Here is a 52,855-nt window from a genome sequence, read left to right as displayed (position 1 = left end):
TGAACTTTGTGACTAATTTTCCACACCCAGCCTTTTTTTTAAGAACCCACTGAGTGAAGGCCATGCGTCCTCCTTCTAAAAGACTCGTGCACTTCTTTGATATGCAGCTGATTATGAGCAGTTAATAAACAACAGGCAGGCGAATTCAGTTGACAACTTCTGTTTTCTCTTATCCTGATAAGAGCCACAGATAAAAGAACCACTGCAGGCAGATTATAGCAAGGCTTTTATATGATTTCTTAGCATGGCTTTTTATATGATCAGTGCAATAAGGTGTCATTAATAATAAATGTATAGCCTTTGAGGGTAGCTCTTTTTGAAAAGTGTAACTTTCAGCTGTTGAACTCTGCAGGCACTGAGGTTAAAAACACCACACTACTCATTTCCTGTAGGTCGAGGACCCTGATACTCCTGAAGCTGCAGAGAAAGCGAAACAACAGCTTAATCAGCATTGAGGACAAGCACGGTAAGACTAGTGTTTCCTAGCTCTGTGTTTCAGCTTACCTCGTGTTATTTTAGGCAGCAGAGTGACACCAAAACAACAAGGTGTTTTAGTGGCGTCTGCTCCCACCACTGTAAGCTACAGTCGTAATCCTGCAGCGCAGGTGAAACAGCGCTTGAGGCTTTTGTGTGTTTATTACTGAAGGATCAGCGTGTGCATCCCTGTTGAGCTTAAGCTTGTTTATGTCTGTAGCGCTAATGGGTTTCCTGATTGCAGTGTGATCAGTGAACACATCATTTGAGACACTTGTATTTTGTTAAAAAGTAGTTTAGCTGTTTATAATCTCTGTGTCTGTAAAAATGCGGATATCTCACCATAGATTAAACATGAGATAATGAAGATATTTTAGCGCTATGTGACGTCTGCACAGGAAACACTTGTATGTGCACATTAAGTGACAATGTCTCTGCTCAGAGCAGACTGTACATATCTGAGTAAGATGAGAAATTATTTAGAATTTAAATAATTTAGTAATAACTACAGAAAACCTTCAGATCACACCACAATGAGGTCATTGCTGAAGAGAATGAGAGGGTTCAGTGTTTGTAGGAGTCGATGCAGCACCATACATTTCTATTTTTAAGAAAGTAAAGTCTTTTTAGAACATACAGAAAAAGCACTGTACAACAAAATAGAGTAAAATAATATATTATAGAAAAACAAGTTGAGCCGCAGAATAGAGTGAACATCAGAAAAACCTGACTAAACAAAAATGTTTCAGTCTTGGAGCCACAGACTGAAAGGCTGCGTTCTCCTCCAGCTTTCATCTGGTACGACGAGTCTGTGAGCAGCAGAGTGTTCAATAAGGCTGAAGCCTGGCCGTGGAGTGCTTGGTATCTCTTCTGGGAGTCAATGTAAAGAGTATAAAACAGGATTAATGAGCTTGCTTACTGAACCTGTTAATAAATTTACTTAGATTTGATTATAATTTCAACTTCCTATCACAACATTCTGATGTTTTCAGTGAACTGTGGATAAATAAAATAGGCAATTAGGAAAATACTTAGTTCCACAGTGCTGATGAAAAAAGTTCACTGGAGGTTAACTCCTATTTGTATAAAATGGTCAAAAGAATTGGAACATTTTAGAATAACTGTCATAGAGAACGGGAACACTAAAGGTTTGAGAGACACAAATAGAAATATTTAAATGGTTATAAATTGTGGCTGTTTTTCAGATGGTTTTGAGTGACGTGCTGTAATCAGATACCTTTCACAGACACAACATTTCTCAGTTTCAGCGTTTAATATGTTGAACTTTTAGCATTTTGAGTGGCTCCATACTGTAATGTTTTGGTAACGATCAGAGAAACATAGCTTTATTTTTACTCTTTTATATTAAATATTGGGTTATAAGGATTTGCAAATGGCTCCATTCTTTTAGATTTGCATCTTAGACAGCGTCCTATCTTTTCCTGGACGCAGGAAAAGTTTATCATTTTTGCAGCATTTGGATAAATCTGCAAATTAACCATTAAGAAATTCATGCAGTGAACTGAAAACAGCTGTGCTTGCTTTATTGTCTCCACAGAAGATGTTTGCAGCTGAGGCCAAAAAAATTATTGAAAAGGTGGGAGATAAAGAGCTCATCTATAATGAGAGCCTAATCAAGAAAGTAGATCTGCTGACTCTGGTCAAAGTCAGCAGAGGAAAATTCTGGCCAGTGCAAAAGTACAAGATAATGCAACTCAGTCTGCCCGAGCTCATGGAGTTGGAAGACTTCAGCCCAGGTGTGTATTCAGATGCATAAACACACACATATTTTGTGTCACACAATATAAATACACCTTTTTTTCTGACTGAGTCCCATTAGCCTGGTGATGATGATATAATACTGTAGTTCACATGCTGACCTTAATTCACAGAATCTATCTTATTCAGATGGGCCAGCTATTGGTGCTAGGGCCTACATCTCTGCCCCTCATCATCAATACTTTTGCTAGAGAGAGAGGAAGGGTGATAAAGTAAGACAGAGGATGATGGGTTGTGACCTGCAAGGCAAACAGGCTCACCAGTGTCACGGTGAACTAATACATTCCTTAATCCACAGAAAGGAGAATCAGCTGGGAGTGTGTGTCTTTACTTATATGCTCCAGTTATACCAGAGGTGGCGGTGGGTGTGCCTCTGTCTCCTAAATAACTCCCCCTCATTAAGCTGACCTGTGTGTTGTGGTACATTGACCTCATAATATATAGAACGACTGTATCATGTGTAAGTGATGCTCCTTTCTCCCTCCAGAGTGCACAGATGAGCCCTTTGTGAGTAATTTCATGACTTCAACAAAGACGAGCGGGAGAGGAGGGTTAGGTGGAAAAGACGTTGGTGTGTATGAAGCTGAAGTGAATGCAGGCGCTGACAGCATGGATGGACTAGTTCAGCCCGTCAACATGATGTCGAAGAAAGTCGACCTTAAAGCCCTGAGGAGCGTGCTCAGTGACGGGTAGGGCTCTGTCTCTGCTCAGCGATCGCTGTTTTCCAAACATGCGCTAATCCTTTTACTCTCTGCTGCTGCTTCCTGTTTCCAGGACCATAAAAACAGACAAAGTGAACCTGCTGGCACTGAAAACAAAGGATAAACTGGCTTTTGTTCACCAGACAATTTACAACTCCTGTCCTGTCACACTTATTAGAAAGTGCACGAGGGATGGGTCCTTGTTAGCATCCTGCATAAAGATACTGAGTCTGTTTGCAAAGGTGAGTGAATCTCCAAAGGATGAAGACATTCTGGGCTCAGCTTTGTTTTCAGTAACTCATGTTTGAGCTGTATTGGTAATGAATTGATTACTTGTTTGTGAAGAACAAACTGTCCAGAGTGCAGGTGCAGCATGATTCGTCTGTAGTGATTAAAGTGATTGAGTTAATGAATTCGAATCAGGAATTCTTTACGTATTCAGTTCCTCTGTTTGTAAGTTACGTGAATGGTTGGTTCTTCAGCATTTTGGAGAATTTGCCACAGTTCTTCGGCAGATTTAGACTGTTGGTAACTTCTGCCTCATTGTTTAATCAAAACTGATTCTGCGGACATCAGGACTCTGGGAATCCAATCCACTTCTGCAGGACTCCACTCACTTTGTTCCACTTCAGGAACTCAAAGGCTATTTGTGGACATAAACGTCCCTGGCAGGCCTATTTCAAGGCCACATTTGAGGAAGAAACAAGTTCCTGTATAACCCCCCCAAAATAAACTCCTGAGTAGCAGACTGGTTAAAGTCATAAAAATAAGTATTGTGTAAAAATTCATCAACTATTAAGAGCATAATTCTCAAATTACTATCTAGAAAACAGCATTTGCCACAGAGCATGGTTTCCATGGTTTCCTGTTTCCTACACTGCAATGCTAACAAGCAGGCAGAATACCCAGCACTGTAAACCCTGGCACCGGGCCTGACCCATGGTGTAGCCAGGTCATTTTATTAGAGTCGCGTGATTATTTACCAGAGAGTGGCACATAAACAGATGCTCTGCAGCCAGAACCATTGTAGACATCATCTGATGGAGCTGTGTGTAACATTTAAGGTCAAGGTCAAGTTTATTTATATTGCACATTTCCAAACAGTCCATGCTGCACAAAGTGCTTAACAATGTAAAATACCACTAAAATAAATAAAATGCAGTGATGCAGTAAAATATAGAAAAGCAATTAAAAAACTAAAACAACAGCAACAACTAAGGCTGTTAAAACCAAAAATGTTTAGGTCAGAGTGTGTCAAAAGCCAGACTTAAGTGTGTGTCTTTGAGTGTTTGTGCAGATCTAATATTAAGAGGAAGGCAATTCCAGAGTTTGGGACCTGCCACACAGAAGCCTCTGTGTCCACGATAGTTAAGTTTAGTCTGTGAAATAGTTAAGGTTAGTTTGGACCTCGTGGTTCTTTTTGGAACATAAATATAAAGGTGGTCAAATAGGTAAGAAGGCGCTTGGCCGTTAAATGATTTAAAAACAAAAAGTAACATTTTAAATTGGATCCTGTAAGGAAAAGGGAGCCAATGTAGAGAGGCCAAACCCAGGATAATATGCTTCTTCTGTTTAGTGCCATTTAGCAGACGAGCAGCTGCATTTCAGACCAACTGGAGACGATAAAGAGAGGCCTGGTCCAAACCAAAGTACAAAGAATTGCAGTAGTCCAGTCTGTAAGTAACGAAGAGATGAATAACACGTTCAAAGACATTAGCTGGAAGGTACGGCTTAACCTTGGCTAGCTGTCTTAAATTAAAAAAGCTGGATTGGACTACTGCACTCACCTGCCTACAGTTTAAAGCAACCATCAAGGTACACACCGAGGTTTTTAACCATTGTCTTACAATAGGAAGATAAGGGGCCTAGACTGCTGTCAATGTGCTTAATGAAGTTACCAAAAATGACAGCTTCTGTTTTGTTTTCATTTAATAAAAAAAAATAATTAAAAATTAAAGACATCCACTGTTTAACACCATCAAGCCAACATAATAATAACTGAAGTGGGTCTGTCCCTGCTTTTAAAGGCAGATAGATCTCAAAGTCATCTCCAAAGTAGTGAAAAAAGAAAGTGAAGAAAGGTTGTACTGTGAGAAAACAGATCCCAGTGGCAACATATGCAGTGCAAACAAGGCAGGACCCAAAATCGAGCTTTGAGGTGCACCATAATTAAGAGGAGCCGTGATGGCCCATGTTGACATAAAAAGTCCTTCCAGATAAGGACCAAAACTACTGAAGACCAAACCCTATTAGGCCATCATATGATTCCAGCTGTGATAGCAGGATATCATGGTCGACCACGTCAAAGGCTGCTGTCAGTTCCAACAACAAGAGGGCAGCAGCTTTAGAATTTGGGTGTTCACGGTGCAGCAGCTCTTTAAAATGTTTGGAAGAATTCAAACTGTCTGTTGTAAACCCGATCCCTTCACCTCAGCAACTTCAGACCAAAGGTCTCCAAAACTCTTGGAAATAGACTGAAGATCATCTAAATTGTGTGGCAAATGGAGAACAATGATAGTGTTTCTTCTATGCTTGTGTATTGATTGTGCAGTTATGTGTAATTTAACAAAAAATAAATGTTTTAGGGCCACAGAAAAGAGAAGACAAGCTTCACTGTTCCAGAAAAATCCACCTTTGCTTACGGCCTGGTGGAGATAAAGATAGAGGATGAGAAGCTGAGTAAGAGCACAACACTGTGTTGATTGCATGTGTGTGTGTTTGTGTGTGTGTGTGTGTTACTGAGTATAATTTCTGTCCTTTGCTCTCATTTAGAGATCTCGTGTGAACCCTGGACTCGAGGTGGCCTCGGTATGTTGCTGCGTGTGGCTGAAGTTGATGCCATGTTTGTCTTAATGTTCACATCAACATGAAGTCTTTCTCACTTTTAATAATCTTGAGGTCTGTTTTCAGATGGACTCTTTGGCGATGACATAGAGAGTGTGACGCTACAACAGATTAAAGAAGGTGTGTCTGACAGTTTGAGCTTTTCCCTGTTCTGAATTAATCAGAGTGAAGTTTTTGGAGTTTGGGACCTACAGCACAAACTCTGCTTTAATTTATTGAGTGTGATCGTATAAGTTCTGCTATTTCTGTGTTTGCCGCAGAACTAAAGATGAAGGATGCTTTTCTGCAGCCGCTGGCAGATCTTCCTGAGTCGACCTGTCGTGATCTACTGAAGAAGCTCAGCGAGCTTGCTGAGGATGGGGATGATCTCTCTCTGCTGGAGCAAACAGTAAGAAGAATATTTACAACATCTGAAGCTTCTTTGTGCTCATCATGAAGTTTCATCTCCCACTGATCTTAATTCTTCAACTGATGCTTCATCAGTTACTGCAAGGAACAAAAAGTGAAGAGATGGTTAAACAGTGAGAATGAAGGTTCCACAAGAATAAACAAGCACCAGTCTAGCGGATTATCAGCAAAGGAGAGTGCCTGTATAAAAGCAAAGGTTTTGGCAATTTGCTGATCTGGTGCATTCAGGTGTGTTAACACAGTGCCACAGTTACCCCACCAGTGGACATCCCAGGTCAGACCATGTAACCTCAGATAAACTGCAACAAACCCAAGAGCTACATCTCAGACTCTACAGGCCTTATGTTAAATGATTAAGTTCATGACAGCAAAATTAGAAAAAGAATGAACATGTGGGGTTTGTGCAGAAGGGTTGCCTGAAGAAAGCCTCTTCTTTCTAAAAAGAACAGAAACGCTCAGCTTAGGTTTGCAAAGTTGTTTCTGAACAAACTCCAAGACTCCAAGAACACAGCTGAGATGTCTAAGCAGCCGAACAGAGTAAACTATAAACTCCTCCATAAACCAGAGTATTCAAGATTCAAATGTGAGGCCATCTGTCCCACAGCTAAAGCTTAGATCAAAACTAGGTCAATGATCAGAGCACATCAGCACATTTCTGAAAACTGTAAGAGTGGCAGGATCTTAAGAATCCTGTGCATAAATAAATCCTCACAAACCTCAGTGCACTAAGAAGAGTGAAGCAAAATTGCTCCACTTCAATGTGAGAAACTGATTAAAAGGATCGCTTAAAGTTATTGCTGCTTAATTATATTTCTAAAAGCTCTTTACTGATATTTCTCTGCTAGTAAGCTTATCGGAACCATGGATGCTGCTGGTATATCTTTATCAACCTAAATTATGTATGCACAGGCCCAACAACCAATACTGACAACAGGCTTGGGGCTGTTACAGACCGCAGGTACAGTTAGGTCCATATATTTGGACACTGGCACAAGTTTTTTTTTTTTTTTTTTTTTTTACCCATTAACTGAAACATGTTACAATTATAGTTATATAACAGACATAAATGTAGACTCTCAGCTTTCATTTGAGGGTATACACATTACAAAAGTAATTGGACAGTTGACTCAAAGGCTACTTGATGGGCAGATGTGGGCAATTCCTTTGTTATGTCATTGTCAGTTAAGCAGAGAAAAGGCCTCGAGATCATTTGAGGTGTGGTGCTTGCATTTTGACGATTTTGCTGCGAACAAACAACACTTTATGGAGGTGCAACAAGCCATCCTTAAGCTGAAAAAACAGAAGAAAAAAACAATTGCTACAATATCAGGAGTGGCAAAAACTACAGTTTGGTACATCCTGAGAAAGATAGAAAGCACTCGTGAACTCAGCACAACCTGGACCTGGAGGTCCACAGAAGACAACGGTGGTGGATGATCACAGAATCATTTCCATGGGGAAGAGAAACCCCTTCATTTCATGTCTTGATGCATGCTCAATCATCCAGGTAAGGCAATCCCAAAAAGGGGATTCTGTTCACCTGGACATAGTGTTTTCAGTGGAAGAAACATTTTGTCACTTATCCAAGTGACTTCTTCACTCTCAGCTGGCTGCAGGTTCCCCCAATCTTATGAACAGTACATTTGCACAATGACTGAAACTGGGCAGTGGGCTGTGAGGTCATGACCTCACAACATCCAACCAACTGAACAACACCGTCTACCATAAAGAGAAGACTGAATGAAAGTAAATGCAAATGGTTCACTGCAAGGTCCAAGCCACTCATAAGACTCAAGAATAGAAAGGCTCAAAAAAACCAAACAAACACAGTCCTGGAAAAATATTCTTTGGACAAATGAAACCAAGTTTAACCAGAATGATGGCAAGAAAAACGCATGCAGAAGGCGTGGAACAGCTCATGATCCAAAGCATGCCACAACATCTGTAATACACGATGGAGGCAGTGTGATGGTTTGGGTATGCATAGCTGCCGTAGGCACTGGGACACTAGTGTTTAATGATGATGTGACACAGGACAGAAGAAGCTGAATTAATTCTGAGGTCAGAGACATACTGTCTGTTCAAATCCAGCTAAATACAGTCAAATTAAATGGGCGGTTTTTAATAATACAGATTGACAATTAACCAAAACCTACACCCAAAGCAACCCAGGAGTTTATTCAAGCAAACAAGTGGAATATTCTTGAATGGCCCGGTCAGCCACCATATCTTAAGCCAGCTGAGCATTTTACTTGTTGAAGACTAAACTTCAGACAGAAAGGCCCACAGACAAACAGAAATTGGATGCCGCAGCAGTAGAGGCCTGGCAGAGCATCAAAAAGGAGGAAACCCAGCATGTCCATGAGTTCAAGACCTCAGGCTGTCATTGCCAGCAAAGATTTGTCAGCATTAGAGTGTTAGAAATGAACATTTTATTTCCAGTTATTTAATTTGGCCAATTACTTTTGAGTCTCTGAAATGAAGGGATTGAGTTAAAAAGGGTTTAGTTCCTCACATTTTTATGCATCTTTTTGTTCAACCCACTGACTTAAAGCTGAAAGTCTGAACTTCAACTGCATCTAAGTTCTTTCATTTAAAATTCATTGCGGTAATGTACAGAACCAAAATTGGAAGAAAGTTGTCTCTGTCCAAACATTTATGGACATAACTGTAGTTTTATGTTCTCCATGACTAAACACCACCCTGCTCTGATACTACTACTAATAATCCTCTGCTTCTCTCAGTTGGATCACTGCAGTAATGGAGCATTTGAAGGCACTTTGTCTCAGGCTGTCTCCTCCTTCATGGACCTTCTCGATATCTCAAACATCTCCACTGCTGTGAAGGATGCCGTTCACCTGTTGGTCAGCTCGTTGGACAGTAAGTCAGCTGACCCGCTCTGAGACATTTATCCCATCCAGTTACATGTAGATCCTCCACAGGAGCTGTGGTATGTGAGCTGGAGGTGGTGGGGCTGAGATAAAGGTGCTCAGGTGTGATTTGGGAGTGTGTGAGAGCTCAGCTCACAGTTTTATTGACACATCTGAAGCACAGTGTTTCAGCGTTTCAGTTCGTCACATCGTCATCAAACTTTGTCTTTCTTCTTCATGTTTGAGCAGCTCTGCCAGATGAAGTGCCGCCACTTCTGACCCGCTGCAGTCCAGACACTCTGAGAGTCCTCAACCAGCTGGTGGGTCCATTCACTCATTTGTCTACATTCATCTACATGCTCCTCTCAACAGCTGCCAGGCTCATCACACCTTATCCTACAGACTCAGCACACTGAACATGTGTAATCTGACACCTTAAACCATCGTCTATCATGTTTTTATAATGAAGAAGAAGAAACTAAAACTAAACAGAAAATCCCACACATGTAAAAGCACACAGCAGCAGCTCCGCCCACTATCAGCAGCCTGTGGGCGGAGTCTTCCTCATGTTTGAATCTGATCTGAGAACAGCTCCCTCTCTGCTTCTCCAGGTGGATGGACTGAAGGACGGTCGGGCCAAACTCCCAGAGTCCCTGCCCGTCCCCCTGCAGGAGGGAGGGGAGCTCCGCTGGGCGGCTGAGTTCATCTGTTTGAACGATCAGAAGCTGAAAGAGTTGAGTGACGGCTGGGACCGGCCCGAGCTGCCCCCAGAGGTTCTGCTGGAGGTTCTGTGCCTCGCTGTGCAGGGACTCAGCCTGATGCAGCCCACAACAAACCCTTAATGTCAGCTGCTGTGATCTTTGTTAACCTGTTTTCACAGCAGCGTTCTGCATCTTTGAACGTTTCTGCCATTGTTTCCTCTTTCATCTGTCAAAGATCAAAAATAAAAAGAATAATCTAATAAAATATATATATTTTTTAAATAAATAAAACTTTATACTTTTATGATCGGCTCATGGTTTTAATATTTTATTAGTTTTTGCTGCACTCCTTTATGTTCTGTCCTGTTTCTTCCTCTGTGCCCCTGACCCTGTTTCCATGCTTGTTTACTGTTAGTTAATTTTACAATATTGATATTGAACTAATCTCTTGAAATATATTATATAAGATTTGGTACTTGAGAGACAAGAAAAAGAAGTGACAGCATGCAGAGAAGGAGGCTAAACATTGTGCCCTCTGCTCCAGAGACAGTCCTCACTAACAGGCGATAGAAACTGTCTGAGTCTGGACTGAACCTTTTGCCCTTTTTAAGAGGACTTTCTGTGTTTATGGTTTCATCCTGCAGATCTCCATCTGGAAAACGTTACAGTTATTTATTTTTCAACCATCAAAAAAACATTTCAGTCCAAGCAACCTTTAATGAAAGATTTAATTTATCAGACGGAGTTTCAGTTCTGCTTTAGGGTTTCTCATTATTACTCACATTTTAAAACATTTACTTCTTGTGGCTTGTTGGAGTTTCCAGAGACTTACCGGCGCCATCATGAGGAAAAATGCTGCACCTGCAATTCTGAAGAAAGTTTAAATCAATTTGAAACAGGATTTAATCTACACATGCTAATATTTCTTATAATCAGGGTTGACCATGAAGACATGTAACATGTAACAGGAGGCTCAGCGCTGCTGTAAGGTCGACACAACAGGTTCAGATCACTCTCTTTGGAGCTCATGTTAACCAAAATTAAAACGCTGCTGTTAAAATTGATGAGTGGGAGTCTCATTTTCACCGTACACCTCAGGATTTTCCTGAAGTGATTTTGAAGTAAAACTTCAGTATATAAGGAAGTGAGAGCACAGCATGTAGATTTGCCCAACTTAAATACATTTTTTGTTTCATTTTTCCCAAGAAACAAAACAAAAACATTGTGTTGCTGTGTCACAGTTCAGCAGAACTTACAGGCTGCTGCATGCACAGTCATGTCCTTCAATGTTTGGACAGAGATTACCAGATGAGTAATCAGCAGTCAGTGACAGTTTTACTGAAGAATCTATTGTTTATAAAGTGTGTGTATAAAAAAAGCGGTCTCACAGGTTCCTACAGGTTTTCTGTGAAGTTTTTCTCGCTGTAAAATGAGCCAACAGATTTTTCTGTTGCAGCGTGTTTACCGTCTTCAGCACACGCCCTGCTGCTCTTCACAGACACTGCAGCATATTTTCAGCTGAGAGACTCAAACACAGGCTTTGTTTTGTTTTCCTCTCTGGTTTTAAATCTGTTAAACGCAGAGTTTAAACTAAATTTTCTTTTTAGAAGAAGCTTCCTGCGGCTTTGTCGGACCTCCAGCTGTTGCACTCTGCATTAACCTGACTCCGACACATGTGACTGTGCAGTGATTCATTGTCTGAACTGAGACAGTTCTGGTGTGAAAATCTGCCGGAGGTAAGAAACTCTTTAAGATTCATGTTTCACGTTAACTTTGCTGTCAGGACACATGCCTGAAAAAGTTTTACATGCTTACAGCCTGATGAACAGTTCAAAATTATATCAGATACATCTGCATGTATGCACGCATTTAAACAGTAATCAAACAGTCAAGCATATTTGAGTGTATTGAACATCATATTTGGTTTTACATGCATCAGCTCTGCATAACATTGATTCTGCAGGTGATGAAGTTGGAGCAGATTTTATTATTTATAAAATCTCAGTATCTCAATTCTTGTCATCATATTCACTCGTATTACTAACAAAGTTAATGACATAACCTTTATAACATGTTACTGGATAATTCCACAAAGAGAGCATCAAATGTGAAAAATATCTTATTTCTGCTCAGATGAGAAGTGATGAAGATTCTGTTTAGAGCAGTTTGTGCACCCCTGTATTAACATACACATGCAGGAACACTAAGGAAAAGCAAGCAGATGTCATTTAGCTTCCAGCAATGCCATCAATGAGATCATTATTGATTTTTTTACTGCAGGAGTCAATACATGTAAAGCCATATTAAAAAACAAACACAAATACATTTATTCCCAGACTCATTGCCTCTGACAGTGATACCACTGTGGGCTAAAACAAGGCGGTGGAAAATCTGCACGCTGATGACTTTAACTTGTGAGATGATCGGGGTAAAAGGAGCATCTTGAAGAAGCTGAGTGGTTCAGAAGTAAAGACGTGTAGGTGATCAGCTCTGTGTGAGCAAATTCGCTCTGAATGACAAAACTATGGGTTGTTATGACATCATCTTTTTGTTATAACCTCAGAAAGATTCAGAGACTTTTGAGTGTTGGTTGTGTTCAGGCAGCGCTGCATTAAACTCTCACCTGACTTTGAGGAGGACTTTTGAGGAGGTATTAACCTGGCAAACTTACTTTCAAAAAGTCGCAAAATCTTCAAGACTGATGTGTAGCACAGATGCTTTTATACTGAGTTTTTATTTATTTTATTGTATTTATTCATGCAAATATTTCATTATGAAGTCTAATCAGAATAAGATTAATATAAAATATAAATCAGCTAATAAATTGTTGTGTGGTTTAGCTTCAGTGAATTAGCTCCAGCTGTGTTGTACACTTCAACTACTCAACAATGATATATAATTGAATTATTTTCATGAATAATATTTGTACTTTTACTTGAGTAAAATGTACTTTTACAGAATGTACATAAATATAGTATTAGTACTTTTATATAAGTAAAGGATTTAGGTAACTGCAGATATAACCACAAAGCATTACAACTTAGCACACCTATCACACAGCAGCTACAATCACTGTGTGTAATGTAGTAATAGGAGCCTTTAGATTTCCAAAGCATGATGCAACAGCTGTTTATCAGACACTAGTTCAGACCAATGAGCTACTTACCAAATGACAGCCTGTCACATCCTGCTCTCCAGTCCACTCCACAGTCTGTCTGTTCAGAGGACCCAAAACATTATCTGGATAAAATATTACAGTGGAGCCTGAACCCACAGTGAGCTGAGTAATCTGGTGTCCATCAAAGTGACCCCGTCCTCCCTTAGGTTCTGCCTCCAAACTGTCAAAAGTAAATTTAGTCGTGCAAGCAGGATTTCTCTCCAAATGCAGAGAGCGTGAAACTGTAGCAAAATTTAATTGCGCCAGCGAAATGTAATTATTTCTCGTATTATCTTTTTGCTTGTGCATTTGTTATGACATATAATTCGTAGCAATGCATCAGGGAGGGCACCTGGTATGAAAATCTGCACCAACCATACAGACACCCGCTGAGTGTTTTAATCTCAGTTTCCCTGTTAATTCGTATTTGTTGATTATATTTTAACTGAGTCATCTGCTTTGACTGATGCATCTAAACCTGCAAAATAACTAGAAACTACTTTCCTCAAGATCTTCCTGTGCCATAAAAGTAGGAAAAAAAAGTGGAAATCTTTTGTGCTGACGTACAGAAATGTTATTCTTGCTTCCACAGAATATGTTTGCTGCTGAAGCCAAAGCATTTGTCCAGACGCTGGGAGGAACAGACCTCATCTCTAATGATAACTTAAACTGTAAAATGGATCTGCTGACTCTGGTCAAAGTCACTGAGGGAATTTTTTGGCCAGTACAGAAGTACAAAGTGATACACTGCAGCCTGCCCGAGCTCACAGAGGAAGAAAACTTCTCTCCAGGCATGTTATCAAGAAACAAGGCGTTACTGAGTAACCATGGTTCTATGAAGGAAGGTCAACAGGTTCACCTGGTGAGCTGTTTAGGAGACAGTTTAAAATTGACCCTCCTGAGACCCATTGCCCCTGGTACTGGGAGCAAGAGGGGAAAGTTCCCGTTTAATCGTCTGTAACATGGACTTGGTAATAAAAGTCCCGGTGTTCCGGCATACCATCCCATCATACATAATTTATGCACATTTTGGCTATCACACAATAATTCCAGCATAAATTTAAGTAGGATTGTTTACCACTTAACTTTACCCATCAAAGTATACTTGTAGTTCATATTCACAAAGATAGGACGGTTTGCAAGTTTCATCACAATGTGACAAAAATTCACCAAACCAGCCACAAAAGAAGATCATAATATTTTTGATTTTGTTTATGGTTTCATCCTGCAGATCTCCATCTGGAAAACGTTACAGTTATTTATTTTTCAACCATCAAAAAAACATTTCAGTCCAAGCAACCTTTAATGAAAGATTTAATTTATCAGACGGAGTTTCAGTTCTGCTTTAGGGTTTCTCATTATTACTCACATTTTAAAACATTTACTTCTTGTGGCTTGTTGGAGTTTCCAGAGACTTACCGGCGCCATCATGAGGAAAAATGCTGCATCTGCAATTCTGAAGAAAGTTTAAATCAATTTGAAACAGGATTTAATCTACACATCTGAAAAAAATATACTATGCTAATATTTCTTATAATCAGGGTTGACCATGAAGACAACCAGCCACAAAAGAAGATCATAATATTTTTGATAATCGACAATCAATAACATGAAAAATGGGCTTACCATGCTCGTTGTTTCCAATGTGTAAACATCCATTTGGCATTACAGAATGTTTCCTTCCTTACTCCATCTTCCACAATGCCTCAGAGCCGTTTCCGTTAAAAATCACCATTTTCTGCCCAGTTACAGACATTTGATTGTTACAGGGCAAGTGTCGTAATTTAGGGTGATGTGTATTTTTCACCTTGTAATATCTAATTGGTGGAACTGACATGAACAATGCCACATTACTGTGATTCATTTGGCTGAAACAATTCAAAAGAGATGTCAATCATGCAAATTGGCCAAAAGAAGCCGAAGCCACAGCCCCTCAGAATGTAAAGTGAAAACACACATTTCCAGATCTTGATTATGCACAGTAAAAAAAGACCCAGCGCTGTAAAGCCTTGAATAAAAGGTTTCTAAGCCCACTAACCCTGCCACTCATGAACCTGTGTCTCCTAAACAGTTCACCCTCACTGAGCTGACCTGCATGACAGCATGCTGACCTCGTATGAAACAGAAAAAAATGAAACCGAGTATAAAAAAATGATGCTCCATTCTCCTGCCAGATTACATCGAGGAAGTCTTGGTAGATGACTTTAAGAACACTACAGAGAAGAGTGGGAGTGGAGGTATAGGTGGAGAATGCAGGAATGTGGGTGAAGCTTATATTAATGCCAGCACTAGTTCTGTGGATGGACTGGTTCAGCCCGTCAACATGATGACAAAGAAGGCCAATGTTAAAACTGTGGTGAGCAGATTCAAGGGCAGGTACGTTTGTCTCTTTGCTTATTTATTTATTTGTGTATTTTCAAAATAAAAGCCAATTTTTCCTCTGTGTTGGATCCTTTTAAATCCAGGAAAATACACAAGGATACCTTGGACCTGCTGGGACTGAAAGAGAAGGATAAACTGATGTTTGTCTCTCAAATAGTTTACAACTCCAGCCCTGTCAAAATTATTAGAAAGTCTACGACTGATGGCTCCATTTTCACTTCTTATGTAAAGATGCTGAGTGTCTTTGCAAAGGTGAGTGAGTGAATTCAGCGGTCTGCAGGGACAAGAGTATCTGTTTCTGATCTTCACATACAGGAACCCATAGACTGTTTTAGGGCAAACCAAGACCTTGTAGGAGTCATTTCAGGGCCACTGTAAGGAGACAAACCTGCTAGGTGGGGCACTAAGGTAGTTTATTTGAAATCCAACAACCACGAACAGCAGACTTCTCTGACTGTTATAATCAGTGCATAATATGCCAATGTTTTTGGTTTATTTACAGACATAGTGTTTGAAGCCTTTATCCATGTCTCGTGTGTAAAGAGGGTTGGACACTTATTCTGTCACCCCATGCTTCCTTCAGGCTCAGTGAAGAAATGCAGACTAAACGAGGCTTAAAGCCTGGCACTGAACTTAAACCGTGGCTGGAGGTGTTATTTATCCTGGGTGGCACTGCAGGTCTGAACTCCAGATAATTTCTGGTGGAGCTGATTGTAAGAAGACACAGCTCACTGTGACTGGACATTAAACAAGCTTTAACCTGCAGGTTTGGTGGCATGTAAGAACAGTGCAGGTAGTAAACAGTGCAGTAAAAGAGTGACATAGGCATGAGTGACAAAGAGCGATAAATACAACTTTCTACTGTTAAAGTGACCATGTGGGAACACTGAACATATAGAAACGATTTTAAAATGAGACCACTGATTCAAAACCTAAACAGAATTAAACTGAAACTAGAGTTGATTGATTTACTGAGAAATATTTCTAGAAGTAACAGTTATCAGGCAATGTTTAGTTGTCTTTGCTAAATGAATTTGTATGATCGGATCTAATCTTTAAGTGACATTTTGGTGCAGACTCGATACAACTTGATGGGGGTAATGCACCAATACGTTGTTTGTCAACCGCCAATAAACACTGAGCAGAAGGAGAAATCATTTGCAAATAGTCAAAATAGTTGTTACTTACTACAACTCCAGTTCTCTGAGTATATCTGTGGTTTGTGTGGGGTTGCCTGCTGTGGATCTGTTGCCGTCAGCAGCTCCAGAACTCTCAAGGTAAAGCGGAGACAAGCTTCACTGTGCCAGCAAAATCAATCTTTGCTTATAGCCTGGTGGAGATAAAGATAGAGAATGAGGAACTGAGTAAGAGCACAACACTGTGTTTAATGTGTCTGTGTGTGTCGGTGTCACTGAGTAGTCTTTCTCTTTTTCTCTCATTTAGAGATCTCATGTGAGCCATGGACTCGTAGTTTACTCGGTAGGTCACTGGGTGGTCTGAACTTTTCTTCTTTTGCAAATTTGAAAAAAACTTTTTGATGTCATATTTGTATTCACAGTCGCACTCACAGGCTCAATGTTACTAAGAGAAAAACATCTGTATCAAACTGTAAACCAAAGACGAAGGAGCATCGAGCTTTCACTTTAGACTGCTGAGTTTATTCAGAGTTTATTTATTCAGCATCAGAGTTAAAATCAGACACTTTCCAGATCGAAATGCTTACATCAGTAAAAAAAAAAGAAGTCCTTATGCTGTTTCTCTCTTTGTCATAAATCCCTCCTTTTCCTGTTCAGGTGAACATTTCAACATTTCAACCAACCACGATTAGACCTATGCTTAGTGTCATCCTCATTGGACTATGAGCTTTGTTTTTTTGGGTTGTTTTTTTTAGGTTCCACACCAAAAATAATTATGAATAGCCAAAAAACTTCACAGACAGACACAAAGGTGCTCACGTATCATTATCCCACGAGAGAGAGCTCTCTACACGGAGACTCTACCTTCAGAGTTTTACTTTCTGCAGATACAATTTGCAGGAAATAACCAGCAAACATTTTAATGTTGAAAACCAACTGACTGTCTTTCAGTGTCTTTTTGAATGTTACCTAGAGGTCTTTTTTGGCGTTCCAGCAGGAGGTAGCTAGTGTGGAAAAATTGCTTGAATGCTGTTATTGAAGAAGAAGAAATTAAAAATACTGTCAAGAACTTCTCTGGATGCATTGTGCTTAGTATAAAGTTTGATGGAGCGAGTATTATGGTATTCGGCTGTTTTTCAGCAGCAGGGCCTGGCACCTTAGTTCCAGTGAAAGGAAGTGTTAATGTGTCAACATAACAAGACATCTTGGAAAACTTCCTACTACCAACTTTGTAGAAATAGTTTGGGGACAGCCCCCTCCCGTTCCAACATAAATGCGCACAGTAGGTCCATAAAGACATGGATCAGTTAGTCCGGTATGGAAGAACTTGACTGGCCTGCACAGAGTTCTGACGTCAACACGATAGAAAACATTTTGGAAGAATTAGAGCAGAGTCTGTGTGTCAGACGTTCTTATTGAAAACCAGTGTCTGACTTCACAAATGTGCTTCTGGAAGAATGGGCAAAAATTCCCATAAACACTTTTAAACCTGTTGAAAGGCTTAGAAGAGTAGAAGAGTTGAGAGCTTTTTTTATCTGTAAAGGGTGAGTCGACATCATAATAAACCCGATGGATTAACAATGGGATGTCACATGCGTGTCATCAGTGTTGGGGAGTAACGGAATACATGTACCGCCGTTACGTATTTAAAATACAAAATATGAGTAACTGTATTCCGTTACAGTTACCGTTTAAAAAGGTGGTATTTAGAATACAGTTACTTTATTGAAATAAATGGATTACACGGCGGTACTTCCCTGTTTCATATTGTGGCGGTCCAGGACTGTTTGGGTTTTGTTTGACAGCTACGTTCTGTTGTTCCAGGTGGCAGCGTCACGGTTGCCATGGTTACATGGTGACGCTCTCTCTGCGTGTTTCCTGGGTGAGAGAGGCCTTTTTGTTGTTGTTGTGCTAAGCTAATAGGCAGAATGCTACAGGTATAGCTCTAAAGAATGTAGCATCATAGGCAGTGTAGTCTGTGCTGCAGGGAGAATGGACTGCTGTACACGTTATGTGTCTGTGAGCGAGGGAGGGAGAAAAAGGAAAAGTACGAGCTGTCATGGAGCAAAAACGGGAGCTGGAAGCATGTAAATATAATAATAACCACTGCAGCCAAGAAGAGTGCCTGATGAGCCCAGTTGTAAGTAAGCTATTAAGACTCGACTGTACACCGTGTTCGTGTTTTCCTCCAAAAACAATAAGTTCCGTTGAAGCAGCCTTTCAACGCCTCTCTCTGTCTCTCGCTAGCAAAGTTGACCCAGACAACAAAGTAAAGCTAGTTTTCGGCTACGAGCCCGACACAGAACCCACCGTATTAGCCAGAGGTCCCTTTACTACGGTTCGGAGCCGCGGACCTTCAGTAACAGTAATAAATCACAGCAATAGTACATTCACGTAGTTGTAAACAGCATGATAATATATTAAGTAATCCAAAGTATTCAGAATACGTTACTCTCATTGAGTAACGTAACGGAATACGTTACAGAATACATTTTGGGGCATGTAATCTGTAATCTGTAATGGAATACATTTTAAAAGTAACCTTCCCAACACTGCGTGTCATGTCAGACAAGTGACTTTTGGCAATAAAGTGTAGTTATCAGTTGAATATCAGTAGGAAAAAAAAACTAAGAATAAACAAAGAGTCAGTCTGTCCAGACTTTTATTGTAAAATGTGTGTTTGTCTGTGGTTCAGTTTTGTAAGAGTAAAGACTTTCAGATTTTCTGGTGATAATCATTTTGAGATCTGTTTCCAGATTGGCTCCTTGGTGATGACGTAAGCAATCCAACTGTGAAAAAAGTAAAAGAAGGCAAGTGTGTGTTTAAATCTGCTGAGCTCTTCACAGTTCTGAAATAATCAGTTTGTTATCTTTAGAGATTTAAGACCTGCTGTTTAACAAACTGCTGGTTCCAGCACAAACTCTGTTTTCATGTACTGACAGTGTGGTCAGCTAGTTGCTGCTGTTTCTTTGTTTGCTGCAGAACTAGAGATGAAGGAAGCTCTACTGCAGCCGCTGGCAGATCTTCCTGAGTCGACCCGTCGTGATCTACTGAAGAAGCTCAGCGAGCTTGCTGAGGATGGGGATGATCTCTCTCTGCTGGAGCAAACAGTAAGAAGAATATTTACAACATCTGAAGCTTCTTTGTGCTCATCATGAAGTTTCATCTCCCACTGATCGTAATTCTTCAACTGATGCTTCATCAGTTACTGCAAGGAACAAAAAGTGAAGAGATGGTTAAACAGTGAGAATGAAGGTTCCACAAGAATAAACAAGCACCAGTCTAGCGGATTATCAGCAAAGGAGAGTGCCTGTATAAAAGCAAAGGTTTTGGCAGTTTGCTGATCTGGTGCATTCAGGTGTGTTAACACAGTGCCACAGTTACCCCACCAGTGGACATCCCAGGTCAGACCATGTAACCTCAGATAAACTGCAACAAACCCAAGAGCTACATCTCAGACTCTACAGGCCTTATGTTAAATGATTAAGTTCATGACAGCAAAATTAGAAAAAGAATGAACATGTGGGGTTTGTGCAGAAGGGTTGCCTGAAGAAAGCCTCTTCTTTCTAAAAAGAACAGAAACGCTCAGCTTAGGTTTGCAAAGTTGTTTCTGAACAAACTCCAAGACTCCAAGAACACAGCTGAGATGTCTAAGCAGCCGAACAGAGTAAACTATAAACTCCTCCATAAACCAGAGTATTCAAGATTCAAATGTGAGGCCATCTGTCCCACAGCTAAAGCTTAGATCAAAACTAGGTCAATGATCAGAGCACATCAGCACATTTCTGAAAACTGTAAGAGTGGCAGGATCTTAAGAATCCTGTGCATAAATAAATCCTCACAAACCTCAGTGCACTAAGAAGAGTGAAGCAAAATTGCTCCACTTCAATGTGAGAAACTGATTAAAAGGATCGCTTAAAGTTATTGCTGCTTAATTATATTTCTAAAAGCTCTTTACTGATATTTCTCTGCTAGTAAGCTTATCGGAACCATGGATGCTGCTGGTATATCTTTATCAACCTAAATTATGTATGCACAGGCCCAACAACCAATACTGACAACAGGCTTGGGGCTGTTACAGACCGCAGGTACAGTTAGGTCCATATATTTGGACACTGGCACAAGTTTTTTTTTTTTTTTTTTTTTTTTACCCATTAACTGAAACATGTTACAATTATAGTTATATAACAGACATAAATGTAGACTCTCAGCTTTCATTTGAGGGTATACACATTACAAAAGTAATTGGACAGTTGACTCAAAGGCTACTTGATGGGCAGATGTGGGCAATTCCTTTGTTATGTCATTGTCAGTTAAGCAGAGAAAAGGCCTCGAGATCATTTGAGGTGTGGTGCTTGCATTTTGACGATTTTGCTGCGAACAAACAAGGTGCGGCTCTTTATGCAGGTGCAACAAGCCATCCTTAAGCTGAAAAAACAGAAGAAAAAAACAATTGCTACAATATCAGGAGTGGCAAAAACTACAGTTTGGTACATCCTGAGAAAGATAGAAAGCACTCGTGAACTCAGCACAACCTGGACCTGGAGGTCCACAGAAGACAACGGTGGTGGATGATCACAGAATCATTTCCATGGGGAAGAGAAACCCCTTCATTTCATGTCTTGATGCATGCTCAATCATCCAGGTAAGGCAATCCCAAAAAGGGGATTCTGTTCACCTGGACATAGTGTTTTCAGTGGAAGAAACATTTTGTCACTTATCCAAGTGACTTCTTCACTCTCAGCTGGCTGCAGGTTCCCCCAATCTTATGAACAGTACATTTGCACAATGACTGAAACTGGGCAGTGGGCTGTGAGGTCATGACCTCACAACATCCAACCAACTGAACAACACCGTCTACCATAAAGAGAAGACTGAATGAAAGTAAATGCAAATGGTTCACTGCAAGGTCCAAGCCACTCATAAGACTCAAGAATAGAAAGGCTCAAAAAAACCAAACAAACACAGTCCTGGAAAAATATTCTTTGGACAAATGAAACCAAGTTTAACCAGAATGATGGCAAGAAAAACGCATGCAGAAGGCGTGGAACAGCTCATGATCCAAAGCATGCCACAACATCTGTAATACACGATGGAGGCAGTGTGATGGTTTGGGTATGCATAGCTGCCGTAGGCACTGGGACACTAGTGTTTAATGATGATGTGACACAGGACAGAAGAAGCTGAATTAATTCTGAGGTCAGAGACATACTGTCTGTTCAAATCCAGCTAAATACAGTCAAATTAAATGGGCGGTTTTTAATAATACAGATTGACAATTAACCAAAACCTACACCCAAAGCAACCCAGGAGTTTATTCAAGCAAACAAGTGGAATATTCTTGAATGGCCCGGTCAGCCACCATATCTTAAGCCAGCTGAGCATTTTACTTGTTGAAGACTAAACTTCAGACAGAAAGGCCCACAGACAAACAGAAATTGGATGCCGCAGCAGTAGAGGCCTGGCAGAGCATCAAAAAGGAGGAAACCCAGCATGTCCATGAGTTCAAGACCTCAGGCTGTCATTGCCAGCAAAGATTTGTCAGCATTAGAGTGTTAGAAATGAACATTTTATTTCCAGTTATTTAATTTGGCCAATTACTTTTGAGTCTCTGAAATGAAGGGATTGAGTTAAAAAGGGTTTAGTTCCTCACATTTTTATGCATCTTTTTGTTCAACCCACTGACTTAAAGCTGAAAGTCTGAACTTCAACTGCATCTAAGTTCTTTCATTTAAAATTCATTGCGGTAATGTACAGAACCAAAATTGGAAGAAAGTTGTCTCTGTCCAAACATTTATGGACATAACTGTAGTTTTATGTTCTCCATGACTAAACACCACCCTGCTCTGATACTACTACTAATAATCCTCTGCTTCTCTCAGTTGGATCACTGCAGTAATGGAGCATTTGAAGGCACTTTGTCTCAGGCTGTCTCCTCCTTCATGGACCTTCTCGATATCTCAAACATCTCCACTGCTGTGAAGGATGCCGTTCACCTGTTGGTCAGCTCGTTGGACAGTAAGTCAGCTGACCCGCTCTGAGACATTTATCCCATCCAGTTACATGTAGATCCTCCACAGGAGCTGTGGTATGTGAGCTGGAGGTGGTGGGGCTGAGATAAAGGTGCTCAGGTGTGATTTGGGAGTGTGTGAGAGCTCAGCTCACAGTTTTATTGACACATCTGAAGCACAGTGTTTCAGCGTTTCAGTTCGTCACATCGTCATCAAACTTTGTCTTTCTTCTTCATGTTTGAGCAGCTCTGCCAGATGAAGTGCCGCCACTTCTGACCCGCTGCAGTCCAGACACTCTGAGAGTCCTCAACCAGCTGGTGGGTCCATTCACTCATTTGTCTACATTCATCTACATGCTCCTCTCAACAGCTGCCAGGCTCATCACACCTTATCCTACAGACTCAGCACACTGAACATGTGTAATCTGACACCTTAAACCATCGTCTATCATGTTTTTATAATGAAGAAGAAGAAACTAAAACTAAACAGAAAATCCCACACATGTAAAAGCACACAGCAGCAGCTCCGCCCACTATCAGCAGCCTGTGGGCGGAGTCTTCCTCATGTTTGAATCTGATCTGAGAACAGCTCCCTCTCTGCTTCTCCAGGTGGATGGACTGAAGGACGGTCGGGCCAAACTCCCAGAGTCCCTGCCCGTCCCCCTGCAGGAGGGAGGGGAGCTCCGCTGGGCGGCTGAGTTCATCTGTTTGAACGATCAGAAGCTGAAAGAGTTGAGTGACGGCTGGGACCGGCCCGAGCTGCCCCCAGAGGTTCTGCTGGAGGTTCTGTGCCTCGCTGTGCAGGGACTCAGCCTGATGCAGCCCACAACAAACCCTTAATGTCAGCTGCTGTGATCTTTGTTAACCTGTTTTCACAGCAGCGTTCTGCATCTTTGAACGTTTCTGCCATTGTTTCCTCTTTCATCTGTCAAAGATCAAAAATAAAAAGAATAATCTAATAAAATATATATATTTTTTAAATAAATAAAACTTTATACTTTTATGATCGGCTCATGGTTTTAATATTTTATTAGTTTTTGCTGCACTCCTTTATGTTCTGTCCTGTTTCTTCCTCTGTGCCCCTGACCCTGTTTCCATGCTTGTTTACTGTTAGTTAATTTTACAATATTGATATTGAACTAATCTCTTGAAATATATTATATAAGATTTGGTACTTGAGAGACAAGAAAAAGAAGTGACAGCATGCAGAGAAGGAGGCTAAACATTGTGCCCTCTGCTCCAGAGACAGTCCTCACTAACAGGCGATAGAAACTGTAGGGTCAGAGTCTGGACTGAACCTTTTGCCCTTTTTAAGAGGACTTTCTGTGTTTATGGTTTCATCCTGCAGATCTCCATCTGGAAAACGTTACAGTTATTTATTTTTCAACCATCAAAAAAACATTTCAGTCCAAGCAACCTTTAATGAAAGATTTAATTTATCAGACGGAGTTTCAGTTCTGCTTTAGGGTTTCTCATTATTACTCACATTTTAAAACATTTACTTCTTGTGGCTTGTTGGAGTTTCCAGAGACTTACCGGCGCCATCATGAGGAAAAATGCTGCACCTGCAATTCTGAAGAAAGTTTAAATCAATTTGAAACAGGATTTAATCTACACATGCTAATATTTCTTATAATCAGGGTTGACCATGAAGACATGTAACATGTAACAGGAGGCTCAGCGCTGCTGTAAGGTCGACACAACAGGTTCAGATCACTCTCTGTGGAGCTCATGTTAACCAAAATTAAAACGCTGCTGTTAAAATTGATGAGTGGGAGTCTCATTTTCACGTACACCTCAGGATTTTCCTGAAGTGATTTTGAAGTAAAACTTCAGTATATAAGGAAGTGAGAGCACAGCATGTAGATTTGCCCAACTTAAATACATTTTTTGTTTCATTTTTCCCAAGAAACAAAACAAAAACATTGTGTTGCTGTGTCACAGTTCAGCAGAACTTACAGGCTGCTGCATGCACAGTCATGTCCTTCAATGTTTGGACAGAGATTACCAGATGAGTAATCAGCAGTCAGTGACAGTTTTACTGAAGAATCTATTGTTTATAAAGTGTGTGTATAAAAAAAGCGGTCTCACAGGTTCCTACAGGTTTTCTGTGAAGTTTTTCTCGCTGTAAAATGAGCCAACAGATTTTTCTGTTGCAGCGTGTTTACCGTCTTCAGCACACGCCCTGCTGCTCTTCACAGACACTGCAGCATATTTTCAGCTGAGAGACTCAAACACAGGCTTTGTTTTGTTTTCCTCTCTGGTTTTAAATCTGTTAAACGCAGAGTTTAAACTAAATTTTCTTTTTAGAAGAAGCTTCCTGCGGCTTTGTCGGACCTCCAGCTGTTGCACTCTGCATTAACCTGACTCCGACACATGTGACTGTGCAGTGATTCATTGTCTGAACTGAGACAGTTCTGGTGTGAAAATCTGCCGGAGGTAAGAAACTCTTTAAGATTCATGTTTCACGTTAACTTTGCTGTCAGGACACATGCCTGAAAAAGTTTTACATGCTTACAGCCTGATGAACAGTTCAAAATTATATCAGATACATCTGCATGTATGCACGCATTTAAACAGTAATCAAACAGTCAAGCATATTTGAGTGTATTGAACATCATATTTGGTTTTACATGCATCAGCTCTGCATAACATTGATTCTGCAGGTGATGAAGTTGGAGCAGATTTTATTATTTATAAAATCTCAGTATCTCAATTCTTGTCATCATATTCACTCGTATTACTAACAAAGTTAATGACATAACCTTTATAACATGTTACTGGATAATTCCACAAAGAGAGCATCAAATGTGAAAAATATCTTATTTCTGCTCAGATGAGAAGTGATGAAGATTCTGTTTAGAGCAGTTTGTGCACCCCTGTATTAACATACACATGCAGGAACACTAAGGAAAAGCAAGCAGATGTCATTTAGCTTCCAGCAATGCCATCAATGAGATCATTATTGATTTTTTTACTGCAGGAGTCAATACATGTAAAGCCATATTAAAAAACAAACACAAATACATTTATTCCCAGACTCATTGCCTCTGACAGTGATACCACTGTGGGCTAAAACAAGGCGGTGGAAAATCTGCATGCTGATGACTTTAACTTGTGAGATGATCGGGGTAAAAGGAGCATCTTGAAGAAGCTGAGTGGTTCAGAAGTAAAGACGTGTAGGTGATCAGCTCTGTGTGAGCAAATTCGCTCTGAATGACAAAACTATGGGTTGTTATGACATCATCTTTTTGTTATAACCTCAGAAAGATTCAGAGACTTTTGAGTGTTGGTTGTGTTCAGGCAGCGCTGCATTAAACTCTCACCTGACTTTGAGGAGGACTTTTGAGGAGGTATTAACCTGGCAAACTTACTTTCAAAAAGTCGCAAAATCTTCAAGACTGATGTGTAGCACAGATGCTTTTATACTGAGTTTTTATTTATTTTATTGTATTTATTCATGCAAATATTTCATTATGAAGTCTAATCAGAATAAGATTAATATAAAATATAAATCAGCTAATAAATTGTTGTGTGGTTTAGCTTCAGTGAATTAGCTCCAGCTGTGTTGTACACTTCAACTACTCAACAATGATATATAATTGAATTATTTTCATGAATAATATTTGTACTTTTACTTGAGTAAAATGTACTTTTACAGAATGTACATAAATATAGTATTAGTACTTTTATATAAGTAAAGGATTTAGGTAACTGCAGATATAACCACAAAGCATTACAACTTAGCACACCTATCACACAGCAGCTACAATCACTGTGTGTAATGTAGTAATAGGAGCCTTTAGATTTCCAAAGCATGATGCAACAGCTGTTTATCAGACACTAGTTCAGACCAATGAGCTACTTACCAAATGACAGCCTGTCACATCCTGCTCTCCAGTCCACTCCACAGTCTGTCTGTTCAGAGGACCCAAAACATTATCTGGATAAAATATTACAGTGGAGCCTGAACCCACAGTGAGCTGAGTAATCTGGTGTCCATCAAAGTGACCCCGTCCTCCCTTAGGTTCTGCCTCCAAACTGTCAAAAGTAAATTTAGTCGTGCAAGCAGGATTTCTCTCCAAATGCAGAGAGCGTGAAACTGTAGCAAAATTTAATTGCGCCAGCGAAATGTAATTATTTCTCGTATTATCTTTTTGCTTGTGCATTTGTTATGACATATAATTCGTAGCAATGCATCAGGGAGGGCACCTGGTATGAAAATCTGCACCAACCATACAGACACCCGCTGAGTGTTTTAATCTCAGTTTCCCTGTTAATTCGTATTTGTTGATTATATTTTAACTGAGTCATCTGCTTTGACTGATGCATCTAAACCTGCAAAATAACTAGAAACTACTTTCCTCAAGATCTTCCTGTGCCATAAAAGTAGGAAAAAAAAGTGGAAATCTTTTGTGCTGACGTACAGAAATGTTATTCTTGCTTCCACAGAATATGTTTGCTGCTGAAGCCAAAGCATTTGTCCAGACGCTGGGAGGAACAGACCTCATCTCTAATGATAACTTAAACTGTAAAATGGATCTGCTGACTCTGGTCAAAGTCACTGAGGGAATTTTTTGGCCAGTACAGAAGTACAAAGTGATACACTGCAGCCTGCCCGAGCTCACAGAGGAAGAAAACTTCTCTCCAGGCATGTTATCAAGAAACAAGGCGTTACTGAGTAACCATGGTTCTATGAAGGAAGGTCAACAGGTTCACCTGGTGAGCTGTTTAGGAGACAGTTTAAAATTGACCCTCCTGAGACCCATTGCCCCTGGTACTGGGAGCAAGAGGGGAAAGTTCCCGTTTAATCGTCTGTAACATGGACTTGGTAATAAAAGTCCCGGTGTTCCGGCATACCATCCCATCATACATAATTTATGCACATTTTGGCTATCACACAATAATTCCAGCATAAATTTAAGTAGGATTGTTTACCACTTAACTTTACCCATCAAAGTATACTTGTAGTTCATATTCACAAAGATAGGACGGTTTGCAAGTTTCATCACAATGTGACAAAAATTCACCAAACCAGCCACAAAAGAAGATCATAATATTTTTGATTTTGTTTATGGTTTCATCCTGCAGATCTCCATCTGGAAAACGTTACAGTTATTTATTTTTCAACCATCAAAAAAACATTTCAGTCCAAGCAACCTTTAATGAAAGATTTAATTTATCAGACGGAGTTTCAGTTCTGCTTTAGGGTTTCTCATTATTACTCACATTTTAAAACATTTACTTCTTGTGGCTTGTTGGAGTTTCCAGAGACTTACCGGCGCCATCATGAGGAAAAATGCTGCATCTGCAATTCTGAAGAAAGTTTAAATCAATTTGAAACAGGATTTAATCTACACATCTGAAAAAAATATACTATGCTAATATTTCTTATAATCAGGGTTGACCATGAAGACAACCAGCCACAAAAGAAGATCATAATATTTTTGATAATCGACAATCAATAACATGAAAAATGGGCTTACCATGCTCGTTGTTTCCAATGTGTAAACATCCATTTGGCATTACAGAATGTTTCCTTCCTTACTCCATCTTCCACAATGCCTCAGAGCCGTTTCCGTTAAAAATCACCATTTTCTGCCCAGTTACAGACATTTGATTGTTACAGGGCAAGTGTCGTAATTTAGGGTGATGTGTATTTTTCACCTTGTAATATCTAATTGGTGGAACTGACATGAACAATGCCACATTACTGTGATTCATTTGGCTGAAACAATTCAAAAGAGATGTCAATCATGCAAATTGGCCAAAAGAAGCCGAAGCCACAGCCCCTCAGAATGTAAAGTGAAAACACACATTTCCAGATCTTGATTATGCACAGTAAAAAAAGACCCAGCGCTGTAAAGCCTTGAATAAAAGGTTTCTAAGCCCACTAACCCTGCCACTCATGAACCTGTGTCTCCTAAACAGTTCACCCTCACTGAGCTGACCTGCATGACAGCATGCTGACCTCGTATGAAACAGAAAAAAATGAAACCGAGTATAAAAAAATGATGCTCCATTCTCCTGCCAGATTACATCGAGGAAGTCTTGGTAGATGACTTTAAGAACACTACAGAGAAGAGTGGGAGTGGAGGTATAGGTGGAGAATGCAGGAATGTGGGTGAAGCTTATATTAATGCCAGCACTAGTTCTGTGGATGGACTGGTTCAGCCCGTCAACATGATGACAAAGAAGGCCAATGTTAAAACTGTGGTGAGCAGATTCAAGGGCAGGTACGTTTGTCTCTTTGCTTATTTATTTATTTGTGTATTTTCAAAATAAAAGCCAATTTTTCCTCTGTGTTGGATCCTTTTAAATCCAGGAAAATACACAAGGATACCTTGGACCTGCTGGGACTGAAAGAGAAGGATAAACTGATGTTTGTCTCTCAAATAGTTTACAACTCCAGCCCTGTCAAAATTATTAGAAAGTCTACGACTGATGGCTCCATTTTCACTTCTTATGTAAAGATGCTGAGTGTCTTTGCAAAGGTGAGTGAGTGAATTCAGCGGTCTGCAGGGACAAGAGTATCTGTTTCTGATCTTCACATACAGGAACCCATAGACTGTTTTAGGGCAAACCAAGACCTTGTAGGAGTCATTTCAGGGCCACTGTAAGGAGACAAACCTGCTAGGTGGGGCACTAAGGTAGTTTATTTGAAATCCAACAACCACGAACAGCAGACTTCTCTGACTGTTATAATCAGTGCATAATATGCCAATGTTTTTGGTTTATTTACAGACATAGTGTTTGAAGCCTTTATCCATGTCTCGTGTGTAAAGAGGGTTGGACACTTATTCTGTCACCCCATGCTTCCTTCAGGCTCAGTGAAGAAATGCAGACTAAACGAGGCTTAAAGCCTGGCACTGAACTTAAACCGTGGCTGGAGGTGTTATTTATCCTGGGTGGCACTGCAGGTCTGAACTCCAGATAATTTCTGGTGGAGCTGATTGTAAGAAGACACAGCTCACTGTGACTGGACATTAAACAAGCTTTAACCTGCAGGTTTGGTGGCATGTAAGAACAGTGCAGGTAGTAAACAGTGCAGTAAAAGAGTGACATAGGCATGAGTGACAAAGAGCGATAAATACAACTTTCTACTGTTAAAGTGACCATGTGGGAACACTGAACATATAGAAACGATTTTAAAATGAGACCACTGATTCAAAACCTAAACAGAATTAAACTGAAACTAGAGTTGATTGATTTACTGAGAAATATTTCTAGAAGTAACAGTTATCAGGCAATGTTTAGTTGTCTTTGCTAAATGAATTTGTATGATCGGATCTAATCTTTAAGTGACATTTTGGTGCAGACTCGATACAACTTGATGGGGGTAATGCACCAATACGTTGTTTGTCAACCGCCAATAAACACTGAGCAGAAGGAGAAATCATTTGCAAATAGTCAAAATAGTTGTTACTTACTACAACTCCAGTTCTCTGAGTATATCTGTGGTTTGTGTGGGGTTGCCTGCTGTGGATCTGTTGCCGTCAGCAGCTCCAGAACTCTCAAGGTAAAGCGGAGACAAGCTTCACTGTGCCAGCAAAATCAATCTTTGCTTATAGCCTGGTGGAGATAAAGATAGAGAATGAGGAACTGAGTAAGAGCACAACACTGTGTTTAATGTGTCTGTGTGTGTCGGTGTCACTGAGTAGTCTTTCTCTTTTTCTCTCATTTAGAGATCTCATGTGAGCCATGGACTCGTAGTTTACTCGGTAGGTCACTGGGTGGTCTGAACTTTTCTTCTTTTGCAAATTTGAAAAAAACTTTTTGATGTCATATTTGTATTCACAGTCGCACTCACAGGCTCAATGTTACTAAGAGAAAAACATCTGTATCAAACTGTAAACCAAAGACGAAGGAGCATCGAGCTTTCACTTTAGACTGCTGAGTTTATTCAGAGTTTATTTATTCAGCATCAGAGTTAAAATCAGACACTTTCCAGATCGAAATGCTTACATCAGTAAAAAAAAAAGAAGTCCTTATGCTGTTTCTCTCTTTGTCATAAATCCCTCCTTTTCCTGTTCAGGTGAACATTTCAACATTTCAACCAACCACGATTAGACCTATGCTTAGTGTCATCCTCATTGGACTATGAGCTTTGTTTTTTTGGGTTGTTTTTTTTAGGTTCCACACCAAAAATAATTATGAATAGCCAAAAAACTTCACAGACAGACACAAAGGTGCTCACGTATCATTATCCCACGAGAGAGAGCTCTCTACACGGAGACTCTACCTTCAGAGTTTTACTTTCTGCAGATACAATTTGCAGGAAATAACCAGCAAACATTTTAATGTTGAAAACCAACTGACTGTCTTTCAGTGTCTTTTTGAATGTTACCTAGAGGTCTTTTTTGGCGTTCCAGCAGGAGGTAGCTAGTGTGGAAAAATTGCTTGAATGCTGTTATTGAAGAAGAAGAAATTAAAAATACTGTCAAGAACTTCTCTGGATGCATTGTGCTTAGTATAAAGTTTGATGGAGCGAGTATTATGGTATTCGGCTGTTTTTCAGCAGCAGGGCCTGGCACCTTAGTTCCAGTGAAAGGAAGTGTTAATGTGTCAACATAACAAGACATCTTGGAAAACTTCCTACTACCAACTTTGTAGAAATAGTTTGGGGACAGCCCCCTCCCGTTCCAACATAAATGCGCACAGTAGGTCCATAAAGACATGGATCAGTTAGTCCGGTATGGAAGAACTTGACTGGCCTGCACAGAGTTCTGACGTCAACACGATAGAAAACATTTTGGAAGAATTAGAGCAGAGTCTGTGTGTCAGACGTTCTTATTGAAAACCAGTGTCTGACTTCACAAATGTGCTTCTGGAAGAATGGGCAAAAATTCCCATAAACACTTTTAAACCTGTTGAAAGGCTTAGAAGAGTAGAAGAGTTGAGAGCTTTTTTTTATCTGTAAAGGGTGAGTCGACATCATAATAAACCCGATGGATTAACAATGGGATGTCACATGCGTGTCATCAGTGTTGGGGAGTAACGGAATACATGTACCGCCGTTACGTATTTAAAATACAAAATATGAGTAACTGTATTCCGTTACAGTTACCGTTTAAAAAGGTGGTATTTAGAATACAGTTACTTTATTGAAATAAATGGATTACACGGCGGTACTTCCCTGTTTCATATTGTGGCGGTCCAGGACTGTTTGGGTTTTGTTTGACAGCTACGTTCTGTTGTTCCAGGTGGCAGCGTCACGGTTGCCATGGTTACATGGTGACGCTCTCTCTGCGTGTTTCCTGGGTGAGAGAGGCCTTTTTGTTGTTGTTGTGCTAAGCTAATAGGCAGAATGCTACAGGTATAGCTCTAAAGAATGTAGCATCATAGGCAGTGTAGTCTGTGCTGCAGGGAGAATGGACTGCTGTACACGTTATGTGTCTGTGAGCGAGGGAGGGAGAAAAAGGAAAAGTACGAGCTGTCATGGAGCAAAAACGGGAGCTGGAAGCATGTAAATATAATAATAACCACTGCAGCCAAGAAGAGTGCCTGATGAGCCCAGTTGTAAGTAAGCTATTAAGACTCGACTGTACACCGTGTTCGTGTTTTCCTCCAAAAACAATAAGTTCCGTTGAAGCAGCCTTTCAACGCCTCTCTCTGTCTCTCGCTAGCAAAGTTGACCCAGACAACAAAGTAAAGCTAGTTTTCGGCTACGAGCCCGACACAGAACCCACCGTATTAGCCAGAGGTCCCTTTACTACGGTTCGGAGCCGCGGACCTTCAGTAACAGTAATAAATCACAGCAATAGTACATTCACGTAGTTGTAAACAGCATGATAATATATTAAGTAATCCAAAGTATTCAGAATACGTTACTCTCATTGAGTAACGTAACGGAATACGTTACAGAATACATTTTGGGGCATGTATTCTGTAATCTGTAATGGAATACATTTTAAAAGTAACCTTCCCAACACTGCGTGTCATGTCAGACAAGTGACTTTTGGCAATAAAGTGTAGTTATCAGTTGAATATCAGTAGGAAAAAAAAACTAAGAATAAACAAAGAGTCAGTCTGTCCAGACTTTTATTGTAAAATGTGTGTTTGTCTGTGGTTCAGTTTTGTAAGAGTAAAGACTTTCAGATTTTCTGGTGATAATCATTTTGAGATCTGTTTCCAGATTGGCTCCTTGGTGATGACGTAAGCAATCCAACTGTGAAAAAAGTAAAAGAAGGCAAGTGTGTGTTTAAATCTGCTGAGCTCTTCACAGTTCTGAAATAATCAGTTTGTTATCTTTAGAGATTTAAGACCTGCTGTTTAACAAACTGCTGGTTCCAGCACAAACTCTGTTTTCATGTACTGACAGTGTGGTCAGCTAGTTGCTGCTGTTTCTTTGTTTGCTGCAGAACTAGAGATGAAGGAAGCTCTACTGCAGCCGCTGGCAGATCTTCCTGAGTCGACCCGTCGTGATCTACTGAAGAAGCTCAGCGAGCTTGCTGAGGATGGGGATGATCTCTCTCTGCTGGAGCAAACAGTAAGAAGAATATTTACAACATCTGAAGCTTCTTTGTGCTCATCATGAAGTTTCATCTCCCACTGATCGTAATTCTTCAACTGATGCTTCATCAGTTACTGCAAGGAACAAAAAGTGAAGAGATGGTTAAACAGTGAGAATGAAGGTTCCACAAGAATAAACAAGCACCAGTCTAGCGGATTATCAGCAAAGGAGAGTGCCTGTATAAAAGCAAAGGTTTTGGCAGTTTGCTGATCTGGTGCATTCAGGTGTGTTAACACAGTGCCACAGTTACCCCACCAGTGGACATCCCAGGTCAGACCATGTAACCTCAGATAAACTGCAACAAACCCAAGAGCTACATCTCAGACTCTACAGGCCTTATGTTAAATGATTAAGTTCATGACAGCAAAATTAGAAAAAGAATGAACATGTGGGGTTTGTGCAGAAGGGTTGCCTGAAGAAAGCCTCTTCTTTCTAAAAAGAACAGAAACGCTCAGCTTAGGTTTGCAAAGTTGTTTCTGAACAAACTCCAAGACTCCAAGAACACAGCTGAGATGTCTAAGCAGCCGAACAGAGTAAACTATAAACTCCTCCATAAACCAGAGTATTCAAGATTCAAATGTGAGGCCATCTGTCCCACAGCTAAAGCTTAGATCAAAACTAGGTCAATGATCAGAGCACATCAGCACATTTCTGAAAACTGTAAGAGTGGCAGGATCTTAAGAATCCTGTGCATAAATAAATCCTCACAAACCTCAGTGCACTAAGAAGAGTGAAGCAAAATTGCTCCACTTCAATGTGAGAAACTGATTAAAAGGATCGCTTAAAGTTATTGCTGCTTAATTATATTTCTAAAAGCTCTTTACTGATATTTCTCTGCTAGTAAGCTTATCGGAACCATGGATGCTGCTGGTATATCTTTATCAACCTAAATTATGTATGCACAGGCCCAACAACCAATACTGACAACAGGCTTGGGGCTGTTACAGACCGCAGGTACAGTTAGGTCCATATATTTGGACACTGGCACAAGTTTTTTTTTTTTTTTTTTTTTTTTACCCATTAACTGAAACATGTTACAATTATAGTTATATAACAGACATAAATGTAGACTCTCAGCTTTCATTTGAGGGTATACACATTACAAAAGTAATTGGACAGTTGACTCAAAGGCTACTTGATGGGCAGATGTGGGCAATTCCTTTGTTATGTCATTGTCAGTTAAGCAGAGAAAAGGCCTCGAGATCATTTGAGGTGTGGTGCTTGCATTTTGACGATTTTGCTGCGAACAAACAAGGTGCGGCTCTTTATGCAGGTGCAACAAGCCATCCTTAAGCTGAAAAAACAGAAGAAAAAAACAATTGCTACAATATCAGGAGTGGCAAAAACTACAGTTTGGTACATCCTGAGAAAGATAGAAAGCACTCGTGAACTCAGCACAACCTGGACCTGGAGGTCCACAGAAGACAACGGTGGTGGATGATCACAGAATCATTTCCATGGGGAAGAGAAACCCCTTCATTTCATGTCTTGATGCATGCTCAATCATCCAGGTAAGGCAATCCCAAAAAGGGGATTCTGTTCACCTGGACATAGTGTTTTCAGTGGAAGAAACATTTTGTCACTTATCCAAGTGACTTCTTCACTCTCAGCTGGCTGCAGGTTCCCCCAATCTTATAAACAGTACATTTGCACAATGACTGAAACTGGGCAGTGGGCTGTGAGGTCATGACCTCACAACATCCAACCAACTGAACAACACCGTCTACCATAAAGAGAAGACTGAATGAAAGTAAATGCAAATGGTTCACTGCAAGGTCCAAGCCACTCATAAGACTCAAGAATAGAAAGGCTCAAAAAAACCAAACAAACACAGTCCTGGAAAAATATTCTTTGGACAAATGAAACCAAGTTTAACCAGAATGATGGCAAGAAAAACGCATGCAGAAGGCGTGGAACAGCTCATGATCCAAAGCATGCCACAACATCTGTAATACACGATGGAGGCAGTGTGATGGTTTGGGTATGCATAGCTGCCGTAGGCACTGGGACACTAGTGTTTAATGATGATGTGACACAGGACAGAAGAAGCTGAATTAATTCTGAGGTCAGAGACATACTGTCTGTTCAAATCCAGCTAAATACAGTCAAATTAAATGGGCGGTTTTTAATAATACAGATTGACAATTAACCAAAACCTACACCCAAAGCAACCCAGGAGTTTATTCAAGCAAACAAGTGGAATATTCTTGAATGGCCCGGTCAGCCACCATATCTTAAGCCAGCTGAGCATTTTACTTGTTGAAGACTAAACTTCAGACAGAAAGGCCCACAGACAAACAGAAATTGGATGCCGCAGCAGTAGAGGCCTGGCAGAGCATCAAAAAGGAGGAAACCCAGCATGTCCATGAGTTCAAGACCTCAGGCTGTCATTGCCAGCAAAGATTTGTCAGCATTAGAGTATTAGAAATGAACATTTTATTTCCAGTTATTTAATTTGGCCAATTACTTTTGAGTCTCTGAAATGGAGGGATTGAGTTAAAAAGGGTTTAGTTCCTCACATTTTTATGCATCTTTTTGTTCAACCCACTGACTTAAAGCTGAAAGTCTGAACTTCAACTGCATCTAAGTTCTTTCATTTAAAATTCATTGCGGTAATGTACAGAACCAAAATTGGAAGAAAGTTGTCTCTGTCCAAACATTTATGGACATAACTGTAGTTTTATGTTCTCCATGACTAAACACCACCCTGCTCTGATACTACTACTAATAATCCTCTGCTTCTCTCAGTTGGATCACTGCAGTAATGGAGCATTTGAAGGCACTTTGTCTCAGGCTGTCTCCTCCTTCATGGACCTTCTCGATATCTCAAACATCTCCACTGCTGTGAAGGATGCCATTCACCTGTTGGTCAGCTCGTTGGACAGTAAGTCAGCTGACCCGCTCTGAGACATTTATCCCATCCAGTTACATGTAGATCCTCCACAGGAGCTGTGGTATGTGAGCTGGAGGTGGTGGGGCTGAGATAAAGGCGCTCAGTTGTGATTTGGGAGTGTGTGAGAGCTCAGCTCACAGTTTTATTGACACATCTGAAGCAAAGTGTTTCAGCGTTTCAGTTCGTCACATCGTCATCAAACTTTGTCTTTCTTCTTCATGTTTGAGCAGCTCTGCCAGATGAAGTGCCGCCACTTCTGACCCGCTGCAGTCCAGACACTCTGAGAGTCCTCAACCAGCTGGTGGGTCCATTCACTCATTTGTCTACATTCATCTACATGCTCCTCCCAACAGCTGCCAGGCTCATCACACCTTATCCTACAGACTCAGCACACTGAACATGTGTAATCTGACACCTTAAACCATCGTCTATCATGTTTTTATAATGAAGAAGAAGAAACTAAAACTAAACAGAAAATCCCACACATGTAAAAGCACACAGCAGCAGCTCCGCCCACTATCAGCAGCCTGTGGGTGGAGTCTTCCTCATGTTTGAATCTGATCTGAGAACAGCTCCCTCTCTGCTTCTCCAGGTGGATGGACTGAAGGACGGTCGGCCCAAACTCCCAGAGTCCCTGCCCGTCCCCCTGCAGGAGGGAGGGGAGCTCCGCTGGGCGGCCGAGTTCATCTGTTTGAACGATCAGAAGCTGAAAGAGTTGAGTGACGGCTGGGACCGGCCCGAGCTGCCCCCAGAGGTTCTGCTGGAGGTTCTGTGCCTCGCTGTGCAGGGACTCAGCCTGATGCAGCCCACAACAAACCCTTAATGTCAGCTGCTGTGATCTTTGTTAACCTGTTTTCACAGCAGCGTTCTGCATCTTTGAACGTTTCTGCCATTGTTTCCTCTTTCATCTGTCAAAGATCAAAAATAAAAAGAATAATCTAATAAAATATATATATTTTTTAAATAAATAAAACTTTATACTTTTATGATCGGCTCATGGTTTTAATATTTTATTAGTTTTTGCTGCACTCCTTTATGTTCTGTCCTGTTTCCTCCTCTGTGCCCCTGACCCTGTTTCCATGCTTGTTTACTGTTAGTTAATTTTACAATATTGATATTGAACTAATCTCTTGAAATATATTATATAAGATTTGGTACTTGAGAGACAAGAAAAAGAAGTGACAGCATGCAGAGAAGGAGGCTAAACATTGTGCCCTCTGCTCCAGAGACAGTCCTCACTAACAGGCGATAGAAACTGTAGGGTCAGAGTCTGGACTGAACCTTTTGCCCTTTTTAAGAGGACTTTCTGTGTTTATGGTTTCATCCTGCAGATCTCCATCTGGAAAACGTTACAGTTATTTATTTTTCAACCATCAAAAAAACATTTCAGTCCAAGCAACCTTTAATGAAAGATTTAATTTATCAGACGGAGTTTCAGTTCTGCTTTAGGGTTTCTCATTATTACTCACATTTTAAAACATTTACTTCTTGTGGCTTGTTGGAGTTTCCAGAGACTTACCGGCGCCATCATGAGGAAAAATGCTGCACCTGCAATTCTGAAGAAAGTTTAAATCAATTTGAAACAGGATTTAATCTACACATGCTAATATTTCTTATAATCAGGGTTGACCATGAAGACATGTAACATGTAACAGGAGGCTCAGCGCTGCTGTAAGGTCGACACAACAGGTTCAGATCACTCTCTGTGGAGCTCATGTTAACCAAAATTAAAACGCTGCTGTTAAAATTGATGAGTGGGAGTCTCATTTTCACGTACACCTCAGGATTTTCCTGAAGTGATTTTGAAGTAAAACTTCAGTATATAAGGAAGTGAGAGCACAGCATGTAGATTTGCCCAACTTAAATACATTTTTTGTTTCATTTTTCCCAAGAAACAAAACAAAAACATTGTGTTGCTGTGTCACAGTTCAGCAGAACTTACAGGCTGCTGCATGCACAGTCATGTCCTTCAATGTTTGGACAGAGATTACCAGATGAGTAATCAGCAGTCAGTGACAGTTTTACTGAAGAATCTATTGTTTATAAAGTGTGTGTATAAAAAAAGCGGTCTCACAGGTTCCTACAGGTTTTCTGTGAAGTTTTTCTCGCTGTAAAATGAGCCAACAGATTTTTCTGTTGCAGCGTGTTTACCGTCTTCAGCACACGCCCTGCTGCTCTTCACAGACACTGCAGCATATTTTCAGCTGAGAGACTCAAACACAGGCTTTGTTTTGTTTTCCTCTCTGGTTTTAAATCTGTTAAACGCAGAGATTAAACTAAATTTTCTTTTTAGAAGAAGCTTCCTGCGGCTTTGTCGGACCTCCAGCTGTTGCACTCTGCATTAACCTGACTCCGACACATGTGACTGTGCAGTGATTCATTGTCTGAACTGAGACAGTTCTGGTGTGAAAATCTGCCGGAGGTAAGAAACTCTTTAAGATTCATGTTTCACGTTAACTTTGCTGTCAGGACACATGCCTGAAAAAGTTTTACATGCTTACAGCCTGATGAACAGTTCAAAATTATATCAGATACATCTGCATGTATGCACGCATTTAAACAGTAATCAAACAGTCAAGCATATTTGAGTGTATTGAACATCATATTTGGTTTTACATGCATCAGCTCTGCATAACATTGATTCTGCAGGTGATGAAGTTGGAGCAGATTTTATTATTTATAAAATCTCAGTATCTCAATTCTTGTCATCATATTCACTCGTATTACTAACAAAGTTAATGACATAACCTTTATAACATGTTACTGGATAATTCCACAAAGAGAGCATCAAATGTGAAAAATATCTTATTTCTGCTCAGATGAGAAGTGATGAAGATTCTGTTTAGAGCAGTTTGTGCACCCCTGTATTAACATACACATGCAGGAACACTAAGGAAAAGCAAGCAGATGTCATTTAGCTTCCAGCAATGCCATCAATGAGATCATTATTGATTTTTTTACTGCAGGAGTCAATACATGTAAAGCCATATTAAAAAACAAACACAAATACATTTATTCCCAGACTCATTGCCTCTGACAGTGATACCACTGTGGGCTAAAACAAGGCGGTGGAAAATCTGCATGCTGATGACTTTAACTTGTGAGATGATCGGGGTAAAAGGAGCATCTTGAAGAAGCTGAGTGGTTCAGAAGTAAAGACGTGCAGGTGATCAGCTCTGTGTGAGCAAATTCGCTCTGAATGACAAAACTATGGGTTGTTATGACATCATCTTTTTGTTATAACCTCAGAAAGATTCAGAGACTTTTGAGTGTTGGTTGTGTTCAGGCAGCGCTGCATTAAACTCTCACCTGACTTTGAGGAGGACTTTTGAGGAGGTATTAACCTGGCAAACTTACTTTCAAAAAGTCGCAAAATCTTCAAGACTGATGTGTAGCACAGATGCTTTTATACTGAGTTTTTATTTATTTTATTGTATTTATTCATGCAAATATTTCATTATGAAGTCTAATCAGAATAAGATTAATATAAAATATAAATCAGCTAATAAATTGTTGTGTGGTTTAGCTTCAGTGAATTAGCTCCAGCTGTGTTGTACACTTCAACTACTCAACAATGATATATAATTGAATTATTTTCATGAATAATATTTGTACTTTTACTTGAGTAAAATGTACTTTTACAGAATGTACATAAATATAGTATTAGTACTTTTATATAAGTAAAGGATTTAGGTAACTGCAGATATAACCACAAAGCATTACAACTTAGCACACCTATCACACAGCAGCTACAATCACTGTGTGTAATGTAGTAATAGGAGCCTTTAGATTTCCAAAGCATGATGCAACAGCTGTTTATCAGACACTAGTTCAGACCAATGAGCTACTTACCAAATGACAGCCTGTCACATCCTGCTCTCCAGTCCACTCCACAGTCTGTCTGTTCAGAGGACCCAAAACATTATCTGGATAAAATATTACAGTGGAGCCTGAACCCACAGTGAGCTGAGTAATCTGGTGTCCATCAAAGTGACCCCGTCCTCCCTTAGGTTCTGCCTCCAAACTGTCAAAAGTAAATTTAGTCGTGCAAGCAGGATTTCTCTCCAAATGCAGAGAGCGTGAAACTGTAGCAAAATTTAATTGCGCCAGCGAAATGTAATTATTTCTCGTATTATCTTTTTGCTTGTGCATTTGTTATGACATATAATTCGTAGCAATGCATCAGGGAGGGCACCTGGTATGAAAATCTGCACCAACCATACAGACACCCGCTGAGTGTTTTAATCTCAGTTTCCCTGTTAATTCGTATTTGTTGATTATATTTTAACTGAGTCATCTGCTTTGACTGATGCATCTAAACCTGCAAAATAACTAGAAACTACTTTCCTCAAGATCTTCCTGTGCCATAAAAGTAGGGAAAAAAAGTGGAAATCTTTTGTGCTGACGTACAGAAATGTTATTCTTGCTTCCACAGAATATGTTTGCTGCTGAAGCCAAAGCATTTGTCCAGACGCTGGGAGGAACAGACCTCATCTCTAATGATAACTTAAACTGTAAAATGGATCTGCTGACTCTGGTCAAAGTCACTGAGGGAATTTTTTGGCCAGTACAGAAGTACAAAGTGATACACTGCAGCCTGCCCGAGCTCACAGAGGAAGAAAACTTCTCTCCAGGCATGTTATCAAGAAACAAGGCGTTACTGAGTAACCATGGTTCTATGAAGGAAGGTCAACAGGTTCACCTGGTGAGCTGTTTAGGAGACAGTTTAAAATTGACCCTCCTGAGACCCATTGCCCCTGGTACTGGGAGCAAGAGGGGAAAGTTCCCGTTTAATCGTCTGTAACATGGACTTGGTAATAAAAGTCCCGGTGTTCCGGCATACCATCCCATCATACATAATTTATGCACATTTTGGCTATCACACAATAATTCCAGCATAAATTTAAGTAGGATTGTTTACCACTTAACTTTACCCATCAAAGTATACTTGTAGTTCATATTCACAAAGATAGGACGGTTTGCAAGTTTCATCACAATGTGACAAAAATTCACCAAACCAGCCACAAAAGAAGATCATAATATTTTTGATTTTGTTTATGGTTTCATCCTGCAGATCTCCATCTGGAAAACGTTACAGTTATTTATTTTTCAACCATCAAAAAAACATTTCAGTCCAAGCAACCTTTAATGAAAGATTTAATTTATCAGACGGAGTTTCAGTTCTGCTTTAGGGTTTCTCATTATTACTCACATTTTAAAACATTTACTTCTTGTGGCTTGTTGGAGTTTCCAGAGACTTACCGGCGCCATCATGAGGAAAAATGCTGCATCTGCAATTCTGAAGAAAGTTTAAATCAATTTGAAACAGGATTTAATCTACACATCTGAAAAAAATATACTATGCTAATATTTCTTATAATCAGGGTTGACCATGAAGACAACCAGCCACAAAAGAAGATCATAATATTTTTGATAATCGACAATCAATAACATGAAAAATGGGCTTACCATGCTCGTTGTTTCCAATGTGTAAACATCCATTTGGCATTACAGAATGTTTCCTTCCTTACTCCATCTTCCACAATGCCTCAGAGCCGTTTCCGTTAAAAATCACCATTTTCTGCCCAGTTACAGACATTTGATTGTTACAGGGCAAGTGTCGTAATTTAGGGTGATGTGTATTTTTCACCTTGTAATATCTAATTGGTGGAACTGACATGAACAATGCCACATTACTGTGATTCATTTGGCTGAAACAATTCAAAAGAGATGTCAATCATGCAAATTGGCCAAAAGAAGCCGAAGCCACAGCCCCTCAGAATGTAAAGTGAAAACACACATTTCCAGATCTTGATTATGCACAGTAAAAAAAGACCCAGCGCTGTAAAGCCTTGAATAAAAGGTTTCTAAGCCCACTAACCCTGCCACTCATGAACCTGTGTCTCCTAAACAGTTCACCCTCACTGAGCTGACCTGCATGACAGCATGCTGACCTCGTATGAAACAGAAAAAAATGAAACCGAGTATAAAAAAATGATGCTCCATTCTCCTGCCAGATTACATCGAGGAAGTCTTGGTAGATGACTTTAAGAACACTACAGAGAAGAGTGGGAGTGGAGGTATAGGTGGAGAATGCAGGAATGTGGGTGAAGCTTATATTAATGCCAGCACTAGTTCTGTGGATGGACTGGTTCAGCCCGTCAACATGATGACAAAGAAGGCCAATGTTAAAACTGTGGTGAGCAGATTCAAGGGCAGGTACGTTTGTCTCTTTGCTTATTTATTTATTTGTGTATTTTCAAAATAAAAGCCAATTTTTCCTCTGTGTTGGATCCTTTTAAATCCAGGAAAATACACAAGGATACCTTGGACCTGCTGGGACTGAAAGAGAAGGATAAACTGATGTTTGTCTCTCAAATAGTTTACAACTCCAGCCCTGTCAAAATTATTAGAAAGTCTACGACTGATGGCTCCATTTTCACTTCTTATGTAAAGATGCTGAGTGTCTTTGCAAAGGTGAGTGAGTGAATTCAGCGGTCTGCAGGGACAAGAGTATCTGTTTCTGATCTTCACATACAGGAACCCATAGACTGTTTTAGGGCAAACCAAGACCTTGTAGGAGTCATTTCAGGGCCACTGTAAGGAGACAAACCTGCTAGGTGGGGCACTAAGGTAGTTTATTTGAAATCCAACAACCACGAACAGCAGACTTCTCTGACTGTTATAATCAGTGCATAATATGCCAATGTTTTTGGTTTATTTACAGACATAGTGTTTGAAGCCTTTATCCATGTCTCGTGTGTAAAGAGGGTTGGACACTTATTCTGTCACCCCATGCTTCCTTCAGGCTCAGTGAAGAAATGCAGACTAAACGAGGCTTAAAGCCTGGCACTGAACTTAAACCGTGGCTGGAGGTGTTATTTATCCTGGGTGGCACTGCAGGTCTGAACTCCAGATAATTTCTGGTGGAGCTGATTGTAAGAAGACACAGCTCACTGTGACTGGACATTAAACAAGCTTTAACCTGCAGGTTTGGTGGCATGTAAGAACAGTGCAGGTAGTAAACAGTGCAGTAAAAGAGTGACATAGGCATGAGTGACAAAGAGCGATAAATACAACTTTCTACTGTTAAAGTGACCATGTGGGAACACTGAACATATAGAAACGATTTTAAAATGAGACCACTGATTCAAAACCTAAACAGAATTAAACTGAAACTAGAGTTGATTGATTTACTGAGAAATATTTCTAGAAGTAACAGTTATCAGGCAATGTTTAGTTGTCTTTGCTAAATGAATTTGTATGATCGGATCTAATCTTTAAGTGACATTTTGGTGCAGACTCGATACAACTTGATGGGGGTAATGCACCAATACGTTGTTTGTCAACCGCCAATAAACACTGAGCAGAAGGAGAAATCATTTGCAAATAGTCAAAATAGTTGTTACTTACTACAACTCCAGTTCTCTGAGTATATCTGTGGTTTGTGTGGGGTTGCCTGCTGTGGATCTGTTGCCGTCAGCAGCTCCAGAACTCTCAAAGTCATAGTAAAGAGTCTCTGACCTTATCTCCCTCTCGTTGTGATTGTACAGATGTATTATTGGTCTAAATAATAATAATAATATTGTATTTCTTCAGGGGAGCGGTAAAGCGGAGACAAGCTTCACTGTGCCAGCAAAATCAATCTTTGCTTATAGCCTGGTGGAGATAAAGATAGAGAATGAGGAACTGAGTAAGAGCACAACACTGTGTTTAATGTGTCTGTGTGTGTCGGTGTCACTGAGTAGTCTTTCTCTTTTTCTCTCATTTAGAGATCTCATGTGAGCCATGGACTCGTAGTTTACTCGGTAGGTCACTGGGTGGTCTGAACTTTTCTTCTTTTGCAAATTTGAAAAAAACTTTTTGATGTCATATTTGTATTCACAGTCGCACTCACAGGCTCAATGTTACTAAGAGAAAAACATCTGTATCAAACTGTAAACCAAAGACGAAGGAGCATCGAGCTTTCACTTTAGACTGCTGAGTTTATTCAGAGTTTATTTATTCAGCATCAGAGTTAAAATCAGACACTTTCCAGATCGAAATGCTTACATCAGTAAAAAAAAAAGAAGTCCTTATGCTGTTTCTCTCTTTGTCATAAATCCCTCCTTTTCCTGTTCAGGTGAACATTTCAACATTTCAACCAACCACGATTAGACCTATGCTTAGTGTCATCCTCATTGGACTATGAGCTTTGTTTTTTTGGGTTGTTTTTTTTAGGTTCCACACCAAAAATAATTATGAATAGCCAAAAAACTTCACAGACAGACACAAAGGTGCTCACGTATCATTATCCCACGAGAGAGAGCTCTCTACACGGAGACTCTACCTTCAGAGTTTTACTTTCTGCAGATACAATTTGCAGGAAATAACCAGCAAACATTTTAATGTTGAAAACCAACTGACTGTCTTTCAGTGTCTTTTTGAATGTTACCTAGAGGTCTTTTTTGGCGTTCCAGCAGGAGGTAGCTAGTGTGGAAAAATTGCTTGAATGCTGTTATTGAAGAAGAAGAAATTAAAAATACTGTCAAGAACTTCTCTGGATGCATTGTGCTTAGTATAAAGTTTGATGGAGCGAGTATTATGGTATTCGGCTGTTTTTCAGCAGCAGGGCCTGGCACCTTAGTTCCAGTGAAAGGAAGTGTTAATGTGTCAACATAACAAGACATCTTGGAAAACTTCCTACTACCAACTTTGTAGAAATAGTTTGGGGACAGCCCCCTCCCGTTCCAACATAAATGCGCACAGTAGGTCCATAAAGACATGGATCAGTTAGTCCGGTATGGAAGAACTTGACTGGCCTGCACAGAGTTCTGACGTCAACACGATAGAAAACATTTTGGAAGAATTAGAGCAGAGTCTGTGTGTCAGACGTTCTTATTGAAAACCAGTGTCTGACTTCACAAATGTGCTTCTGGAAGAATGGGCAAAAATTCCCATAAACACTTTTAAACCTGTTGAAAGGCTTAGAAGAGTAGAAGAGTTGAGAGCTTTTTTTATCTGTAAAGGGTGAGTCGACATCATAATAAACCCGATGGATTAACAATGGGATGTCACATGCGTGTCATCAGTGTTGGGGAGTAACGGAATACATGTACCGCCGTTACGTATTTAAAATACAAAATATGAGTAACTGTATTCCGTTACAGTTACCGTTTAAAAAGGTGGTATTTAGAATACAGTTACTTTATTGAAATAAATGGATTACACGGCGGTACTTCCCTGTTTCATATTGTGGCGGTCCAGGACTGTTTGGGTTTTGTTTGACAGCTACGTTCTGTTGTTCCAGGTGGCAGCGTCACGGTTGCCATGGTTACATGGTGACGCTCTCTCTGCGTGTTTCCTGGGTGAGAGAGGCCTTTTTGTTGTTGTTGTGCTAAGCTAATAGGCAGAATGCTACAGGTATAGCTCTAAAGAATGTAGCATCATAGGCAGTGTAGTCCGTGCTGCAGGGAGAATGGACTGCTGTACACGTTATGTGTCTGTGAGCGAGGGAGGGAGAAAAAGGAAAAGTACGAGCTGTCATGGAGCAAAAACGGGAGCTGGAAGCATGTAAATATAATAATAACCACTGCAGCCAAGAAGAGTGCCTGATGAGCCCAGTTGTAAGTAAGCTATTAAGACTCGACTGTACACCGTGTTCGTGTTTTCCTCCAAAAACAATAAGTTCCGTTGAAGCAGCCTTTCAACGCCTCTCTCTGTCTCTCGCTAGCAAAGTTGACCCAGACAACAAAGTAAAGCTAGTTTTCGGCTACGAGCCCGACACAGAACCCACCGTATTAGCCAGAGGAACCTTTACTACGGTTCGGAGCCGCGGACCTTCAGTAACAGTAATAAATCACAGCAATAGTACATTCACGTAGTTGTAAACAGCATGATAATATATTAAGTAATCCAAAGTATTCAGAATACGTTACTCTCATTGAGTAACGTAACGGAATACGTTACAGAATACATTTTGGGGCATGTATTCTGTAATCTGTAATGGAATACATTTTAAAAGTAACCTTCCCAACACTGCGTGTCATGTCAGACAAGTGACTTTTGGCAATAAAGTGTAGTTATCAGTTGAATATCAGTAGGAAAAAAAAACTAAGAATAAACAAAGAGTCAGTCTGTCCAGACTTTTATTGTAAAATGTGTGTTTGTCTGTGGTTCAGTTTTGTAAGAGTAAAGACTTTCAGATTTTCTGGTGATAATCATTTTGAGATCTGTTTCCAGATTGGCTCCTTGGTGACGACGTAAGCAATCCAACTGTGAAAAAAGTAAAAGAAGGCAAGTGTGTGTTTAAATCTGCTGAGCTCTTCACAGTTCTGAAATAATCAGTTTGTTATCTTTAGAGATTTAAGACCTGCTGTTTAACAAACTGCTGGTTCCAGCACAAACTCTGTTTTCATGTACTGACAGTGTGGTCAGCTAGTTGCTGCTGTTTCTTTGTTTGCTGCAGAACTAGAGATGAAGGAAGCTCTACTGCAGCCGCTGGCAGATCTTCCTGAGTCGACCCGTCGTGATCTACTGAAGAAGCTCAGCGAGCTTGCTGAGGATGGGGATGATCTCTCTCTGCTGGAGCAAACAGTAAGAAGAATATTTACAACATCTGAAGCTTCTTTGTGCTCATCATGAAGTTTCATCTCCCACTGATCGTAATTCTTCAACTGATGCTTCATCAGTTACTGCAAGGAACAAAAAGTGAAGAGATGGTTAAACAGTGAGAATGAAGGTTCCACAAGAATAAACAAGCACCAGTCTAGCGGATTATCAGCAAAGGAGAGTGCCTGTATAAAAGCAAAGGTTTTGGCAGTTTGCTGATCTGGTGCATTCAGGTGTGTTAACACAGTGCCACAGTTACCCCACCAGTGGACATCCCAGGTCAGACCATGTAACCTCAGATAAACTGCAACAAACCCAAGAGCTACATCTCAGACTCTACAGGCCTTATGTTAAATGATTAAGTTCATGACAGCAAAATTAGAAAAAGAATGAACATGTGGGGTTTGTGCAGAAGGGTTGCCTGAAGAAAGCCTCTTCTTTCTAAAAAGAACAGAAACGCTCAGCTTAGGTTTGCAAAGTTGTTTCTGAACAAACTCCAAGACTCCAAGAACACAGCTGAGATGTCTAAGCAGCCGAACAGAGTAAACTATAAACTCCTCCATAAACCAGAGTATTCAAGATTCAAATGTGAGGCCATCTGTCCCACAGCTAAAGCTTAGATCAAAACTAGGTCAATGATCAGAGCACATCAGCACATTTCTGAAAACTGTAAGAGTGGCAGGATCTTAAGAATCCTGTGCATAAATAAATCCTCACAAACCTCAGTGCACTAAGAAGAGTGAAGCAAAATTGCTCCACTTCAATGTGAGAAACTGATTAAAAGGATCGCTTAAAGTTATTGCTGCTTAATTATATTTCTAAAAGCTCTTTACTGATATTTCTCTGCTAGTAAGCTTATCGGAACCATGGATGCTGCTGGTATATCTTTATCAACCTAAATCATGTATGCACAGGCCCAACAACCAATACTGACAACAGGCTTGGGGCTGTTACAGACCGCAGGTACAGTTAGGTCCATATATTTGGACTCTGGCACAAGTTTTTTTTTTTTTTTTTTTTTTTTACCCATTAACTGAAACATGTTACAATTATAGTTATATAACAGACATAAATGTAGACTCTCAGCTTTCATTTGAGGGTATACACATTACAAAAGTAATTGGACAGTTGACTCAAAGGCTACTTGATGGGCAGATGTGGGCAATTCCTTTGTTATGTCATTGTCAGTTAAGCAGAGAAAAGGCCTCGAGATCATTTGAGGTGTGGTGCTTGCATTTTGACGATTTTGCTGCGAACAAACAAGGTGCGGCTCTTTATGCAGGTGCAACAAGCCATCCTTAAGCTGAAAAAACAGAAGAAAAAAACAATTGCTACAATATCAGGAGTGGCAAAAACTACAGTTTGGTACATCCTGAGAAAGATAGAAAGCACTCGTGAACTCAGCACAACCTGGACCTGGAGGTCCACAGAAGACAACGGTGGTGGATGATCACAGAATCATTTCCATGGGGAAGAGAAACCCCTTCATTTCATGTCTTGATGCATGCTCAATCATCCAGGTAAGGCAATCCCAAAAAGGGGATTCTGTTCACCTGGACATAGTGTTTTCAGTGGAAGAAACATTTTGTCACTTATCCAAGTGACTTCTTCACTCTCAGCTGGCTGCAGGTTCCCCCAATCTTATAAACAGTACATTTGCACAATGACTGAAACTGGGCAGTGGGCTGTGAGGTCATGACCTCACAACATCCAACCAACTGAACAACACCGTCTACCATAAAGAGAAGACTGAATGAAAGTAAATGCAAATGGTTCACTGCAAGGTCCAAGCCACTCATAAGACTCAAGAATAGAAAGGCTCAAAAAAACCAAACAAACACAGTCCTGGAAAAATATTCTTTGGACAAATGAAACCAAGTTTAACCAGAATGATGGCAAGAAAAACGCATGCAGAAGGCGTGGAACAGCTCATGATCCAAAGCATGCCACAACATCTGTAATACACGATGGAGGCAGTGTGATGGTTTGGGTATGCATAGCTGCCGTAGGCACTGGGACACTAGTGTTTAATGATGATGTGACACAGGACAGAAGAAGCTGAATTAATTCTGAGGTCAGAGACATACTGTCTGTTCAAATCCAGCTAAATACAGTCAAATTAAATGGGCGGTTTTTAATAATACAGATTGACAATTAACCAAAACCTACACCCAAAGCAACCCAGGAGTTTATTCAAGCAAACAAGTGGAATATTCTTGAATGGCCCGGTCAGCCACCATATCTTAAGCCAGCTGAGCATTTTACTTGTTGAAGACTAAACTTCAGACAGAAAGGCCCACAGACAAAGAGAGATTGGATGCCGCAGCAGTAGAGGCCTGGCAGAGCATCAAAAAGGAGGAAACCCAGCATGTCCATGAGTTCAAGACCTCAGGCTGTCATTGCCAGCAAAGATTTGTCAGCATTAGAGTATTAGAAATAAACATTTTATTTCCAGTTATTTAATTTGGCCAATTACTTTTGAGTCTCTGAAATGGAGGGATTGAGTTAAAAAGGGTTTAGTTCCTGCTCTGATACTACTACTAATAATCCTCTGCTTCTCTCAGTTGGATCACTGCAGTAATGGAGCATTTGAAGGCACTTTGTCTCAGGCTGTCTCCTCCTTCATGGACCTTCTGGATATCTCAAACATCTCCAGTGCTGTGAAGGATGCCATTCACCTGTTGGTCAGCTCGTTGGACAGTAAGTCAGCTGACATGCTCTGAGACATTTATCCCATCCAGTTACATGTAGATCCTCCACAGGAGGTGTGGTATGTGAGCTGGAGGTGGTGGGGCTGAGATAAAGGTGCTCAGGTGTGATTTAGGAGTTTGTTGGAGCTCAGCTCACAGTTTTATTGACACATCTGAAGCACAGTGTTTCAGCTCGTCACATCGTCATCAAACTTTGTCTTTCTTCTTCATGTTTGAGCAGCTCTGCCAGGTGAAGTGCCGCCACTTCTGACCCGCTGCAGTCCAGACACTCTGAGAGTCCTCAACCAGCTGGTGGGTCCATTCACTCATTTGTCTACATTCATCTACATGCTCCTCTCAACAGCTGCCAGGCTCATCACACCTTATCCTACAGACTCAGCACACTGAACATGTGTAATCTGACACCTTAAACCATCGTCTATCATGTTTTTATAATGAAGAAGAAGAAACTAAAACTAAACAGAAAATCCCACACATGTAAAAGCACACAGCAGCAGCTCCGCCCACTATCAGCAGCCTGTGGGCGGAGTCTTCCTCATGTTTGAATCTGATCTGAGAACAGCTCCCTCTCTGCTTCTCCAGGTGGATGGACTGAAGGACGGTCGGGCCAAACTCCCAGAGTCCCTGCCCGTCCCCCTGCAGGAGGGAGGGGAGCTCCGCTGGGCGGCCGAGTTCATCTGTTTGAACGATCAGAAGCTGAAAGAGTTGAGTGACGGCTGGGACCGGCCCGAGCTGCCCCCAGAGGTTCTGCTGGAGGTTCTGTGCCTCGCTGTGCAGGGACTCAGCCTGATGCAGCCCACAACAAACCCTTAATGTCAGCTGCTGTGATCTTTGTTAATGTGCTTTTACAGCAGCCGATGCTTGTGATGGTTCAGTGTCCAGTCAGGTGAATACACCATAGTTTTGATGTCCATGGTTGATTCAACAATTGGTGAACTTTATTTCAATGTCTCACTCTGATTTTGTTTCTTGTTTCACTCTGTCATCTTTCTAAGAGACAAAAACACAAAAATAACCAACAGAATTCACATTTTATTAAAGTAACATACCTTTATTAAGTTATTTACATTATTGTTATAGTTTATGTCATGGTTCCTTTGTGTCATTCTTTGTGTTTGCAGACCCCACTTTAATCATCTGGTCTCCAACCTCCTTTTTTAACAAGTTCTTTATAAATACTTTTTAAATTCCTGGTTGTTAAAGGTTTGAAATTATGTGAGGGAACAAGTGAAACAGTTTTTCTATTAGAATAAAAAAAGAATGTTTTAAAAACATGAATGATGATGCATGATTAAGGCTGGAAATAAAGTTAATACTTAGAGAATAGTTGTAATTTCGGGGGCAAGTCAGAAAATCATACACACTGTATGGAACATATAACAATTAGAATGAGCTGCCTACCTATATCATTTTTAGGAAAATCTCTTCTTAAATTCTGTAATCCTAAAGTGTATATGCTAAACGCTGATCTAAAATGGGATTGTGCTAATGAGAGCTTAATGTCATGCTCAGAGGTAAAAACAGGGTCAAAAATGTAAATGATATAATACAGTGATGAGGTGTTACACCCTCTGTAATCCCTACTTGCCTTGTACTGACAGTGTAAGAGTGTCTGGGTGTTGTCGAGGTATAATTGCTAATTATCTGCACCTGATGAGGTGTGGCGGGTGGCATGTCTGGAGAGAGTTTGGGGGATGTTACTTCTAGCCTTGAAAGAAGGTTGTTATTTTGATTGGATGTTATTTGGTCATTTAAACTAAAAACCAAGGTTTCTACAAAGTTTGGTGTCAGTATCCACTTCATGTTGCCGGTTCATGTCTAGATCCAATGATGAAGTAATATAGTAAATATATGTTTGGCTCGATGAACATGCAGGAAACATTTTATCAGAATGATGAATCATTTAATTCTTGCTGGTTTCAGCACAAAACACATCTGATAAGAAGCCTCAATAATGTCACATACGTCTCCACAGGATCCTTTAATTAGGATGAAGCTCTCGCTCCATCTAGTGGTCATTACAAAAACTATCATATGAGTTAGCACACACTGCTGTGAGTTTAATCTGATCAGATTAACTGTCAGAGTATCAGATACTGACATTTTCTGTTTTCAAAGGCTTCCACCAAGGTCCTGGCTACATACAATACAATACAGTTTTATTTATATAGCACATTTAAAAACCCAGAGGCACACCAAAGTGCTTCACAATAACACAGAGAATCAACATAAATCAATTAAGAAAGTACAGATCAGGCACTAGCACAGACAGAAGGTAGGCACTAATAGACCAGAAGAGTTCAGTAAAATAGGTATCAAGCCTCAATTCATGAGGAAGGTCAGTTCATGAATACAAAATATCAAAGAAGTTAAAAACCGGCAATAAAATTAATTAAAAGTTTAAGAAGGGTATTAACTAGTTGGGAAAGCCAGGTTAAATAAGTAAGCTTTCAATTTTGAGTTAAAGGATTATGGCACGAATAGAAGTGGGGAGGCTATTCCAAAGGTTAGGTGCAGCTGAAGCAAAGGCACGATCGCCTCTGGTCTTCAGCCTAAACTTAGGTTGGGCCAGGAGTGATTGACCTGATGATCTTAACGCTCAGCGAGGAGTGTACAGATTGAGAAGATCAGTGAGATAACTGACTGGGTGCAATATTATTCTGAATTTTGAAAGGGAGTAGCCAAATTTTAAACTCAACGCAATATTTGATAGGTAACCAATTTAATCAACAAGAGCTGGAGTGATAGAATCAATTTTTCCAGCTCTGGCAAGAAGGTGAGCCGAAGGATTCTGACAGTTGTAGCCTTTGAAGAGAGACGTATTGGAGACTACAGTAAAAAGAATTGCAGTAGTCACACCTGGAGGTCACTAAAGCGTGGATAAGTTTTTCAAAGTCCCCTGCATTGTATATAACGCTTAGCTTTAGAAATCTGGCATAGTTGAAAGAAGCCAGATTTAACTACAGATGACACTTGCTTTTTGGGCTTAAAGGAGCTATCCAAATAGATGCCCAGGTTATTTATAGAATCAGAGAGAGAGTTAGCAAGGGGCCCCAGTAGGGCAACAAGCTGTTCTTGAAGAATATAGAATAGAATAGAATAGAATAGAATAGAATTCAACTTTATTGTCATTGCACATGTCACAAGTACAAGTGCAACCCAGAGTAAAATCTGTTTTATTAGAATTTAGTAATTTTCTGCACTTATTTCCTGCTAATGAACGCATCACAAATGCATGACTCCAACCACATGACTTTGCTCAGCCGATCGGCTAATTGGCTGCTGCCGGTCCAAACAATTTGATTTTGATTTTTGATTTGACCGATAGTTGTTGAGTAACAAATGTTGTGAAGCTATATAATATGTATATAGCAGTTGAAATGTTTTAGTTAAATCCTTATTGGTTAAATATACTGTTTGTTTATCTATTTATAAATTGTGTACACAGGAACAAAAATAACTTAATGTATTTAGCTTAACTGGCTGACATTTTTGTATTATTCTTGTGATTTCTTATTGGCCTTGTTTATTTAATGCAGGCCAGGTGAACCTTTTGGGGTATGGAAAAGGATGGCGAGCCAATGAACGGCTAGGAGCAGGAATCATTCTGCATTGAAGCTTTCACTGGTTGGGTAGGAAGCTATCAAAGACGACGCTCTGTCCCCATTTTCTGAATACACTGATTT

General features: G+C 40.2%; 4 protein-coding genes across 4 annotated transcripts; all 4 read left to right on the top strand.

Moving 5' to 3' along the window:
* The first annotated feature begins 370 nt into the window (after window positions 1-370).
* On the top strand, window positions 371-10,002 carry LOC102792042 (uncharacterized). Its single transcript, XM_087843439.1, has 11 exons — window positions 371-466; window positions 2,033-2,231; window positions 2,741-2,942; window positions 3,028-3,196; window positions 5,540-5,633; window positions 5,727-5,762; window positions 5,865-5,918; window positions 6,059-6,186; window positions 8,951-9,086; window positions 9,326-9,396; window positions 9,688-10,002. Exons 2-11 carry the CDS (start codon window positions 2,036-2,038, stop codon window positions 9,916-9,918), a joined length of 1,317 nt encoding a protein of 438 aa, XP_087699565.1. The 5' UTR covers window positions 371-466; window positions 2,033-2,035; the 3' UTR covers window positions 9,919-10,002.
* A 1,236-nt stretch (window positions 10,003-11,238) lies between these two features.
* LOC118455559 (uncharacterized) lies at window positions 11,239-23,386 on the top strand. The gene is made up of 11 exons (XM_087843453.1): window positions 11,239-11,513; window positions 13,527-13,725; window positions 15,109-15,310; window positions 15,400-15,568; window positions 16,584-16,680; window positions 16,760-16,795; window positions 19,209-19,262; window positions 19,435-19,562; window positions 22,335-22,470; window positions 22,710-22,780; window positions 23,072-23,386. The coding sequence occupies exons 2-11, from the start codon at window positions 13,530-13,532 to the stop codon at window positions 23,300-23,302; spliced, it is 1,320 nt and encodes a 439-aa protein (XP_087699579.1). The 5' UTR covers window positions 11,239-11,513; window positions 13,527-13,529; the 3' UTR covers window positions 23,303-23,386.
* A 9,417-nt stretch (window positions 23,387-32,803) lies between these two features.
* Window positions 32,804-36,793, top strand: LOC148102048 (uncharacterized). Its single transcript, XM_087843446.1, has 4 exons — window positions 32,804-32,951; window positions 35,724-35,859; window positions 36,099-36,169; window positions 36,461-36,793. Exons 1-4 carry the CDS (start codon window positions 32,832-32,834, stop codon window positions 36,689-36,691), a joined length of 558 nt encoding a protein of 185 aa, XP_087699572.1. The 5' UTR covers window positions 32,804-32,831; the 3' UTR covers window positions 36,692-36,793.
* A 3,513-nt stretch (window positions 36,794-40,306) lies between these two features.
* LOC148102047 (uncharacterized) lies at window positions 40,307-50,855 on the top strand. Its single transcript, XM_087843452.1, has 10 exons — window positions 40,307-40,502; window positions 41,886-42,087; window positions 42,177-42,345; window positions 43,468-43,561; window positions 43,641-43,676; window positions 46,090-46,143; window positions 46,316-46,443; window positions 49,023-49,158; window positions 49,390-49,460; window positions 49,752-50,855. Exons 1-10 carry the CDS (start codon window positions 40,307-40,309, stop codon window positions 49,980-49,982), a joined length of 1,317 nt encoding a protein of 438 aa, XP_087699578.1. The 3' UTR covers window positions 49,983-50,855.
* Window positions 50,856-52,855: the final 2,000 nt, after the last annotated feature.

This window comes from Neolamprologus brichardi, chromosome 7 (assembly GCF_056152115.1).
Source record: "Neolamprologus brichardi isolate AB-2024 chromosome 7, ASM5615211v1, whole genome shotgun sequence".
Taxonomy (NCBI): Eukaryota; Metazoa; Chordata; class Actinopteri; order Cichliformes; family Cichlidae; genus Neolamprologus; species Neolamprologus brichardi.
This window is presented reverse-complemented; position numbering and strand designations above follow the sequence as displayed.

What these genes read in the sequence shown, in the direction of transcription:
- LOC118455559 (XM_087843453.1), top strand. Translation starts at nt 13,530, where the DNA reads ATGTTTGCTGCTGAAGCCAAAGCATTTGTCCAGACGCTGGGAGGAACA. An exon ending in GTGAGCAGATTCAAGGGCAG is followed by an intron (nt 15,311 to 15,399) that starts GTACGTTTGTCT and finishes TTTTAAATCCAG; the next exon opens with GAAAATACACAAGGATACCT. An exon ending in TGCTGAGTGTCTTTGCAAAG is followed by an intron (nt 15,569 to 16,583) that starts GTGAGTGAGTGA and finishes CAGCAGCTCCAG; the next exon opens with AACTCTCAAGGTAAAGCGGA.
- LOC148102048 (XM_087843446.1), top strand. Translation starts at nt 32,832, where the DNA reads ATGAAGGAAGCTCTACTGCAGCCGCTGGCAGATCTTCCTGAGTCGACC. An exon ending in TCTCTCTGCTGGAGCAAACA is followed by an intron (nt 32,952 to 35,723) that starts GTAAGAAGAATA and finishes TGCTTCTCTCAG; the next exon opens with TTGGATCACTGCAGTAATGG. An exon ending in GTTGGTCAGCTCGTTGGACA is followed by an intron (nt 35,860 to 36,098) that starts GTAAGTCAGCTG and finishes ATGTTTGAGCAG; the next exon opens with CTCTGCCAGATGAAGTGCCG.
- LOC102792042 (XM_087843439.1), top strand. Translation starts at nt 2,036, where the DNA reads ATGTTTGCAGCTGAGGCCAAAAAAATTATTGAAAAGGTGGGAGATAAA. An exon ending in GATAGAGGATGAGAAGCTGA is followed by an intron (nt 5,634 to 5,726) that starts GTAAGAGCACAA and finishes GCTCTCATTTAG; the next exon opens with AGATCTCGTGTGAACCCTGG. An exon ending in GTTGGTCAGCTCGTTGGACA is followed by an intron (nt 9,087 to 9,325) that starts GTAAGTCAGCTG and finishes ATGTTTGAGCAG; the next exon opens with CTCTGCCAGATGAAGTGCCG.
- LOC148102047 (XM_087843452.1), top strand. Translation starts at nt 40,307, where the DNA reads ATGTTTGCTGCTGAAGCCAAAGCATTTGTCCAGACGCTGGGAGGAACA. An exon ending in GGAAGAAAACTTCTCTCCAG is followed by an intron (nt 40,503 to 41,885) that starts GCATGTTATCAA and finishes TTCTCCTGCCAG; the next exon opens with ATTACATCGAGGAAGTCTTG. An exon ending in GTGAGCAGATTCAAGGGCAG is followed by an intron (nt 42,088 to 42,176) that starts GTACGTTTGTCT and finishes TTTTAAATCCAG; the next exon opens with GAAAATACACAAGGATACCT.